Source organism: Dryobates pubescens, chromosome Z, assembly GCF_014839835.1.
Source record: "Dryobates pubescens isolate bDryPub1 chromosome Z, bDryPub1.pri, whole genome shotgun sequence".
NCBI classification, from domain to species: Eukaryota; Metazoa; Chordata; class Aves; order Piciformes; family Picidae; genus Dryobates; species Dryobates pubescens.
Genome location: NC_071657.1, coordinates 22,206,778 through 22,278,866, shown reverse-complemented (window position 1 = coordinate 22,278,866; position 72,089 = coordinate 22,206,778). Strand labels below are relative to the sequence as shown.

Below are 72,089 nucleotides of genomic sequence, written 5' to 3'. Positions count from 1 at the left end.
TTTGGTCTTTATTTTACTGAATTGAGCAGTATTCAAGTTTTCTATTCTCTTACCTCTGCTGTCATGTAATTCATAAGACTTTAGCCCTTTTAGAGATTAGTTATTTGGCACATTCTGAAAAAGGTGTATTGGACAGCCACATAGTTTTGTGAGGTACCAGTTGCTTTATTGTCTCAAACAGGGTGTGACATGGCCTGGCATGACAGTGTGGCTTGAAAGAAGCGGTAGGACTCACTCTCTCATTTTAATAGCACTGCAACAGCACCACTGAAAGGCCATGTGCACGCCTCACTCTGCACATCTGGAGCCAATACCCAGCTGCATGGAGGATGATGGGGGAACAGCAACTTCTGGTCGTCCACATGTTTGCAGCAGCCCGAGGGCTCCACTCTGCACAGCTGGCCCTGCTGCACTGCTCCTCCCACTCCACACCTTTCCACCGGCACCACCTGCACCGCTCTACCAGCTCTGCACCGTCTGTCCCCCAGTTCCCACCGCCATTCCGCTCCACACTGACCAGGTGTTCCAGACATCTCGCTGCGCCCACACCCCTCTGCCACAGCTGCTCCACCCCATTCCCTCCGCCTGCCGCGGGGGGACCCCCATTTTCAAAGTGTGCAACTGCCGCCAAGAACTTGGGACTGTTCCTGTGATAATTCTCACTGAATCCAGGGAAAAGTGATGTCTCTTCCTGTTGATCCTTTTCTCTCTCTCCCTCTCCCCCCCCCCTCCTCCCCCTCCCCCCCGATCCCCTTCTCTCCCTCTCTCTGTCCCCCTTCTCTCTCTCCCTCTCCCTTCTCTCTCTCTCCACTCTTTCTCTCCCCACCTTCTCTCTCTCTTCCCCCCTTCTCTCTCTCTCCCTCTCCCTTCTCTTTCTCTCCACTCTTTCTCTCGCCCCTTATCTCTCTCTCCCCCCTTCTGTCTCCCCCTTATCTCTCTCTCCCCCCTTCTCTCTCTCTCCCTCCCCCTTCTCTCTCTCCCTCCCCCTTCTCTCTCTCTTTCCCCCTTCTCTCTCTCTTTCCCCCTTCTCTCTTTCTCTCTGCCTCCTTCTCTCTTTCCCCCCGCCCCCAGCCCCTCTCTCTCTGTTTTCTTCACCTTTTCCTTCCCATGTTCCCTCTGCTTTGGTCCTATCTAATAAACGCAATTCATCAGCCATTTGACATAGGTTCATTTTTATTTATTTTGAATCTTAGCACAACCCCCTCTGCTGACCAGGGTTGGTACAGGATAAAAGGGTCATAACAAGTTTTAATTAATGTTTTCTACTTTACCTCTAAAACTTTTCTGAAGTAAAGACTCTTCAAATTCTGGTGTCTGCCTGCAGGTGGACATTCCCCGTTGTTAGTTGCTTCTAAAATCTTCAGAAATAGTCAAGGCCAAGTTCTGAATTTCCCATTGAAGCTGACTATGGACTGCATAGGCAGTGTCAGTATAACTGTGATGTTTGAAAGAAATGAATCATAGTGAATAATCAAGTCAGCTGGCAGTAAGAATGGCATTTTGGCTACTTCAGAGAATTAAGAAAGTGCAAGTCCCCACCACAAACAGGGTGCCCCCTAATCCTCTAATAAATCTTTAAATAATGTCCATAAATATTTCATCTTTTCCTCTTCCTACCTTTTAATATAATTATGTTGTTAAATGTAGAGCTTAAAATTGGTTTTACTCACCAGCAAAGGCCAGTTTGACAGAAGGTAGAAGCTAATTGTTAAAACATCCATGGATCACCTGTATTCTGAAAAAAAAGAACCCCCATGGATGTCAAATATTGAGCTCATATATTTTGAGGCATAAAGACAACACTCAGTCCTTCACAAGCTGGGTTTTTACCTTTTAGACTAGAACCAAAAAGTTATTAATTCATTCATAAAAATGCTTGGAATATGTACTGCTGCTTCATTGGTTTTAACAATCAGTTTTGAATACAAATGTTGTCCCCACCAACAAGAAGAAGAAATTACCATTCTTGTTTAAAGTATGTGCACAGTATGTTGTGATAGAACTGAGCATGAGATACATGCGAAGTGTAAGTGCAGGGTCCTGCATCTGAGGAGGAATAACAACAGGCATCAGTATATGTTAGGGGCTGTCCTGCTGGAAAGCAGCTCCATGGAGAAAGACCTTGGAGTGCTGGTAGACAGCAAAGCCTCCATGGCACAACAATGTGCCCTTGTGGCCAAGAGAGTCAAGGTTATCCTGGGATGCATCAAGAGGGGTGTTTAGAGAAGTTCTTCTACCCCTCTACTCTGCCTTGGTGAGACCACACCTGGAATACTGTGTCCAGTTTTGGGCTCCCAAGTTCAAGCAAGACAGAGAACTGCTAGAGAGAATCCAACAGGGAGCCACAAGGATGATTAGGGGACTTGAGCATCTCATCTCCCCTGTGAAGAGAGACTGAGATCACTGGGGCTGTTTAGTCTTGAGAAGACTGAGAGGGGATCTCATCAATGTGTATAAATATCTGAGGGCTGGGTGTCAAGTGGATGGGGCCAAGCTCTTTCTGGTGGCGTGCACTAATAAGACGAGCAACATGAGGAGCAATTTCTTTACAGTGAGGGTGATGGAGCCCTGGAACAGGCTACCCAGGGAGGTCATGGAGTCTCCTCTGGAGACTTTCAAAACTCACTTCAATGCATTCCTGTGCAGGCTACCCTAAGTGATCCTGCTTTGGCTGGGGTGTTGGACCCAGTGATCGCTTGAGGTCCCTTCCAACCTCTAATATACTTTGATACAGTGAATGACTTGATGTATGAAGAGACACAATAAAGATGAGAAAATAGTTCCTGACTTTTGCAGGAGTGAACCAGAAGGATTAATACAATTCACTAGCTGTATTTTGAAATAATCTTGACCCCTATACTGTAGGTAAAAAAAAAAAAAAAAAAAAAAAAAAGGCAAGTAGAAATCAACTTTGAATATAACTATGGCTCTAATGTCCCTGGAAATGAAAGGTCTTCTCAAAATATGTTGTTAGCCAAAATGGCACACATTGGTGCAAGAAAATACAGCTGAAAACAGTAATTGGAGAGGAGGGCTATCCACATAACACATAGAATCACAGAATTGTAGAATCACAGAGTCATAGAATAATTGAAGTTGGAAAAGGCCTTTAAGATCATTGAGTCCAACTGCAATTGAACTACCACGATCACAAAATTATATCCTGAAGTGCCACATCTACATACTTCTTGAACACCTCCAGGGATGGTGATTCCACTACCTCCCTGGGAAGCCTGTTCCAATGCCTCATGACTTTTTCAGTAAAGAAATTTTACCCTAATATTCAAACTAAACCTTCCCTGGCACAATTTAAGCCCATTTTGTCTTGTCCTGTCTCTAGAACTTGGGAGAAAAGAGCAACACCAGCCTCACTACAACCTCCTTTCAGCTAGTTGGAGAGAGCAGTAAGATCTCCTCTTAGCCTCTCTTCTCCAGACTTCTCCATTACCTCAGCTGCTCCTTGTACAACATGCCCTCCAAACCCCTCACCAGCTTTGTTGCCTTTCTCTGGACACCCTGCAGGACCTCAATGTCTTTGTTACACCATGGTGCCCATAACTGAACACTGTACTCAAGCTGTGGCCTCACCGGGGCTGACAACAGGGGCACAGTAACTTCCCTACGCCTGCTGGGCACGCTGTCCTTGATACAGGCCAGGATGCCATTTGCCTTCTTGTTCAGCAGGCTATCTACCAGCACCACCAGGTCGTTTTCTGCCAGGCTGCTTTCCAGACACTCTTCTCCAAGCCTGTAGTGTTGCTTGGGGTTGTTGTGACCAAAGTCCCAGACCCGACAGTTGATGTTGTTAAACCTCATCCCACTGACCTCAGTCCATCAATCTAACCTGTCCAGATCTCTCTGCAGTGCCTTCATACTCTCCAGCAGATCAGCATTCCCACTCTAGTATTGTCTGAAAAGTTACTGAGGGTGCACTCAACTTCCTCATCCAAATTGTCGATAAAGATATTAAACAGAACTGGACCAAAAACTGAACCCTGGAGGACACCACTTGTGACTGGCTGCCAACTGGCTTACCACAGCTCTGTGGGCCCAACTGTCCAGCCCTTTTTAAATCCAGCAAAGAACAAAACCACAAGACCAAAAGAAAAACAGTATATGTCAGTCTGAGGCAGTAACCACTCTCAAATATCTCCCCAGCATTCACATACAGACAGCACCCTATTGACAGGGACTCAGAAGGGACTCCAATACATCAATGGAGATTCCTAACCAAGACGCATCCACAGAGCCCTGGCCCCAACACTGCTGCTAATCTCACAGTGAAGCTGTTCCTATTGTTGGCAGCACAAATATTGGAAATAGGAAAATATGACTTGCTGTTAAACATCCACTTCTGAACTGGACACTGCTACCCACAGGCCCTCTGATCTCTGAGGTCTTGCTAGATTTATCTTTCACTAAATTACCCTCACTTCATGCAACTAGGAACTAAGTGTGGTTTAACACAAGCCCATTGGTAGCCAAGACAGCCCAGTGGTGGGCCTTGACAATCATGAATTTTTGGTTGGAAACAAGTTGGGCAGAAGAAGTTGCAGAGGTGGAAACTTTTCATCCTGTGGTGAGCACAGCAGTGCTCCCACAGGATGCCCTGAGCTCTAAGCTGCTGCTGGGACTACTCAGCTGACCTGGCTCCCCCGGACACTGAACAGGTCTCTGCTGCTCCATGGGTACAGCACTGACCTTTGCCTCTTCCCAGTTTGCCATTCTCTTCTCACATTTTCATCTGTTTCTTTAATGAACTAGGTGTTTTCCTATGCTTGATTCTGATGAGGGCAGCAAGGCACCTATTGACAGCTGGGCTTCCATGTGTACCCCCAAAAACTGTTACTAGGAGAGCATAACCTTCCCCCAGGTTAGAGGGGATGTCACTGGTCAGTGTTAGGGACTTGTCCATGTGTCCTGGAGAATTTGGTAGTGCCCTCTGCCACACAGGCTTCAGGGTCCAGATGAGTCATCTGTAATTGCTGGAGCAGCTCACACAGCCTGGCACTGTTGAAGAGTCACCACAGTGCTGGATGATTATCTAATATGCTTACACAATGATACAGAAAGCTTTGAGGACATAGGACATGGGAGGGGGCAGAATCTTATAAATGGCAGGTAGATTGCTGGAACTGTACCCTTTTACTTGTTAATTACACTGTGAATATCCCACCCTTCTGACAGACCCAATGTATTGTCAAGAGGAAAGGGGCTAACAAAGGTTTCAGGGTTTGCAGCCAGGGGTGGGGAGGGGGAGGTGATATGATGCCTGGGTAAGCACTGGGTGGTCCTGAAAGATAACGAGGGAGTGACGATTTACTGCCTTCATGTATTATGTTGGGAGTGGTGGAGTGCTTCCTGGCTTACATCCTAGAAGGTGGCTTCTTGACATCGCCCTGCTAGGACCTGATCCTACTCAGGATCATGATAAACTTTATGTCCTGTCTCTGTCTGTGGACTGAGTTTTGTACTCTGGGTAGAGAATCCATTTGAGGGAAAACACGAGAACTTACTAGGGGTGCTGCAGTTTCTCTCTCCAAATCACAGAACAAGGGTGCTTCACCATGTTGTGTCTCATCCGTCCACAGTTCATGGTTCTGCAGCTGGGCTGCTTGGACCATATACGTTGCAGTGGTACATCTGGAGCCACCATGCTACAAACACTGCTCGGCAGTCAGATTCAGTAAATTAAACTGGATAATTTTTTGCTTTCCATTTCAGATCACCTTTCTGTCATGGAGACAGACATAACTTCAGCTCTCAGGAGCTTGTCAACTAACAATCACCAGCCTGCTTCCCCATACTGGCATAAGAGACAAAGTAGATAGCAGGAAAACATGCAAGGCCATTGAGTAATTTCCTTTTATCCTTTCTTTTCCAAAATGAAGTAAGGAGAAAGAGGAAAAAAAGAGGAAGAAAAGAAGAGGAGGAAAAAAAGAGGAGGGAAAAAAAGAGGAGGAAAAAAGAGGACAAAAAAAAAAAAGACAAAGAAGAAGAAAAAAAGAGGTTCAGACATCTGTGGAGACATCCAAAGTGCAATAAACTGTAACCAAGAGACAAGAAGGTGAAACTTCAAGCTGAGGGAGAAAACCTTACCTGATGCAATTTAGCTTATAACATCAGAAACAGTCAACTGGAAGCACCATGTAAGTACTTAAAAATTAAATTACAAACCCATAGCATAGTCAAAGCTTTGCAACAATGAAAACAACTGCTCCAAACTGAAAAAATAGTCTCTAATTTGTCACTATTATGCATGAAATTGTTTGAGGTAAATATATGGGGTGATCTGGGCTTCAATCTCCCACCCACTAAACACTGTATTACCCAAGTTCCCTTTCCCTGAGCACTGTATAATACAATCCTTGACTCAGAAGGTGAGAAGACTCAGAGAGAAGCACCAAATAAATCACAGAATCACAGGAATATTCAGGTCAGAAAAGACCCTCAGGATCACCAAGTCCAACCAACAATCCTGCTCTACAAAGTTCACCCCTAAACCCCAAGCACCACATCCAAACAACTTTTAAACACATCCAGGGTTAGTGACTCAGCCACCTCCCTGGGCAGCACATACCAATGCCTGACCACTCTTTTTGCGATTGTTTTTTTCCTAATGTCCAGTCTAAACCTGCCCAACCACAGCTTGAGGCCATTCCCTCATTATATCACTAATCACTTGCAAGAAGAGACCTGTACCAGCCTCTCTACATTGTTTTTCAGGGAGTTGTAGAGAGCAATGAGGGTCCCCTCAGCTGCCTCTTTCCCAAACCAAATAGCCCCAGCCCTTTCAGTTGCTCTTCATACAATTTATTCTCCAGGCCCTTCACCACTGTCATTGCCCTCCTCTGCACTCATTCCAGCACCTCAACATCTCTCCTGTATTGAGATGCCAAAAACTGGACACAATACTCAAGGTGTGGCCTCACCAGAGCTGAGTACAAAGGGACAATCACCTCCCTACTCCTGCTGGACACAGCATTTCCAATACAAGCCAGGATGCCATTGGCTTTCTTGGCCACCTGGGCACACTGTTTGCTCAATTCAGTTACTTGTCAATTAGAGCCCCTTTCTGCCAGACAGCTTTTCAGCCAAACTTTCCCAAGCCTGTAGCATTGCTTGGGGTTGTTGTGACCCAAGTGCAGGACCTGGCATTTGGCCTTTTTGAAGCTCATGCTACTAATGTTGCCTAATGATTCAATCTATCCAAGTCCCCCTGTAGAGCCCTGTAGAGACACACTCTATGTCTTCATCAAGATCACCAATAAAGTTGTTAAACAGAAGTGGTCCAAACATTGAGCCCTGAGGAACATCACTTGTGACCAGCTACCAGCTGGATTTAACTTCATTGACCACCACTCTCAGGGCTTGTCTGTCCAGCAAAATGTATGCTTATCCAAGCCATGAGCAGCCAGTTTGTCCGTGAGACTTGTGTGGGGAATAGAGTCAAAGACTTTATGAAAGTCAAAGTAGGCAATATCCACAGCCTTTCCCTCATCCAATAGTCAGGTCATCTTGTCATAGAAGAAGATCAGGTTGGTCAGGCAGGACCTGCCTTTCATAAACCCACACTGCTGACTGGGCCTGATCCCCTGGTTGTTCTCTATATGTTGTGTAACGGTGCTTGAGATGATCTGCTCCATGACCTTCCCTGGCACCAAGGTCAGACTGACAGGTCTGTAGTTTCCCAGATCCTCCTTTCTTCCTTTCTTGCAGATGAGTGTTACATTTGCTACCCTCCAGTCCCTTGGGACCTCCCCAGTTAGCCAGGACCTCAGGTAATTAATGGAAAATGGCTTGGTTAGCACATCTGCCAACTCCTTCAGCACCCTCGGGTATCAGCCATCCGGCCCCATAGACTTGTGTCCCTCTCAATGGCATAGGAGGACACTGACTACTTCCTCATTGTGAGAGACTAAAAGCTTGTCTCTCCTGGTGTGACTCAACAAAGATAAAATCACTTGCTGCTTGCCTAGACAATAGCTGATGTGTGTTGGGCAGATCCACTGGAACGACTCTTGGAAGGTGCAAAGATAATATTGCTCACTGGATCACAGCTGGCCTCACAGCAATGGACCGAGGCCACCTTTGGGAATATGCGTAAGACAAGATAATCTCCACCCATCAAGTACCTTGGAAAGGGAGGATGGTGAGACAATGGATTCACCACCTGGCCCCTGATTTTCTGAGGGACAAGACTTGGACACATACCTAAGGACTAAAAACTGTATAAAAGAGCAACTACTGGCTTAGCAGAAGAATAACAGGGAACCAACAACACAGGAGAAGAAAAACAGAGAACCAAAAACACAGAAGGAAAACACAGATGAAGAAAAACACAAGAGAAGGACAATGCCGCTGAGAAGGAAAGCACGAGAGAAGGAAAAGCCCGGGACAATGCTGCTCTGAAGAAAAGAAGCTGTGGAGCCTGGAAGAAGCAGACCGAACCCTCTCTCTGTGTCCTAAGTTCCACCTGCTGCAACTCATGGAGCTGAAGAAGCTGCTCAGAGGACGACCTCTCTTCTACAGCCAAAGTGTCAGCACCCTTTCTCTACAGACCCAACATCTCCTGCAGCACCTTTCCTCCACAAACTGTCGGGGGGGGGGGGGGGGGGGGGGGTGAGTGGTGTGGTAATATAATTCCTTTCCTCTTCTCTCTCTCTTCTCTCTCTCCCTCTCTATTTTCTCTCTCTCCCCTTCTGATCCATCCACTCTATTTATGTAATAAATAGACATGTAAATGTCTAGCTGTTGATATTTTGGCCTCGTTTGTGCCTCTCATTTCACAACACGGGAATATTCAAAAGAACTGAGTCTCTTTCCCTCTCCAGACTGAGACATTAATATGGCGTAGTTGGCAGCATTCCCATGCAGTGAAAGTATCACAGCAAGACTATTTCCTTTCTGAGAGCCCCGAAATGTGTGTGTGTGTCTGAGACATACTCTGAGTACAAAGTGAGTGCAGAGTCCAGATTTGTGTTTTCACTCTCCCGAGAGGGAAGTGACCAGAGAAGACAAAGCAGGAGTTTTCAGAGAGACTGTGTGGGAGTTCTCAAAACCTTTAAATGTGTGTCCTTTCTTGGGGAAGATTATCTGGGGTACAAATGTTGACTTATAGTGTGACCTCCCTGAGAATCCTCTGTACCCTGCTTTAAATGTGTGTGCTTTCCCGGGGAAGATTAACTGGGGTACAAATGTTGATTTTATAGTGTGACCTCCCCAAGAATTCTCAGTACCCTGTTTTGGGAAACCCAGTTTTGTGATATTTGTAAAGTGTATTCTCTCAGGGAAAGTGTGGCTTCCCCGAGAAGCACAGTATTGACGCAAAAGTTGAGAGACTTTTGCAGGGGTGTGTTCTCTCAGGGAAACAGAGTGACTCTTCCCTAAGAAACACAAGGTTCTTGTCCTGTTGTAACAGAAAATTTGAGGATCAAAAGCTGAGAAGCTTTTGCAAGTGTGGGTTCTCACAGCCCAGGTTGGTTGTTTTTTCTTGTGTGTGACCTCTCCTGAAAAATCTATTGTGTATTTTTCCTGGAGAAGAATATTTTGGAGTAAGCCTTTTAAAAGTGTACGTTTTTCCAGGGAAGATTTTGTTGGTACAAACAGTGCTTTTGGTCTGACTTCCTCGTGAAACTTAGTGCCCTATTAAGAAATGCTTTGTGAAACAAAAGAGATGGCCTGGAGTGAGAGCCTTTTTAACCTTTTAGAAGCTCACGGTGCCCGCCCATCTATACAAGGTCTTGATTGGGCTTATGAAAACTGGAGTAATTTCCAGAGTGTGGCTGATCATATTTTGGCTCGGCAGAAAGAAGCAAGAGCAAAAGCCAGAAAAGGCAAAGCTTTTATTTGTGCAGTGTTAGGCGCCTGTTTAGCAGCTGCACTGAGAGAGAAAGAGGAATGGCATGAGCAAGAGAATAAAAGTATTTCCTCTTTGCAGGGCTTAGTAGACTCACTACGAAGCCATGTTGCCACTTTAAAATCGTAGTAGCAGATCTTAAAATTCAATTGGAATCAAAACAGGAGGTGAATTACCCGGATCCTGTCCCCATATATCCTTGGACAGAATTGACAGCAGCTAAGGAAGCTGCTGTACATGTCAGACCTCTCATTAAAACTGAAATTTTATATGAGGATGGGGAAACTGCCCCCACTATCACGACTAAAGAGACATCTTTCTCTTCAACTGAACTGGCAAGAATTCATAAAGAATTTGCACACTCTGCTGGGGAATCTGAGGTGGAGTATGTATGGTGAGTTTCAAAAACTGGAGGTGATCAGATTATGTTAACAGAAGCTGAAGCCATGGGCTATTGGGGTGATAATGTTTTTCAAACTGCAAAAAACAGAAGTGGACCCTGGAGCCTTACCCAGTGAGCTGCCTACTGGGCAGGGGGTTTTGATCCAAAGAAGAGAGGGGAACCTGTAGTTCTGCAGGGAGGGATGAATCAGATAATGGAGAATGTGCAAAAGGCTGCATGCCTGCAAATGATATATGAAAGAGAACTAAAACATCATTTTGAATCCCCCCTTTCTCTCCTGGTGGATGCAAACAGAATGACTCCTTTGATCAGGGGCCTCACTGACTTGCTTAAAATAAGAGGTAGCCAGCTCCAAAAAGAAATAGCTGATACCCCACTTTCTTCCAGGGTGCAAGCTGCTCTAAGGGGAAGTTTAACACCCAGAGGGAGCCAGCCTGACTTGAAGCCATGGACATGGGAAGAAGTGGGAAGGGAGTTATTAGATTATGCCAGGCAGAATAGTATACCTGATGAAATTAAAAAACTTCAAACTAGAGGCTTGAGGCATATGAAAATGATTCACCCACCAAGCCCCCAGGGCCAGTTGCAGCTCATTTATTGTGATGATCTCATTCTGATTCCTCTCCCTGACTCCTATTTCATGAGGCTGGGTGTCCAGGGAACTGCAGGTTCTAGTGCTAAACACTGAGGTAAAGTATTCATTGGGCACCCCAGCCTTCTCCTCATCCTTAGTCACTATATTTCCCTCTGCATTCAATAAAGGATGGAGATTTGTCCTAGTCCTCCTTTTGTTGTTAATGAACTTATAGAAAGAGTTTTTATTATCCTTAACAGCTGTAGCTAGCTTGAGCTGTACCTGTGCTTTGGCTCTCCCAATTTTCTTCCTGCATAGCTTCACTACATCTGTATAGTCCTGATGAGAGACCTGCCCCCTCTTCCAAAGGCCATAGACTCTCCTTTTGCTCTTGACGTCCAGCCAAAAGTCCCTTTTCAGCCAGGCCGGGCACCTTCTTTGCTGACTTGTTTTTTTTTTTTGACACACAGGGACAGGCTGCACCTGAGCCTTTAAGACTTCCCTCTAGAAGCATGACCAGCCTTCCTGGACTCCTATATCCTTCAGGGTGGCCTCTCAAGGGACTTTGTCAATCAGTCTCCTGAACAGGCCAAATTTTGCCCTCTGGAAGTTCAAGGTGGCTGTTTTACTAACCCCTCTCGTTTCCCCAAGGATAGAGAACTCAATCATCATGTGACTGCTGAGCTCTAGATGCTCTCCAACCTTTACTTCCCCCACAAGTTCTTCCCTGCTCAGAAGAAGCAGGTCCAGGAGGACACTTTCCCTGGTTGGGTCCCTTACCAGTTGTGTCAGGAAGTTATCCTCTACATACTCCAGAAACCTCCAGGGCTGTTGTTTCCCTGCTGTATTGTATTCCCAGCAGACATCTGGGAAGCTGAAATCTCCCATGAGAACAAGGGGAAGTGATTGTGAAACCTCTCTCAACTGCTTGTAAAAATTTTCATCTAACTCTTTATTCTGGTTGGGTAGTCTATAACAGATTCCCACCACACTATCACTCTTGCTGGCCTTACTCCTGATTCTTACCCATAAGGACAGCTATGTCCCCATCCCCCTTTAAAACTAGTTTAAAGCTATGTCAATGAGCCCTGCCAACTCACGCGCAAGGATTCTTGTCCCCTTATGGGACAGATAAACTCTGCCCATCACCAGAAGACTCAGTGCCAAGGAAACTTCCTTGTGGTCAACCCCCCCAAAGTTCTCTTGGTGGCACCAACCTCTAAGCCACGTGTTAATCACAAGGATTTTTCTCTTTCCTTTAATATTACTTCCTGTCACTAGAGGACTTGAGAACACCACTTGTTCTCCCGAGTCCTCAAGTAATCTCCCCAAAGCCCTTAAGTCTTTTTTAATTGCCTTTGTACTCCTATCCATTACCTCATCACTCCCAATCTCCATAACCAGCAGTGGGTAATAGTCTGATGGGCACACTACACGTCCCTAACCGGCGGTACTGATTCCGCCCACACGTGTGGATGGTGCTGATCTCTGCTGCAGACAGCCATTTGGTGTGTTAATTACTCGTTTAGATTTATTGGGAGGCGCCAGTTCCACCCACTCTAGCTTAGCAGCCCGCCCACAAGCTAGCAGCTCCCGCACAGTAAAACTGCTTTTCCCGGCCACGAAAAGCCTTAAAGAGAACTTTATAATGGCTCTTTCGGCTACGGATACCCTGCCCAGCACAGCCTTACCTGCACTGAAGCCGATCTCTGTACAAGTACACCAGAAGAGCCTGATGTACTGCCAAAACAGCAGTGCCCCTGCAACATTAAAACGTGCCACCTTAGACTTACTAAAAAGAGGAATATAGGTCAGCAGTGGACAAAATGGTCTGAAAAACCCATGGTAGCAAGGCGCCTTCATGGTGAACTTCATCCCGTACTAGAAAAGGCTGCCCCAAAATCTAGACTTCCAGTGCTGCCGACCGCGGAGACTGGGGGTGCTCAGACTTGGTGGTCAGAAGCCGTGGCGTCCATCTAATGGTCCAAGAGCGCCACCCAGAGGCTGAGTGAGACAAACAGCGGAAAGGTTGGGCGCTACCCCGACACAGCCCGGCTCTGACACACTACCGCCACGGGAAAGTTAAGGGCAGGCTAAAAAAGCAAACAGCTTCTGACCTCTGTCAAAGATGCAGGAAGCCAGAAAGGCTGAGATAAAGGTTTAAAGCAGTTGCAGCTGCAAGGTCTTTCCATAGCTACTCGCAAACAACAAATTAACAAGAGAAAATGTGCCAGTGCAAAATATCCAGGAACCCCAACCAGCAGCTGCCTTGGTTCTGCTCCTTTGGGTCTGCACCACAACCCTGGGCACTAGCGCTGGCCAAGACCCACATCTGAACAGCCCCCCACCATCCAAGTCCAGGAATGTTGGTCAGAGGCAAGTTTTCCACTGCTGCCTCTGTAGATGCTGGAGCCCAAATATCTATGATTTGTAAGGATGCATATGAAGGGTCTCTCTTAAGTGAAGCAGAGTCAGTTACAGGAGCAAATGGCCAAATAGTCACATTTTCTGTAACTAAGACTAAATCCTTGCTCAGTCTCAGAATGATGAAACCTTGGATTCTGTTAGGTATTACGATTATCCTCAGCAGTCAGACATGAATAGACAACCAGAGAAAATTGGAAACTGAGTCACCACCTGACTATCTTAATAGCACCAAAAAGGAAGTTCACACCTGTTTGCTTCAACTTGCCCCATCTCTGAAAGTAAACCAGTACATATCCCACAATGTACAGGTTTCCAGCAGTATTTGTGTTGTGTCTGAAATGATCCAATAATTAGAATAATGAGGAATCATATAAAAGTGGTATTCACAAAATAATAGTCTAGTATTAGCTACTGACTGTTGTGCAAGATCTTAACCATTAACAATTCCTATAATGAGGCATGGATGTAATCCCCAAACACCTCTCAACTGTAAAGATAGGAGTTCCAGACAAAAAAGGACAGGGTCCAAGTAAAGAAGTGTCACATAATGATGTTCTGATGCCAGGTTTTTGGCTGTTGTATTTAGTGTAAGGATTTGACATTTGCCTGTATTTGAGCCCTACCAAGGACTTTCACTGAGGGTTTTGCAAACTCAAAAATAGATTATCTAAACAACACACATTGTAGATTCAGAATTGCTGGTAATAAATTCACGTGGTGCATTGGTGCTAAATATCTCAAGACTACCCAATAACTGATAATAACAATCCCCCATGACATCCTCCACAAAACAGCAGAGGCACAATTTTTTACCAAAGAGGTATCCCTGATAATGGGGAAAGGAGAATGGGGCACACATGTCGATCCACTCAGCATCTAATACAGTGTCCTCTCAACAAGATATTGGCAGAGGACCAGATTTATACTCCTATTGTGTGATGAGGTAGTACAAAGTCATATGTCATGTGGTAATATGCTTCTAACAAGACTTACTGTACTGTCAATCAAAGCAGCAGGGACAAGGCCAGTGTATGGTACAGAGGTGCTGGTTGCCTTTCCAGCTTCACCAAAACAGCATTGAGTTGTGAGGCTTTTGCTGTACTCCAGACATCACTCAGCTGTTACAATAGCTGGGCCTTATCCAAATGTTCCACTGCAAACCTCTGTCTGTCCTGTGCTTTGGCCAAATAAGCAAGTTTCTCAGCTGCAGCCCTTGCTTGAGTCCAGTACAAGATAAACACCTTGCTCAACTTCAGGATCTTATTCAAATCCAGACTCAGATGTTCTCTGCTGGCTCACAGCTGCTTTCTATTTCAACAGAGAAAGCCTGTCAATTTCCTTCAAGAGGTAGTGTTTATAACTGGGCGTGTAAGAGGAAGAAAAATTGAATTCCTCAACCGGTTTTGACTGAGTCAGGACCTGGCTCCACTGTGGCTTTCTGCATAATCCATGGACAAGATTATCTTGCTCTAAGGAAAGTGAAAATAAAGCACAAACCTGGCCGGCTACACAGGCCCTTTGCAGAGAACTATCAAGAGATGGCAGCATATCCTGACAAGTTATGTAAGTGGTATATGTGGTGGTTTAGGCTGGGTGCTGGCCCAGATGCCACTGTACAGACCACACCTGGGAGGTCCCAAGGGGTGGGCCCAGCCCAGGGGGTGGTCACAGGAAACCAGGTATTCCCTTCCCATGATGTCCTGCTCCCCTATAATACATGACCACGGGGTCTTCAATTCCTCTTTTGTCCCCTGCTGCTGCCTAGGTAGAATGGCATGAGCTGCCTCCCTTGGGCCTGCCCAGGCCCAAGGCTGGGTTGGGGGGGGGGGGGGGGGGGAGCGGGAAAGAAAGAGCCCTGGGGGGTTTGGGTGTACCCCAGGTGGGGATGGGATGTTCTTGGGTATGTTCTGGGATCTCTCTCTTTTGTCACGGTGCTTGTGGTTTTCTGTAAAACTTTCATTGTTGTTTTTTATTGTTTTTCCATTTAAACTTTCCATCACTTTTGCAATCCGTTTGAGTAATTATTTCTGCCTGTGGTGGGGAGGGGTTTGCCCCAACCCATTACAGTATAGAACACGTACATCCAGCCTGCAGTGCCTGCAGCACAACCCCCAGCAACAGGACTAAATGACAGTTTGCTGCACTCCCATTGTCTCAAGAAATACCATCTGATTTGATTTTTTAAAATTTTATTTTAAAATTGCAGAATAGTGCTTAGCAAGATGAACTTTTTTATTTTTTTGCTCTGTTTTTTTATTTCCTAGAGAGCTGCTCAGGACCAGGACCGGCACCGGGACCGGTGTGCTCCAGCTGAGAGGCACTCCATTTTAGTTTCTTTTTGGGGCTTTCTGGGGCGGGAGGATCTCGGCAGGCATCGAGGACCGGCAGGGTCATCTCTCACGTGCCTGCTCGAGAGGGTGACCTCAGCCACGGCAAATGTAAAACGCAGCAGGGCTGAGTCGCATGATCCCCATTTTGCTGGGGAGCTGCTGGCTTCTCGCTCGATTGCAGCCAGTGGCATTGCCACGCCACTTTTCTTTTTTTCCAGTTGGTCAGTGGCCAGGTACAGGGATGGTGGTAACTCGCTGCAAAGCTGTTTTCACAAGATCAGTGTCGACCCAGACTGAGGTCAAACATAAGCAGGCAGGTGTGCAGGCAACTGGCTGCAGAGTGCTGGAGCCTGGCACTTGAAATGGAGGGCAGTGGAGACAACATCTGCATTAGGTGTGAGCAGCTCAATTATCTGCTTAACCTAGTGGCAGAATTGAAGGAGGAAGTTGCTAGACTTAGGACTGTAAAGGAATGTGAAAGGGAGCTGGATTTGAGTGACCAGACTCTGCAGGCTCCTGTAGCAGAGGGAGGGGACCCAAGAAACAGCAGGGAATGGATACAGGTCCCTGCTAGGAGATGCAAAGTAAAACCCTGACAGCTCCCCTCACCTTCCCAGCTGCCCTTGCAAAACAAATATGGGGCACTGGAAGTTGAGGATGAGGTTATTTTGATAGCAGAAGTCACACCATCTGAGATGCTGCCTAAAGCAAAACAGCCTGCCCCCAGCATCAGGACTTGTTCCCTCAAAAAAACCAGAGGAGAGTAATTGTTATTGGTGATTCCCTCCTGTGGGGAACAGAGGGCCCTATATGTCAGCCAGATCCTTTCCACAGGGAAGTCTGCTGCCTCCCTGGGGCTCTGGTCAAGAGATGTTACCAGAAGGCTGCTGAGTCTGGTACAGTCCTCTGATTACTATTCCTTGATGACTATGCAGTTAGGGAGCTATGATATTGAAACCAGAGGTCCCAAGGCAATCAAAAAGGACTTCAAAGCTCTGGGAGAACTGGTTGAGGGGTCAGGGGCAGAGGTAATTTTTTCATCAATACCCTTAGTGACAGGAACGAATACAGAAAGGAACAGGAAAGCAGGTGTAATTAACAAGTGGCTCAGAGGCTGGTGCCACCAACAGAATTTTGGGGGTTTCGATCTTGGGGAGCTTTCTATGGTGCCAGGTCAGCTAGCAACAGATGGAGTACATCCGTGCCAGAGGGGGAGAAAGATCTTAGCACATGAGAATGGCCTATCCCACAGAGGGAAAAGGGTTCTAGGAAGGGAGTTGGCAGGACTCACTGACAGGGCTTTAAACTAGATTTGAAGGGGGAAGGGGCTGAAACCAGTCCCCCCAGACAGGAGTCTGAGGGTGGTAAGATGGAGTCAGGGGTGAAACCAGCAGCCCAGCTGAACTGCCTGTACACTATGCATGCAGTATGGGTAACAAACAAGAGGAGCTGGAAGCCTTGTCACTGCAGGAAAGTTATGATGTAGCTGCCATCCCAGAAACATGGTGGGATGACTCACATGACTGGAGCATTGTAATCGGTCTACAGGCTCTTCAGGAGAGACAGGTGAGGGAGAAGGGGTGGAGGGGTGGCCCTGTACATCGTGGAGGCACTAGATGCCATGGAACTAGAGATAAGGATGATCAGGTTGAGTGTCTGTGGGTAAGAATTAGAGGGAAGGCCAACAAGGCTGACATCCTGGTTGGAGTCTGTTATAGACCACCCAACCATGATGAAGAAGTTGATGAATGATTTTATAGGCAGTTAGAGGCTGTCTCAAGATCACCAGATCTTGTTCTTATGGGCGATTTTTACCTGCCTGATATCTGCTGGGAACTTAACACAGCAGAGAGGAGGCAGTCCAGAAGATTCTTAGAGGATAGCTTCTTATCCCAGCTGATGTGTGAGCCTACCAGGGGTAAGGCTTTGCTTGACCTCCTTTTTACCAATAGAGAAGGGCTCTTGGGAGATGTGGTGGTTGAAGGCTGTCTGGGGTCCAGTGACCATGAAATAATTGAGTTTTCAATACAAAGTCAAGCTAAGAGGGGCAGCAACAAAACCTCCACTACGGATTTCTGGAGTGCAGTCTTCAGGTTACTCAAGGAACTAACTCAGAAGGTACCTTGGGAAACAGCCCTTAAAAACAAAGGGGGCCAGGAGGGCTGGACCTACTTCAAGAAAGAACTCTTGAAGACACAGGAACAGGCTGTGCCAGTGTGCCAGAAGATGAGCCGCTCTGCCAGCCTGGATGGGTGATGAACTTCTGAGTGAATTAAGGGAAAAAAAGAGGGTGTATCATCTTTGGAAGAAAGGTGAGGCAACCCATGGAATGTTTAAGGATGTTGCTAGGTCATGTAGGAAGAAAATAAGGGAGGCAAAAGTACATTTAGAGCTTGGACTGGCCTCTGCTGTGAAGGACAACAAAAAATCCTTCTACAAATATATTAATAGCAAGAGGAAGTAGAGAACTACTTAGCCGCTTGGATTGCCACAAGTCCATGGGACCGGATGGGATCCATCCTAGGGTGCTGAGAGAGCTGGCAGGTGAGCTGGCCAAGCCACTCTCCATCATTTTTCAACAGTCTTGGCTCACCAGAGAGGTCCCAGATGACTGGAAGCTGGCCAATGTGATGCCCATCCACAAGAAGGGCTGGAAGGAGGAGCCAGGGAATTACAGACCTGTCAGCCTAACGTCAGTGTCAGGCAAGATTATGGAACAGGTCATCTTGAGTGCAATAACACAGCACTTATAGGATGGCCAAGGGATCTCCTTCTATGAATAGGTGACTCTCCTGGTGGATGTGGGGAAGGCTGTGGATGTAATCTACCTGGACTTCAGCAAGGCCTTTGACACCATCCACCACAGCAAACTGCTGGCCAAGCTGTCAGCCCATGGCTTGGATGGGAGCACTCTGTGCTGGGTTAGGAAGTGGCTGGAGGGCCAAGCCCAGAGAGTGGTGGTGAATGGTGCCACAGCCAGCTTGCAGCCAGTCACTAGTGGTGTGCCCCAGGGATCAGTGCTGGGCCCCTTCCTGCTCAATATCTTTATTAATGATCTGGATGAGGGCATTGAGTCCCTCATCAGCAAATTTGCAGATGACACCAAGCTGGGGGCAGGAGTTGATCTGCTGGAGGGCAGAGAGGCTCTGCAGAGGGACCTCGACAGGCTGGACAGATGGGCAGAGTCCAACGGCATGAGATTTAACACATCCAAGTGCCGGGTTCTGCACATTGTCCAAAACAACCCCATGCAGAGCTACAGGCTGGGGTCAGAGTGGCTGGAGAGCAGCCAGGCAGAGAGGGATCTGGGGGTACTGGTTGATGGTAGGCTGAACATGAGCCTGCAGTGTGCCCAGGCAGCCGAGAGGGCCAATGGCATCCTGGCCTGCATCAGGAACAGTGTGGCCAGCAGGAGCAGGGAGGTCATTGTGCCCCTGTACACTGCACTGGTTAGGCCACACCTCAAGTACTGTGTCCAGTTTTGGGCTCCTCAGTTTAGGAAGGATGTTGACTTGCTGGAATGTGTCCAGAGAATGGTAACAAGGTTGGTGAGGGGCTTGGAACACAAGCCCTATGAGAAGAGGCTGAGGGAGCTGGGGTTGCTTAGCCTGGAGAAGAGGAGACTCAGGGGTGACCTTATTGCTCTCTACAACTACCTGAAGGAGGTTGTAGACAGGCGGATGTTGGTCTCTTCTCCCAGGCAACCAGCACCAGAACAAGAGGACACAGTCTCAAGCTGTGTCAGGGGAGGTTTAGGCTGGAGATTAGGAAGAAGTTCTTCACAATAAGAGTGTTTGGCCATTGGAATGAGCTGCCCAGGGAGGTGGTGGAGTCACCATCACTGGAGGTGTTCAGGAGGAGACTTGATGGGGTGCTTGGTGCCATGGTTTAGTTGATTAGGTGGTGTTGGATGATAGGTTGGACACGATGATCTTGAAGGTCTCTTCCAACCTGGTCTATTCTATTCTATTCTATTCTAGGCTGAACATGAGCCAGCAGTGTGCCCAGGAGGCCAAGAAGGTCAATGGCATCCTGGCTTGCACGGGGATTAGTATGGCCAGCAGGAGCAGGGCATTCATTGTGCCCCTGTACTCTGCACTGGTCAGCCACACCTTGAGTACTGTGTCCAGTTCTGGTCCCCTCAGTTTGGGAAAGATGTTGACTTGCTGGAAGGTGTCCAGAGAAGGGCAACAAAACTGGTGAGGAGTTTGGAGCACAAGCCCTATGAGGAGAGCCTGAGGGAGCTGGGGTTGCTTAGTCTGGAGAAAAGGAAGCTCAGGGGAGACTTTCTTGCTGTCTACAACTACATGAAGAGAGGTCGTAGCCAGGTGGGGATTGGTCCCCTCTCCTGCACAACCAGCAGCAGAACAAGAGGACATAGTCTCAAGCTGCACCAGGGGAGGTTTAGGCTGGGTGTTAGGAAGAAGTTCTTCACAGGAAGAGTGATTGGCCATTGGAATGAGGTGGTGGAAGCACCATTACTGGAGGTGTTTAAGAGGGGACTGGATGGGGTGTTTGGTGCCTTGGTTTAGTTGATTAGATAGTGTTGGGTGATAGGTTGGACTTGGTGATCTTGGAGGTTTTTTCCAACCTGGTTAATTCTATTCTGTTCTATTGTATTCTAACACCTCTCCTGTGAAGAAAGGCTGAGAGTTCTGGTTTTTCAGCCTTCCAAAGAGAAGTCTCTGGGGAGACCTTACTGCGGCCTTTCAGTACATAAAGACAGTCTGTATAACACAGGGGGCCAATCTTTTTTTTCAGGGCTTGTTGCCGTTAGCTCACGGGGTAATGGTTTTAAACTGAAGAGAGTAGATTTAGATTAGACCTAAGGAAGAAAATTTTTACAATGAGACTGATGAATCAATGTAATGGGTTGCTTGGGGTTTCTGGTCTAGCTAAAGATGTCCCCACTCACCTCAGGAGCGTTGACTAGATGACCTTTAAATATCCCTTCCAATCCAAACCATTCTATGATTCTTCGGAGTTTCAGAGACTTGGAGTGACGTGAAGCAGGTGATGAGAAAGGACCTAGATGTTTTTTTCTGTTTCCCAGACTAAGATGAAACAAAAAAAACCTACATGGAAAGCAATGTACAGATCCAGAACAGAGAAGTTTGAGCTCATGAGTTAGTATACTGTAGGTTTACATTTTTGTGACACAAAGTAACAACTTGTTTCTTTACACCAAAACTAGCTTTTTGTTCTGATGTGGGTTCCCCACCCCCCAAAGTTAAAAAGAGCATAATTTTGAAGACATTGGAAATAAACATCAAAATAAACATCAAGATTTACATGATCCCATTGACTAGATGAAGCGTGGATATCCTGCTTTTACTTGTTACAAGCAAGCTGCTAATTTAGAGAGGACTGAAATCTGTCCCACAGGACTTAATGATCTTTATGTTCTGTTCCAACCATAGCAATTCTATAATTCTATGAGCACACTATGTGTGCTCACTACCCAGAACACCTGGGCTGCATTTTGTAGACTTGTCAAGCTAAGACTGAGGTACCTACTCTGAAGCCCTGAAATGCATGGACATATTTCCCACATTAGTGAACTTTCAACATTTTTACAGTATCTGCAATTCTATTTTCATTTAACAGAATTAAAAGCAAAATCATAGAAAATGTCATATAAGTCTGCATGTGTATGATAGTCTTCAGTCTCACAGACATGGTCAGAGTTACATGTTTACTAATTAATTTCTGATTTAAAGATTGTAAAGTACAGACAGTCATATGCAAAGGCAGTGGCACTTGGGTGGCCCTCTTATGCAGTCTTGGTTGTTAAAATGTACTGCTCCAAACCCTGGTCAATAGCACCTGGCCTAAAGGTTGATTTGTGAGGCCAGTTAGTGAGACTGTTGTCCAGCGCAGCAAATGATGTCTCGGAAGGAGAAAACCAACAGAGAGGCATGAAGGATCTAACTCCAAAAGTAGCCTCTCTAATGATGAATCCTTTCCTTTCTTTGTGTAAGACCCTACAAGTTATTGTGACACAGATTCAAAATTTCTTTCCCAAGTGCTCAGTCTGCACTTTTCTCTGCTGAGGAATGAGTGCTGTTAAATGAGCTAATGGCATCTTTAACATGGCTTACTTGCACTAAAAGCTCTGGTTTTTGTACCTGAGATTCTCGGGCTTTTAAGTCATGTCCAGGCAAGCCCAACAGTTATAAAATTATTTTTGACTGAGCTGGATAGCACAGCACAGATGGCCAAAATAAAATCCCAAGTCTCTGTCCTCGGGGTGCATCACATGGAAGAGAAGCACAGTCACAGCAAACTTTCCCCAAGGAAAATGTGGGCGAGTGAAAAGCAAACAAATGAATCTCTGCAGGGCAAAGAGATGTTTTTGTCCTCTATCTTTGCCCAAGAAACACCGCACTGTGCATGTGCACAGCAACACATACACGCACATGCATCGTTTTATCTATCAAAACGCCTCTTGCTGTTGGGAAGGCTGCCAACAGTGAGAAATACAATCCAGCAGCTTCCCTCACCCTCCTTCCAGGAGGTGATGTTTTAAAACTTCAATTCTACTGTGCCGTAACAACAGTGACCAAAGGAAAAGTGGTCAAAGAGGAGGGGTGAGAGGGCGCACCTTAACAAGGGGAGGGGAAAACACTGCCAAGACTACGATAAAACAGACCATGCAGGCGAAAGGCCCGGGCGGGGTGGGATGGCTGTGCTGCTGGGCATGCGGCCGTGGGTGAGCGGCCAGCCACCTGTTGGCCACGAGAGGCAGCCGGAGGCTGAGGCTAATGGCGATGTCAAGCGAACACCTACAGCACAGAAGAGAGATGAGGAAACAGAAGCGCCGCGGGAAGCCGCTGACTGGCTGGTCTCGCGCAGGGGTGGTGGTGGGTCGGCCCCAGTAAGCCAGCCACCTGGGGCTAATAGCCGCTGACAGGCACTGCCACGGTGTACACCTGCCACCTCCGTGCCGGCCGTTCTGCTAGGCTCCTGCCACAAGGCTCGCCCTGGTACCGCAGACAGCAGCAACCACTACCGCTGGCTCGGCCTTGCCGTTGATCTCGCTGCCTGACGGTCCCCCGCTGCCACTGCTCCACCCTGGCAGTGATCTCCTTGGCTTTCTGGAACACCGCAACCAGCAACCCTGCAACCCGGCCCCGGGTGCCAGCTCGCCGCATGCTCAGGCTCTGCTCCTACTGCTGCTGCTGCAGATCGTCCTGGGTTGCATCACCATGCCACTGAACTTTGGGGTCCTGTCGCTGAGCAGCGCCCTGCAAGTGACGAATGCCTGTCCCTTCTGGGCCAATTCCTTGGTAAGTCATTGCATGCACCTGTGCCCGTCTGGGCAGGGATGGGGAGGGGGACAGGGGAAGGTGGTAGAGGGCAGCCGCCAGGTGTGCAAGAGTTCAGTGTGGAGTACACGGGAGCTCCGGCACAGAGCTACTATCTGCCACCGAGAAGTGTTTGCACTTGTCTTGGTTGAGAGCGAAGAGTGAGCTTTTTCTCACATGCAGTTAGCGCTTTTACTAACAGTCTCAGCAGAGTGACAGCATGAACCCTAACAGGACAGCAAACATTGAGACAGCTAGATTTGGGATTTGTTTCCTGGTGTGCATTTTAGCCTTAAAACAAAACAAACAAAAAAACATTCATCACAAAAACCAGAACAAAACAAAACAAAACCAACTCAAACAAACAAACAAATCCTCAAAACCTGATTTACTGCATAAAATGAGAAATGGGATTTTCTCAAGTCGTAGTGTATGCAAACAGTGTGTATAGCTTTTGTGTGATGTATACCATTACTCTACTGAGAGTCAGATAATAGTGATGTCCCTGGGGAAAAAGAAAACAAAACAAAACACCAAACAAACAACCAAAACCAAAACAAAACACAAAAAACCCCGTGATGGATTTAGGACCGTTTCCTGTAAAAGGTAGTGAGAGGTTATTGCATCTCCTGTTGGACCCTGCTTTAACCTGTGCCTGTGTAAACACAGAACATAAAATAATTTCTGTTTCAAAAGCAAGGCAGTAGTAAGCAGAAGTTATTATGAGATAGCCAGATAGTGCACAGTTTGTGGCCCCTTGAGCAACGGGCAAGTTATGTTCTACAGGTACGAACAGCATCAGCCAATCCCTCATTTGAAGCATAGAAATTATGTTTCCAGTGTTGTTCACAACCTGCAGAAACGTGCTCAGTGATCTCCAGTTTGGGGATCAAGTAGTTCCTATTTGTGTGTATAGTGCAATGTTCACCTCTGGAACTGCCAACAGCCTTCACGGGGAGGGAACCTAGGGCCATCTGAATTGTACGGGTTTGGTATGTCTTTTTTTTTTCTTCCCCTCCCCTCCCCCCAAAACCTCAAACGTCTTTGAATATGTGTAAGTTAGGGACTTCCTTTAAACCCTCTGCACAGAAACCATGCTTATGCTTTTGAAATGTTTTAAAACTGCACCTGTAAAATAGAAGTGTTCAACCTGTTTAGTAATGCAGAAGGGTGGTTACTTCTTAAATGGTTGAGCTGAAATAATGATAGATTGAATTGGAGAAGTTACTGTCCTGGTTGGACATGACTAGGAGCTGGGGGAGATAGACAAAGAAAAACATGTACCAATAAAAAGCCAGCCAAACCTGTTTGGCAGGTATCCTGACCACTCACTGCTGTGCTGATGCCCAGAAGGTGATTGGCGAAGTTTCAAATCACTTTTCTGTCAGTGGTCAGTTTTGTTTCAAAACAGCAGTTAAATAGAAGGGTTCTACAGTAACCTGGCCCTTTTTTCCTTTGGCTCTGGCTCGTCTCCTGCCAGCAAGGTGTGTGCTACTCGCCCATCCCCCTCCACCAGCATCCACCATGTGTACTCCAGTTTCGCTTTCAGTGTTGGGCAACATGCTTGGATCCTATCTTTTTACTTTTCCTTGGCTTTACAAAATTATACCGAGAACAGAGTTCTGGATTATAAACTTCTCTAACCGCTGCCCTCAACATCACATCTTGGACCGATTCGGAATCTCCAGACTGAATATTGCTTCGTAAGTGATTCTGACTATTGAATTCATGAAGCATATTGGACATTGATTTCCTTCTTAACCTCTGCCTTTGCTCCACCAGGGAGCAAAGGAGACCAAATTTGTTACAGAATCAGGAATTGTGGCTCTTCGCTCTCCCTTCGACTGTGAGTTTGATATCAGGAGCGTAGTTACGCCAGATCGAATCCTTCCTCCAACTAAAGTGTTCACACCATTATAATTACCAACATTTTGTGTAAGTGATTCCCCACCGGATACCCGAACCTAAAGAAATTGTAAATGAGTTTATTAACGTTTGGCGGGGAAAATTGTTATTAATAAATTAATCCCTTCTGTTAATTGATCATCCCACTTATCAAGCGTTAGTAGCCTTATTTTCTGAATTAATTCAATTCAAATGGCGCAGATCGAAACAGGCTATCCAATGCTGGAATACTTACATAAAATGGGGTACTCTATTAGACATTCTGATTTAGAATGGGCTAGATATAATTGCAAAAATCCGAATGCAATCATTAAAAAATTGGCTGAGAGTGCGACTGACCTATGTTGTGAACCTACAGTCGAAAGATGTGCTGTGGTGCTGGGCTCCTGCATAAATCAATTGCAGAGAGAATTTAAATGTTATGAGGAAAAGATTCAGAAAATTAATGGAGGAAAGGGCACAGAACCAGATACTCCATGATTTATCAGCCGTACAAACTAAAGAAATTAAAGGGGCAAGGGTAGCTCTAAGAATGCAAAGCGAGCTGAGCCCTGAACTTTATAATCTTGGTGGGAACCAAAAGGATGAACGGATGTTAGCTGCCGGGCCCCATCCACTGACTTCTCCTACCTACTGGCTGCCCGAGCCGCAAGCGGTGGATGCTAACTGGGTAGGGGAACCGAGTCTGCTGACAATGTTGGGCACGATGATGGCGAACTTCTCCGCACTATATACGCCGGCAGAAGAACCATGCAGCTCGCCGCGGTGGGCCGTTCCCTACTCAGCTCTGACAACCCCGTACCAGCTGGGAGCTTTTACCGCTTGCTCTACAGACATGCAACAGGCGCGAGCCTCACTGCAAAACCAGCCCCTGCCTGCCGCTTACCCAATGAGCCGGCAGCCCAGATCCAACCCCTTCGCCCCGCAGCCAGCAAGTCTACAGCCCGGACCACCCGCGGCTCATCTGGTAGATGCAACAGTGCATCCCAACGCAGGCAAACCCCGAAGGAAAAAAGCTACGACTGCCTGATCGACATAACCCCCTTCAGATCGCAGCTCCGGGGAGGCTAGCTCGGACGAGGACACCGCAAGAGAACAGAGTGTCCGCCCCGTGATCAAACAAGAGATCACAAAGAATCGCTGTGGCGCCACAACCACCATGCAGATTCGTCCTTACTCCGATTCAAAACCGAGTGAGATATGGAAGAAATTTACCCGGGAACCAGAATAATCAGTTACTGACTTTTTACTTCGAGTCTCAAACACGGGAGGTGATGAAATTTTTTTGAGTGACAAGGAAGCGAGAGGCAACTGGGGGCATGAGGTCTTTCTGTTCCCAGGGCCAGAGGGAAACCTTTCTTTAACCACGCGAATTGTCTACTGGGCTGGTGGCCTCTTCAGAATAGACAGGGGGGAAGCAGATGATGTGAAAGTAAACAGTGCACCTGAACTGTTTGTAGCTATTAGGAAGCTTGCCTGTGTACAAGCGATGCACCACAGATCACTTTTTGACTCTCCCCTGGATGCCCCGATCGAACCTATGCTACTTAAGATTCTTATTAGGGGCATGCCTGCAGCCTTAAAGACACATACCAATGTATTAAAAGGACAGATTGAACAAACACTTGAGCGAAATCTTGACCCAAGAAACACCCCAGAGCATGTTATGACTTGGCAAGGAGCTTTTAGTGGGCCTTTCCTGTAATGGCAAGTACCTTGGATACACAGACCATATGCTCGCAGCTAAGCCAAGCGAGGGGATACATCAGTATGGCACAGGCAGATGCAATGATGTGACACCACCAAATGGCAGAACATGTGAGGTTCGCCCAAAGCATTCCCCCAAGCAAGCCCCTGTAGCAGCCCAGAGCAGAATCAATGCTACAACTGAGGACGACAGGACTACTACAGAAGAAACAGTTTTCCCAATGAATTTAAAAGATCCTATTCACTGCCTGGAAGCTGGTACCAGCAAGCACTCGCTTTGGGAGTGGCTGAGTATCGTTTGAAGCAGCTGTCAACCCAGCAAATCAAAGAAATGGTGATCATCATGACCAGAAAAGGTGACCAGAGGAGAGAGCACCGCAGCAATAGCCCCCCCACCAAGCAGTTTCATCAAACAAGGGAACCAATCCTTTTCTGCCTCGACCCCGGAGTCCCCAGGACAATCAAAAAAACTAAACATGCCAGTGATCAATGCAGGCCTCCCTCACCGCTTCATACACACTTTACAATGGTCTGAAAATAGGGCCCTTCTGTTCTCCCCAACGGCATTCAAAGGTACTGAAAAGAGGTATTCTGAAAGGGAAAAGGGACTCTTGTCCCTAACCCAAGCTGTCAAAGAGGTGGAGAAGCTGTGCACTACACAGGATATTATGGTACAAGGCCCTTTCCTTCTGTTAAAAGTAATCCTTAAAGGAACTCCTCCACTAGAGGGGATTGCACAGAAAGCCACAGTGAGAAAGTGGTATGCCTACTTGGAAGGGATTGTGCAGCTTATGCGTCTAAGAGAAGGGCCCACAAAAGTGTCCAAACTGCAACAGCCTGTGAATTTAGACACTGTTCTATTATGCCAGCCATACAAGCCATCCCCAGTTCAGGTAGTGCCTGGACTGGCCATAAACTCCAATATAGAAGGAGTATGGTTCACAGACGCATCCTCCTGTAGAGTGGGATCACAATGGCAATATAAGGCTGCAGCCCTGGAGATTGGCACAGGCCAAACTGTAACTGAAGAGGGTGAAGGCAGTGCGCAAGTAGGGGTAGAAGTGGTTTCAGACTTAACGATGGCTGTAGCCACCAGTGCAGCCACAGGAACCCATACGACTGAGGCTCTCAGGCATTGGTTCAGCATTCTACCAATGCCTGGGTGTTTTCAAAGCGACAATGGGTCACACTTCACCGCAGCCTCAGTACAGGACTGGGCTCGAAGTGAAGGAGTCAAATGGGTGTTCAATACCCCATATTACCCACAGGCAAATGACATAATGGAGAGGACAAATGGTCTCATAAAAAAACCCATGTGAACGTATCTAAAGGTAATTGGAGTACATGATTGGCCCAAGCAGTATTCATTGTCAATAACCACTGGGGTGGTTATGGTAGCCCCAAAATAAAGGCATTCTGCCCAGCTGAACCAGCAATGAATGCTAGTCAAGTGCCAGATGAGCCAGAAGGTAATACACCACCATCACTGTTTCGAATTCAAGCAGGTCAACCTGTGTTAGTTAAGCTGCCATCAATTGGCATAGTCTCTATGACACTGGCCAAGCCCAGAGGGCTGTATGCCTGGGAAGCTATAGACATAAATGGGAAAACACACAGCATCAGTGCTAGGTGGATCATCCCAGACTACTGACTGACAGGCCCAGTTTTACACACCATGGGCAGATTTGTTTCTCTACAGGGTAAGAACCAGCTCCAACAAAGCATCCTGCACCCGGTGAGCAAGGATTTCTCCTGCAGAGACAGAAGAATATCAACGGGGTGGATAACTGAAGAAAGCTGACCCAAATAAGGACTGACTGGACTAAAACTGACATTGTTCCTAGTTATATCAGGTGTTATCAGGCGTTAGTAGCCTTATTTTCTGAATTAATTCAATTCAGTTACCCAAAGTGTCTTTTGGGTAAATTTGGGGTCTTTTGTAATAGCATGAGTGAATATTTTAGCCCAGAAACAACCTGGAAAGGTAGAAGCATTTAAAAGCTTGAATTGAGTATGTCTGGGTTTTGGGTTTCTGTGGGTTTGTTGGTGGCTTCTTTTTCGCATGTGCGTGCTTTTTGTTTGTTTCTGGGGGTTTTGTTGTTGTTGTGTGGTTTTCCTTTTAGTTTTCTTTTTTCCTTTTAGATGCAGCACACTGATTTTGATGCACTGATCAAATGCAGATCAGGAAAACTTTGAGACACTTTCTCTTCATATGTCTTAAATATTTTTTACAAGTATAATACAGTAAGTCTTGTTGTCCCTAAGGCAAAGCAGAAATTCACATCAGGATTGATGTGCTTTTTGTGAAACCAGGGGACTAATTTGCACACACAGAACTTAAAAAAATAAAATATTGCTATGAAAACTGCAGTTACATATGTGGTTTTGCAACAGTGGTGGTAATATCAGTAGGTGGTTTGGCCAAGTCATTTATGTGTGTTACACCAGATCACGTTGATCCTGTCAGGTGAATGAACATACAGAAAGGATTTATTAAAATTCTAGTGGGCAGTTTCCTGTTTGTTGTAGTTTTTTAATTTCTTTTTGGGGTAGGCATTTGGTATGAAATGATGTAAGCCCTATGAATTAAAAGTATAGCTGCTTATTTATTGGACTTGCTGAAAATATTTACTTCTTTATAGGGTTCCCATCCTTACTGTGAGAGAGTATTTGGGTATCCATTTGCTTCAATTCTACAGCAATGCTTTCTCCTTACTCAACCTTTTAGTCCCCTAAGGTAAATAGTCACAGGTTTCATTTCTGTGACTTGGCAAGCTTGGTCTAACTTCTACTGCAGCAGAAGGAGATGGTTTTAATTTTCTTTCCTTGTGCTGATACTGGTATTCGTCCAACTAAACAGCATGGTTTTGGTGCCCTTCAGTGGTTTTATAGGGTTCACACTCTACAGGTTAGTTCACCAAAATGGTCAGAGGAGGGCCAGAGTTGTACAAGGGAAGAGGCAGGCACTTAAGGAAGTGGTGGAGTGGCAACTGAGGGGTAGATAGTTTTAAGATTTGTTAAGCAAACACTGAGTTGCCTGAAAGTAGCTTTATAGGTAGTTGTTGATGTTGGGTTGCTGGCATAATTTTTTCTGGAAGAAAAAACCCCCAGCAGATTAGAATTTGATTGTGATATTTCACAGAATGCTCATAGTGAAAGACCTCATCAGCACAAGCTCTTATTCTCTGCTTTTAAGTGCATCTTAACATCTTTTTAGCATTATTGTAGTGTTCTGAAGACCTTTTCATCAGAACAGTGATAAATACCACATAAATGACATTTCATAAACAGTTCTTCACTTCATGGTGATGCTATGTTTCTTGATGTTGTAGGTCATCTTGAATGGACTCTTAGGTGTAATGACTTGGAAGAAGCCAATAATGGTTTTGGTAAGTATGGATTAAAACTTACTACAAGGAAATTATCAGATGATGATCCTAATTTAATAGCCAAACCCACTTCTTTCTCCTTGAAAAATTAACTATACTGTGGAGTATTTTTTTTTAAATTGTAAATGATATGTATATAATTATATATACAGATGTGTGGAAAAAGGTGTTTAAGCCTCTGAAAGGCTGTATTCTTTCCTGCATGGATGGAGTCCCCTTAAGGGCAAGAACGGACAACCTCTGAAGGAAGTGTTCATGTTGATTACAGAGCACTTTCTATATTTGTGTTGGTGTAAGAAAGTGCTGGTTTAATACAGCTGTCTGAGTGCTGCTTAAGTTTAAACAGAGAAGTTATTTTAAATCTTAGTTCATTTGTACTCTTCTAGTGTCTGATAGCAGGTCTTACAGTAAGTATCCAGTGTTAGTGTTTCAAATACAGTTGACATTACATAGCTCTGAGAGAGCTAAATTGATGTGCAGGATGTGTAAACTGTTGCCATATGTAAGTGAAATCTGGAGCTGTGTGGCTTTCAATGACTTACATGGGATTTGAAAAAAAGAGTGTTTTAAAATGGGGTGTGTGTTGGGTTTTATTTTGGTTTTTAATTTGGGCTTTTATTTGCTGTCTCTTCTGAAGAGATGTGAAAGTAGGGGGGTTTGTCTGTTGGTTTGGTATTTTTGTTGTTGGTTTGTGTGTGTGTGTATGAGTATGTGTTTAATTGTTGTCAGTTTTTTGGGGGGGTTGTTTGTTTGTTTATGCAGCAATTTCTTTGGATGTGTGTAGTTAGCACTGAGGAGTACCAAGAGTCAGATGTGTGAGCTGTGGATGAATTAGCACAGGCAGAGCAAATTAAATTTTTTTCTAGTTTTGTGGATAGAAAGAGGAGTCTGATGTCTAGGACTCACAACCTGGAAAGACCATACTTTCATGAAAAGAAATGTAAATCCCATCTGTCTCAAAATGCATGAGGCTTGCATGCTGCTCCAGTATTCTATATTGCCTGTGTTCAGTGCTGCTTCTGCAGCTTACTGTTGCTGTGTTTTGCTCTTCTTGTTGCTCTTTCATGCTTCATATTCTTCTTTGCAAAAACTTTATGGGCCCTTCCTTTTATGTAAATATGAAAGCACCAGATTCTTCCTCATTCTCTGATTTATATCAAATGATCTTTAGGACAGTTTAGTGCTGGAATTGGTTGCCTAGGGATATTGTACAGTGGTTGGAAAAGTTTCTGAGGTGACTGTTTAAAGCCCTGAGTAGCCTGCTGTGATCTCACAGCTGACCCTGCTTTGATCAGGAGGTGATACTAGAGTCTTCCTGAGCTTTCTTGCCATCTCAGTTATTCTAGGATTATGTGATTCCATGAACCTGATGGGTTTTTTTGTAATCATCTGTATGTATTCTATAGAGGTCTGACTTTTGAAAGCCTCATTAGATGAGACTTGACATCAGGAAACCTCTACTGAGAGGTTAACTAAGCACTGAGACAGACTTCCAAAAGAGGTGGCTGATGCCCCAAGTCTGTCAGTGTTTAAGAGTCATTTGGAAAATGCTTTAATTCTTGGACAGCCCAAACTTTTGGTCAATGGACAGGCAGTTGAATTGGATACCATTGTAGCTCCCTTCCAAATGAAGTATTCTATTATTTGTGGAAAAAAAAGAATAATCAGAATTAAACATTTTGTGAGGCTAAGGAAATAATGTATTTAACTAGCTGTGCTCTACCAAGGACAGGTTGTTAGTTTCTGCAAACATACTTAGGCTAAACTTAGGCATACTTAGGCAAACATAGGCTAAATGTATAATATATCTACCCTCTAGTAACTTGAACATTTTCTCATGGGAGTTATAAGGAACTGTACAAATTGTAAAAGCAAGTTTCCTAAATACCTAAGCAATGACATTCCTTGTACAATCATAGCTTAGAGCTATAACATTCAGTGGTAAAATGTATCCCCTTTCCAGCTGTGACCGCTGTCCCCTTTTTCACTCCTGCAAGGCCCTTTGCATTTATTTCTTGAAATTAACACTTCCTCTCTCTCAGCTTTTGGACTGAATCCCTTTCCCCCTTGCCCGTGCAGAGCTGCCTCTCTGTTTTGAAGGAATCAGAGAATGCACATCTGACTCCCTGGCAGCCCTTAACTTGAGCAGGTGCCAAATGTAGGAATGCCTTTAAACCACAAGTGAGCATTGTGGAAAGAACTGGTTGCACATAAGGATGGCTCCAAAAGTTTGCTACTGAACCTTGATATTTATTGTGTTGGGTACCTATGACAGAACCATAAATATGAGGAATAGTATCAATTACCATGTTTTATCTTGCAGCAATGTATGTCAGCATTTAGTTGCCTTTATGCAGAGAAATAGACATATATTGCCCCTGGAATTTTTCATGTGCATTCAAACCCCACTTTGTTTTCAGCCCAAGTTGGATAATTGTATCTAAATTTTAATTTATCATGGTATATACTAAAATTTCTTAGGTGTAACAATTAAGTTGTAATTAAGAGCAGATGGTTGAGATCCATAATTTAGCTCTCTTTCCTTCCCAGAGCTGAGTCTTGAATAAAATTACTGTGACAGAATGCCACAGTTTGTCCCCACATAGGTGCTGGTCCTCAGAATGTTTTGTGGTAAGGTTTATGCTTGACAACATAGCAGTGATGTGGCATTCTGGGGTTGGTTTGTTTGTTTTGACTGTCAGTTTGGCATACTAAAGGAATTTTTGTAATGCAATTCACATTTCTTTTTGCCCCCTTTAAAAATACTAATACTTTAGACCAGAAATTTGTTTGTTACTCTGATCCAGGGTTTCAGAATTTAGGATTTTCATCTCTGAAAACTGCTAGAATACACCCATTGCCTGCAACTTCTTTATGGGGCAGCAGTCTAGCTCCTCTGGTAAAATGATGGTGTCTTGGCTTGCAAAACATTTCTCTCTGTCTTCCCCATTTAGGTGATGATTTCTCTCTGCCTAGGTTTGTGGCAGCTGGCTGTTGTATGGCTGCAGCTTGAATTTGAGGTTGTGGTCATGAGGAAAACCGAATTGTTGTTGGTTTTGCTGTGACAGAAAGGTCCTGGTGCTGCTGGCACTTGGAGAAAGCACAAGGCTCTGGAGGTGTGAGAAAGGAGCATGAAGACAGTCTGCAGTGTTTAGGTTACTCATGGTTTTTCCCTGGAGGAGAGAAAAGAAGGAAAACCCCTTAGTAGTGTACCTTAAGTAGCACCATCTGTGAGAGAAAAATCAGACTTAAAGAGGGATGGCTCTGCTAAAGCCTATATCAGAAAATAAAAATTTTGCCATCCAGGCTGTACTGCAGCATGGGAAGATATTGGGAAAATAATAGGTCCCAAGAACCTATAAGGCAAAATGATACTATAATCATACCTTTTGAAGGACATTCTTGCAGGGAAGGCTCGATCTTTAACAATGCAGCTGCCAGGAAGCCTTGGTTCTGAAATATTTAATTGCTTTTAGGTGTCTGAGGTTTTTCTGATGTGGTATCAGCTGTCTTTGGGAATCAACTTGTAATGCCTATGCTCTGAAACGGATTATTTTTTTCCTTTCCTTCTGCCCAGAGAAGAAGCTTCTTGTTCATGCATGTTCGAATGTACTTAATGGGGAAAGAGAAACTTCTTACCTTCCAATTTGTTTTGGTATTGACTCTCAACTGTTCTGGACTTGATGTTATTCTCTATGTGGCAGTTTCTGGCTATGCCTTTAAAAGTTAACTGCAGATTTTCAAGCAGAAGAGTGAAGAAGTATCAACAATTCACAGTTGGGTGTAAAAAGAATAAAAAAAAAAGATTATTTTAAACTGTTTTAATTGGCCAGATGTGAGATGTACCCCAAGCAATATCTCACATTCCACTTCATTCCTTTCCCTTTTCTCTGGCTGCTTCTGAGGCTGCTTCACTGGGGAAGGACCTTATCAGCCTAACCTTGAGTTAAAAACACTACAATGCTATTTTGAGCTAACAGAACTCTCAAACATCTCTTTCTCTTTTAATTAGATTAAAATGGGGGGAGATTGGGGGGAAGCAGAACGGTTGCCCCCACTCCTTTTGGGGTCCCAGAAGGTTCAGGGGGGGTTCTGTGTTGTTTTCTGACTGTAAATACCTGTATAATGTTGTAGGTACTGTATATTTGTACATATTCATTGCATTCCATTGTACAGTATAGCTCCCATTTGCTTTTCCAACTGAGTGAGACAAGCTTTTGTTAACACTGGTGGGCCAAACTGGTTCCTTCCTGTCTGCTTCTAAACTCCTTTCTTTCATAGGAATTTAAATCTTATTTAAGGAAGGGACCTAACTTCTTTCAGAAGGTGTATCAATTCTGCATTTTTTGATGTATGTGTTGAAGGCAATTCACACCTTCAACAGGCCATGCATGCTGTATTAGCCTCCATAATTTTCACAGTATCACAGTATCACCAAGGTTGGAAGAGACCTTGAGGGTCAGCAAGTCCAACCTGTCATCACAGACCTCGTGACTAGACTATGGCACCAAGTGCCACATCCAATCCCCTCTTGAACTCCTCCAGGGACGGTGACTCCACCACCTCCCTAGGCAGCCCATTCCAATGATGAACGACTCGCTCGGTGAAGAACTTTCTCCTCACCTTGAGCCTAAACTTCCCCTGGCGTAGTTTGAGACTGTGTCCTCTTGCTCTGGTGCTGGTTGCCTGGGAGAAGAGACCAACTCCCTCCTGGCTACAATCCCCCTTCAGGTAGTTGTAGACAGCAATGAGGTCTCCCCTGAGCCTCCTCTTCTCCAGGCTAAACAACCCCAGCTCCCTCAGCTTCTCCTCATAAGGCTTGTGCTCAAGGCCTCTCACCAGCTTCATTGCCCTTCTCTGGACATGTTCAAGTGTCTCGATGTCCTTCTTAAACTGAGGGGCCCAGAACTGGACACAGTACTCAAGGTGTGGCCTAACCAGTGCAGAGTACAGGGGCACAATGACTTCCCTGCTCTGATGGCCGCACTATTATTGATACAGGCCAGGATGCCATTGGCCCTCTTGGCCACCTGGGCACACTGCTGGCTCATGTTTAGGCAGCTGTCAATCAGCATGCCCAGGCCCCCTTCTGTTTGACAGCTCTTCAGCCACTCCGACCCCAGCCCATGGCACTGCATGGGGTTGTTGTGGCCAAAGTGCAGTACCTGGCACTTGGACTTGTTTTATAATTTTTTAAATTTTTTTAAAATTTGTTTTATAATTTTATAGGGTGTTTTAACACTGTGTTTTAAGTATATAACTATTTGTTGAATGAATTAGTTTGTCTCTCACTTATGTATGACTTTTGTCAACAGTTGTGTTGCAGCTTGCCACATGGTACAATAAATAGCTCTCACAACTTATAAATTAGTAAGGTTACATAATTAATGCTTCATTATTCTATTGCTGCAGTTTGCATGGAAAATTAATATATTGACTTGCTTTTGCCTAAAGTATGTTTATAAAGTGCATACATAGCATGTAAATGGATGTAACAGATGAACATCCCTGAGAGGGGATCATATAATGTCTATAAATAGCTGAGGGGTGGGTGTCAAGATGACGACAATGGTCGTTTTTTGGTAGTGCCCTGTGATAGGACCAGGAATGATGAATACAAGCTGGAAGACAGGAGGTTCCACCTCTACATGGGAAAAACCTTTACAATGAGGTTGATAGAGCCATGGAAGTGGCTGCACAGGGAGGTTATAGAGTTTACTTCTGTGGAGACTTTCAAAACACCCCTGGATGCATTCCTGTGTGGCTTGCCATAGGTGCTAGAGCTTTGTCATGAAGGTTGGACTAGATCTTTAGAGGTCACTTCCAACCCCCAACATTCTGTTATCCTGCTTCTGTGGAGTCCTCAAAGTCCTTGAAGAAGAGATCATCCATGCAAGACATTTGCAAATATTATTTCTAATGTTAGAATACACTTTATTTGCTTATAATTTAATTAACAAAAATGTTTCTCAGTACTTTCTGCAACTATTCATAGTTTGTATCTAATATTAGATGGGGGCTGTGAGCCAAACTAAAGTAATAATTTGAATTGTTTTAAATTTTATTACTGCAGTTAAGACTAATTACCCCTGGGCTTTAAAACAGCATGTTTGCCTTTGCCTTTCTATTCCAAGTTGAGGAGTAATTTTCTCCTGATTTACCTGTGGGTGGGATAGAATTAAAAAAAAAATAAATTAAAAAAATAGAATAAACCAGGTTGGAAGAGACCTTCAAGATCATCGCGTCCAACCCATCAACCAATCCAGCACCACCTAATCAACTAACCCATGCAACCAAGCATCCTGTCAAGCCTCGCCCTGAACACCCCAGCGACGGTGACCCCACCACCTCCCCAGGCAGCCCATTCCAATGGGCACTCACTCCCTCTGTATAGAACTTCTTCCTAACATCCAACCTAAACCTCCCCTGGTGCAGCCTGAGACTGTGTCCTCTTGTTCTGGTACTGGCTGCCTAGGAGAAGAGACCAACATCCGCTTGTCTACAACCTCCCTTCAGGTAGTTGTAGAGAGCAATAAGGTCACCCCTGAGTCTCCTTTTCTCCAGGCTAAGCAACCCCAGCTCCCTCAGCCTCTCCTCATAGGTCTTGTGTTCCAAACCCCTCACCAACTTTGTTGCCCTTCTCTGGACTTGCTCCAGCAAGTCAACATCCTTCTAAACTGAGGGATGTTTTCACTTGTATGTGAGTAGTGATGAAGAAGATATTTAAATCTGCATCTGCAAGAGACTATAGCTTGTAAAGTAAACTGAAAGGTACATGTTAAGTCAACAGAGAGGCAGAGTAAAAGCTGAATGACCACGCCCAGAGGGTTGTAATCAATGGCACAAAGCCCAGCCAGAGACCAGTCAGCAGTGTCGTGCCCTAGGGGTGGATATTCATGTTAATGTTAGATATATAAGCAAATGCTTCTTATTATCTTAATGTGCATCTGTGCAATGGGACAGAGTGTGTGCTCAGCAAGTTCAAAGGCAGTACAAAACTGGGAAGAAATGTCTGATAGATCAAACACTGCTATTCAGAGGGACCTGGACAGGATGCAGAAATGGGCTGAGAGAAACCTCATGAAGTTTGACAAGGGAAAATGGAAGTACAACAAGGGAAAATGAAAGTTCTGCCTGCACAGGGAAATTACCCAGGCACCAGGACACACTGGGGAACAACCTGCTTTAAAGCAGCTCTGCAGGAAAGAAAAAAATGGATGATCCAAGTGGAGAGCAAGCTGACCATGACAACAAAGTGCAAAGAAGGCCAGCAAGTGGAGGGATGGGATCCTTTCACTCTAGTTCTAAGCTCCCCAATACAAAAGACTGAAGGACTGCAAGGATCATGAAAGAACAGGAACCTGTGTCCTCTAGGGGGAGGCTGAGAGAAATTAACATTGTTCAGCCTGGAGAAGAGAAGGAACAGCGGGAATTTTCTCCACCTCTATAAATAGCTAATGGAAGGGAAAGAAGAGGGACCTAGACCATAGACTATAGGTACAACTAAGTCAGATTGCTAGGGGTTGGAAGGACCTCTGGAGATTTAGTCCAACCCTCTGCTAAAGCAAAATCACCCAGATCAGACTGCATGAATGCATCCAGGAAGGTTTTGAAAGACTTCAGAGACCACAGCCTCCCTGGGCAACCTCTTCCAGTGCTCCATTACTCTCAAAGTAAGAATGTTTGCTGTGGTACACCAGCTGAATTAATATGAAAGGTGATTGCTGCCTTTGTGTGTGTTTAGGAAATCACTGTTGCTGGATCTGTCATAAAGTCATCAGAAACAGAATTGAGCCCATGTCCTTCATGATTTCCTTCTCTTTCTCAGGTTTTTGTAATCTCCTTCATTTTTAACTTAGGCTATTCTGATACAAAGAAATCTGAGTGAAAATATTGTTATTATTAAGGATTCTTTTAAATGTTAGAGACCCAGTACTTGCTTTATAGGATTGAATGCTTAAAATTTAAACATGTCAGGGGAAGCATCTGTTTGTGGTTTGGTTTTTTCCCTGAGCTCTGAAGTAGTAGTGTTGCCAGTAGCACTCTCTCCTGAAGTGCAGTTTGTGGGTATGAACTGGGACAAGAAAAGTCCTTGCATGTGTTTTAAATTCATATATCAAGTCTCATGAAAGCACAGATTGCATCTTGTAAGGGTGCATGGAATGAAAGTAGGACTTCATTTGATCCACAGCTTCTGCTTGTCCTTTTTCAGATACTCTGTTTCTCCTGTCATTGGTTATCTTTCAGATGGTTTCTAAAATTGAAGGTGTTGTTCAGATTATGAATGGAGGTCTTCTGGTTTCAGTAGCCAGGAGGAAATAAAGCCATATAACCAAAGTCCCTTCCGTCTGTCCTCATGGAACTGGAACACACTTTTCACTTATTGGCTCTGCAAAATAGTTTTGGAAAGTCTGTGCAGAATGGATATTGCCTTAAGATATTTTGTCTTCAGGTTTCCTACTGGTCTCATTGTGTTGAGATAAACTTGGTGAAAATATATGACATACAGGGGAAGTTGGACAGCTTGCAAATCATAATTCACACTCCAGAAAAACCTTCAGCTACCTGTACTTTTCAATAGTTGCATGTATGCTGTTATTGCACAACTAGTGCAGGATAGGAGAGAGCAAAGATAAATGTCTTTGGAGTAACTGCCTACTGAGTTAAGTAAGGCAAGACATCCTGGGACACTGCTGTAATGGGGAGTTTTGAAAAGAAGGGGAATGCCATTCTCAGCTTAGTTTGGGAGTGGAATAGGCACTGCCATAGTTGAGTTGGGTTCATGATCCTGTTCCCACTGCTGGTAACTCTGTTTTGCTGTTCCAGGCCAACTTGTTTGTTCTGCTGTCTGTTGCCTGTGGTCTGCTGAACACAACTGGATATATATTAGGACATCAAGGCATTCAGTTTATGTCCAGTATACCCAGATGTGATTCAGTGAGTAGACATGTTGATTTACATGTATTTCCTCACAGCATGCTATGCATACAAGTGATATAACTACAGTGTCATGGGAGAACAAAATGGAACCTGCTTCAGGCTTTGATTCCTGTCAAACTGTAAGCAGACTCACTGCAGTACATGATGGTCTATTTATTGTCTGTGTTTGTAAGTACTTGAATTTTTTAAGTAGGAGTCCTTATAGGGTGTCCAGCTCCTAAAGCTGAAGACCCCAGAAGAATGTGTTTTTGAAAGATTTTACTCCTTTAGAAGAGTATACTTAACTCAGAAATGTTTTTGTTTGAAAACTCTCAATGGACCTCTTAAGACCTCTGAACACACAGCTGATGCTATACAAGGCTTTCTAGCCAATTTTGTGGGGCCACATGGGAGGAAATCTCAGATATCTGTAGGAAATCCCTGTTGTTATGGTCCAGTTGGCAGCTGAGGCCCAGGCAGCTACTTGCACAACTGTCTCCCTCATCCCCCACCCTTAAGCTGCTGCCCACAGTGTATTGGGGTCATAATGGTATTGAATACCCCACTGACTGTTCCAGCTGCCTGTCTTGGCTGTGGCCCATCCCAGCTTCTTGTGGGGGGAAAATAAATAATAAAAACCAACCATGTCCTAGCTGAAACCAGAACACCCTTTGCCAGCAGTATGCACTGATTTTTGTACCACAGTCATTTAAGAACTAGCTTGAAGAATTTTTCTAGTGCTCTGGCAAATCTAAACTGTTGAAGAAAGCCTACGCTGATATGGGTAAGGTACCTACAAAGCGCTCAGTCGGTATAATCCATGGGTGGGATTATTCTTCCTGATGCGACTTACTTAGCAAGTGCAGTTTGTGTTGATAATTTACAGCAAAAACTGTGAAGAAAAAGTTAAGGTAGATGAAGTCATAATAGCTTTTCAGAACACTTCTACTTGAGGAAGAAGCAATCTGTACAAGACAGGACAAAATGCAAAAGATTTGTATTAATAGGGTGTCCTAAGTAGAAGAAGACCCATTTATGAATGAATGAGAAATTGAATTTATGAATGGGTAAGTGAAATTGAAGGGTGCAGGGTCACTTGGTGATAAAGCTGACTGTGTGTAAAGGCTTGAATGGCTTTAAGGGTTAGTGGAAAGATTTTTGAATATTTTCATTCATTTATTACTTCAAGAAAGCTGTTAGTTATTTTATGTGGCAGTAGTTATATTGCAGTGAGAGTCCAAGATTACAAGCATTTGGCAGTCTAGATAAACCCAGTATCAATGTACTGAAGCAGCACTGAGAACTGCTGTTGTTATTCCAGATGAGATGGATAAACATTTCAAGATTTTCAGGAGCACTGGAAGCTGAAATGTATTCCTGAAATTGTAAATTATTCTTTAGAGCGTTTTATGTAGGTGGAAAAGCTTTGACAGCATGACTCTGGAGAGTTCACTAAAACCTCAGTCATCTCTACATACAAAATAATTGAATTTCTCCTTGAAAACAAAGATGACAGCTTTAATCTGGAAGATACAAACAATAGTGGTGTGCAGGTGTAACTCTTACTGACATAACTGGCTTGAAATAGTTGTGGGTTTCATTCCATCCATAAGAGATGCAAACTCTACTCATGAATCAAAGAAACTTTCTACGCTGTATACAGTGGCTTACACATAACTTAAAGGAAATTTCTAGGCTGCTATGCATTTGAAGGAGCATGGATACTAAAACTGCTTACTGATCAGTGCAGCTTTGATTACAACTGAATTGTTCAAGTGTCTTGAGCTTATCAGTAATGCGTTCTTTCAAATACAGCATATGTAATGCAGCTTTATTATGCCTGCACCACTGGTGTACCTAGCTACAAATTTAATTTTATGAACCTGTATTTCCAGTTCACTTTGCTGTCAGAGGCATAATTTAACACATAGGCTCTTTATTATGCAGGGAAAAGTATTGTGTAAAGCATCTAATAAAAACACAAAACTCCACTTTTTAATTTAAAGGTGGATATGGGTGAAAATAAGATTTGTTTGTGCTGCAAAGAACTTCAACCCACTAAATGCAGAGAAGAGGCTGTGTTGAAGCTATACCACGTGAAGTCCTCCAGTTATGCTTTCAGCCATCTCAAGGTACCCTGTACACACTGTTCTACATGCAACATGACTGCTCTGATAAAGCCCACACTTCTGCAACAGCACAGTGCTGAGGCTGTTGCTGTCTTTACTGGGAAAAAAAGAGAAAGTTGTTCTTCTGGTCATACACACTGATAAGAAGCTTTTTGTGGTTCTGTAAGCTCATCTCTGGGTTTTGACCAGAGTGTTGCATACATAGTTCTTGTCCTTTCTGCGGTTTATGCAACCAAAACTACAGATTAGTTCAGACAAGAGTGCATGGTTAAGTATGGTGTAAATTTTAGCCAAAGATTTGATGCCTTCATTGACTTTTTGATCTTTTAGACCTTTCCTGAATTGAATACTGCTAAAATACAACTTCCAAACAGCATCTTGAAATACAAAAGTGCTTATCTTGCATCTGGATTTCCAACAGAAAAGTTAGAGGAAGTTTATAATTCTTGGATGAGGAGATGGACTGTAAATCACATCTCAGCAGTATTCAGCTCTTCTGGATCTCTCTGTCAGGGCATGGAAAGGGAAAATCAAACTTTTGCAAACTACTCCAGTCTTGAAGATTATCTGTCCTGAAGATGTCATCACGTTTCTAAGCAGTAATTGCCATAGTCATCCTTGTGTTTTCTGTGTTTTGTTTTGTTTAGTTTTTTATTGCTATTTTGACATTCACATGTACCTTGATTCAATTTTCTAATTTCCATAATTTTCATGTTCTTCAGAAATTACCCTTTGCTCGTTGTGCCCTGAGTGCTTTCACCACCGTAGTTTGCTTGTAAGCGGCTGTCCTGCGTTACTTACATGTTTTTGCAGCAAGAGGATCCTACCTAGTAAGTCGGTGCAAGGCATTGCCTGCAGCAAACCATGGTAACAGTGTTGCTAAATTACACAGTTCAGCTATCTTTTGATAGCTCAGAAGATTTTTAACCGAAGTTTCATTTGATTAGGGTGAAACTCAGACTGAAGACCAAGCTCAAGTTTTGGATCCTGAAGATTTTATCCCACCTGTGCCACCTCCCTCCTATTTTACAACTTTTTATTCTCGTGCCCCACCAGTGAGTTGCAGATATACCTCTACACTCTCGTCCTTTCTTTTAGTGCCTTTGGGAGCACTGCATAAGCTTACTATTTCTGAGAGACCATTTACTCTGTTCTTGACTGAAAAAGTTTGGTGACTTTAAGAAAACAAAACAAATGAAAAAAAGTAAGAGGGGAAAAAAAACTTTTTTTGAGTTAGGAGGCAGTGTAAATACACTGTGGGTGAGTGGCATGGTTTTGTGCATTTCACTTTGGAGTCTGTTGGGATGGTTTCAGGGAAACAGATGACTGAAAAGATTTTAAAGTGCTCTCAAAAGCAGGTCAAGGCAGTAATACAAAGCTAGGTGCAACCTCTTGGCAAGGCTTGTGTGAGAGACCCCTGAATGGTGGCCTGCCCACACCCCCCACCCCTCCCCCCCGAGGCCTTCCTGCCAGAGTGATTCCTCTTCTCCCTTTTTGGCAATTAGAGCTAACTGAAAGGTGTATTTTGACTGTACTGCTAGGCCAGGTAATCACTACCCTTGTCTTGTTACTTGGGTATGAGCAGTCAGGCAGAGTTTGTCCCTGGAGTTATGTCTGGGCTTCTCTTCAGTGACAGCTGCAGATAGGAGGAGTGAGAGTAAACATGGGAGGATGAGTTTGTGTATCAGAAAGGAGGATAATCACAAGTCACTCTAATTTCTTCCCCCTGTCCCTGGTTTAGTTCCCACTTGAAGAATAAAATACAAAGTGTTACAAGGCATGTGAATTTAAGGCAGGAGGTGATCCATATGGAGCAGCAAACCAATTGTAGGAGGTCTAGAAATCTACCCCAGTCCAGTTTAAATTACCATTTGGGGACTAGAGGCATTTGCCAAAATGCAAATCTGCTTTTCCAAGCTGTGTGTTTTCAAGCATGTATCTGACACTTCCTTCTTAGCCACTGAGCTCATTCTTGCCATTGAAACATGAAAGCTTCTGAGAAGCTGAAGCATAGCTATTCTTCAGCCTAGGTGCTAGTACAGAAGGTGGGTGAAAGGTGAGTGAGGATGCTCTTTTCCCTATCGATGTCTGGCTTACCAGAAATGGCTTAGAGCCTCCCCTTGGTCTGGAGCAGTCTCCTGGCAGAAGGGGTTCCCTGAAAAACCTTTAATTCCTGTTCCTTATCTTCCTGTATCATCACTTCAAGAAACTGCTGTCTTTTTGACTAACACAAGAATTTGCCTTTCTTACAGGAAAAGAACAGAAGTTAAGAAATAAAGAGCAGATTGAGAAATGTGCACACCGGAGAAACAACTTTTGTAACAAATTTTGGTTTTCTAGTTGCATGTTCTGTAATAAATCTTTCATGCAACATCAGTTTTCTAGTGTGACTGACAAGGCATATTTGAAAACAAAACTCAGGTTCAAGAAGTATATAATTTTATGGCCTACATCCAGTGTAATTTTGGCATGGACATATGGAAAAATAGGAAGAAATAATGTCAGTGGAGCTTAGTCTCCCTTGTACTTCAAAACTGTTTGAAGCTTTTAGAGGCAGATGAATTAGGCTAAAATTCAGAACTATCTTAGTGTTATCTCCCACATTTTTCAGATCAAGAAAAGCAATGACCACCTATCAAGATACTTTCTTTCCTTCAAATTTCTGCAGACATTGTTTCTATTACCTTGGCAGGATCCTTTCACAAAAATGTTACCCACTTCGCATTTTGGAAGTTCTGTTTTCCTCTGTAAGCAGCTGTCTGTAGGGATTTCCATTCATTCTGCCCTTTCCTCTCAGCTTCCAAGAAAATAATTTTCAGTTATCTTTGTTTCCCCCAGCCAGTGTCAAAAGAAGCCCTGAACTTGGAGAGGAAGGACTCATTTAACTTGTCTTTGTAGAGACATCACATGCACTAGTAATAGCTGTAAGCCTGACATGGGACCAGAGAGGAAAATATGTGGACTTCTGTGTGTAGCTTGAGGCTCATTCTGAGTACCATATCAGAAATTTAAAATGTAATAAAAAGCAGAGACAAATTGAGACACTTTGAGTGACAGACTTCTCTGAAGATTGCGTGGGGAAGGTAGCTCTGCTGTCAAGAATGACACTTTATTCCAGTGTTAATGGGGTAATGCAAAATTATGCCATCAGAATTTGCCAAAAGATTTTCTCCAGGTGCTGTTCTGATTACCACCCCCCTCTACCCCACCCCATCCCACCCCACCCCTGCCCCCTCAGAGGTATCTACTACAAGGAAGATTATGCAGTAAAAGGTCTTGGGGGTTTCTGCTCTATTTAAGGTTTCAGAGACCTCTGAAAACTTAGAGGTGAGGTTTACCATGGGGCCTTTGTAAACTGATCAACTACAGTATTCTTAGTAAAGCATCATCACAATAGCCTTTAGTTTGTTTACCTTTTTCTGTGCAGCTATATCTGAATATAAAACATGAAATCAGAAGTATCTTGAATTTCAGCTATAATGAAGATTTTAGTAGCTCACAAATCAGAACTAGCCTTTTGCAATCTGAATGACCACCTGTAACTGAATTTCTTGAAACAAACTGTTTAACTGCGGTGACTGAAAACAGCTCCTAGGTGCAGTACTGTCCAAAGACATTTCAAGCTCTGGTGAACACACTGGAGAGGCACATCCTAAGAAGAAATTTCCTGCCATCTCTGGGGAAATTTCTTGCAACTCTTGGCAAGTTTGCTGGCTGTGACAGAGAAAGCAAAAATCCGAGCTGGCACAGGAAAGCCAGCTTTTCTGTAGCTGGAAAGCCTTACTCACAGAGTTGCTTATTTGCTCTTGCAGGGTGTTTGGCCCTAATACAGCTTTATTGCTCTGTATTTGTAGGGTACAAATCAGAGGTGCTGATGTGTCCTGCCCTGTAGACCCGCCTCCTCCCTATGAAGCTGTACAAAGCCAGAACAGCTGTGGGCAGGTATGGCCCAAGGAGTTAAAAGTGTGGCTTGTTTTTCCAAGATGAAGGTAAGGTTGCACAAAGGCATGGCGAGTATGTCCTGTATCTTTTAATTTCAGAATAGCAGGTAACATGCGGTCACAAATGTGGCTCACTGTAAATTTCACTGAAGATTTTAATTATCTTTAGAGTCGAAAAGTTTTCCCCAGTTGGAAAACTCTTAACTGGGCAAACAAGAACAGCAAAATACACTGCAGAGTGTATGTATTGGTGGTTGTTTCAGAGGACCTCTCTGCCGCCTCCCGTTTTACATCCCTCCCACATCTTTACTCCTCCCACGTGGGACTGTGTCAGGGTTTTGCCATCCTCACTGTTTTCAGAAGACTGGTCCTTTTCCTCAGAAAAAAACCAGCAGGATAAAATTGCTGACCTCTGTGATGAATATTGATTTTTAGACATTCACAAGTCTTGGTTTTGCAGTGGAATTAAAAATGTATCACATAACTCAGTGAGGACTTGAGTGAAAGTGTTCACTTTTTAAGGTGAATGTTGCAGTTCTTAGTACTAGAAAAAAAGACGGTGACTTGTAATTTTTCTACCTTTTTTGTTTTGTTTTAATTTCAGGAAGAGGCAGTACAAGCAAGTGTCTTGGGAGCTGCTGGTTTGGGGGAAGGGAGTGACAGGCAGAGCTCCCAAGGTAAAAAGTACAGTTTAAAATTTGTTCTAGAACAGTTCTACCCAACCCAGCTGACTTAATGTAGCAGCAGCATTATTATTTCTCAGACATCCTTCATTAACGCAAGTCAGAGATACAGAATTGAGATTGTTTTGGGCAATAGGAGCAGGGATTCATGTTTAAAATACTGAAAGTTGTTTGATCAAAAGACACAAAAAGAAAGATGCATTTCCTTCTTAGTAATCTACAAATTAGTTGTTGAATCTACTCCTATTTGTTGTAAGAAATTATGTCCAGCTCCAATGTTTCCATTTGACTTTTATACTGGATGGTGCCTGTTGATGCCTAGAAAAGGATAAAACATTCTCAAGCTATAGGAAAATATTCATGTGTAGTTTAATTATTGTGTGAAGTTGTCCTTACTACGAGGTGGTAGGGGGAAACAAAAAAAAAAAGTGCTTATATAAAACATAGTTTAAGAAAACCTAGTGTAAGGTGAGGTATATATTATATATGTACACATACATTCATCTCTATGCTTTTGTGTCCAATTACTAGATTTGTAATAATCTGTGGGGGGGTCACCAAAAAGTCAGTAGTAATCTGTAGTAGTGGTTTCAACAGATTTGTGCTATTCTGATGACTTTTCTGACAGTGATATTCCTTATTACTCTGGTGAAGAAATTCCAGAGTCTTCCAGCAGAGTGAGCCTGTCACTTTCAAATGCAAGCTTGCTGCCTGCAGAAGAGGGCAGAAGATCCTTCCATCCTTTGAAGCAATGGTCTAAAAGTGACCCTGTGCTGCACTGCCAGTTTCTTCAAGGTGACTAGATTTTCCCAATCAGTTCGTACGTAACGAAGCCTTAGAAGAATATTTGTCAAAAAGTTAGTACCTTGAACCCAGTACCTGCAGAAATTTGCTACTGTATCTCTGCACAGAGTACCTACATTAGAGCTGTTTGTGCTTTGCCAAATCTCTTCCACCTAACACTTTAGCCTTGATGCTATGGACCCTTGCTGCAGGGTCCCTAGCAGGCATTGCGGATTTGGGGAGAAGGGAGCACACAGGATTTCTCAGTGTGTTCATACACTAGCATCTTAAACCTTGCAAAGGCAATTGTTGGTGTCAGCAATCAGTTGTTGGTGTGAGCAATTGGAAGCAACATTAGGTTGGGTATTTGGTATCAACATACAACTTTCCACCCCTTTTCCTGCTCCTCATAGCATAAAAACCCCCCACAAACAAAACCCACAGAAACCTAATACACATGCCCCACAGTGGTCTGTTGCAGTTACTCCTGTCAATGATCCAAATAAGTTCCAGTGGGAAAACTTCTGTTGACCATTTTAAACAGCCAGTAGTCAAGTCTTGCAGGCTTACTGGAGGATACTGAAATCCCCACAGCAGCTGCTGATAGATACTAGTATTCACAAAATGTGAGTGAGGAGGCAAATGTTAATAAGCATTTATTTTTAGTATTTTGAGTAGGCTTTTCTGGATTACACCTAGTATTTTGTGGGATGTTTTTCTGTTTCCACTACATGGTGTTTTCTGATTTCCTCCTATCAACTTCCACCACTGCACCCCCGAGTATCTACTGCTCAAGCGATAATTACATGTTCAAGAGCACTTCAAATTTTGCCATAAAGCCAAACACAGAAGTGCTCCTGAATGCCTTCTGGAGGCATTCAAAATGAGCATTTGAATTGTGACCTAGCTCTTTCCTGTGCTGACATACATGCTGTACTCTGCAGATGCAAAATGCTTGATTTAGAGATTAATCAAAACTAATGAAAACATTGTTGGGGTAAAACCTAAGGGGAATAGGCTAGCACCAAAACGCATGTTCCAAATGATTTGCCTTCTGGAGTCACTCTAAATGAGCAATTGAATTCTGGCCTACCTCTTTCCTGTGCTGAGATACATGCTGTATTCAGCAGTGGCAAACTGCATTGTTTTGAGACTATTCGAATATAATCAAAACCTTCTTGGGGTGAAACCTATAGGGAAAAGGCTAGCACCAAATTGCATGTTCCAAATGATCTGCCTTCTAGAGTCAGTGAAAATGAGCATTTGAATTCTGGCCTAACTCTTTCCTGTGCTGAGATACATGTTGTACTCTGCAATGGCAAACTCTACTGTTCTGAGACTATTCGAATATAACCAAAACATTCTTGGGATAAAACCTAAAGGGAAAAGACTAGCACTAAATTGCATGTTCCAAATGATCTGCCTTCTGGAGTCAGTGAATATGAGCATTTGAATTCTGGCCTAAGTCTTTCCTGTACTGAGATACATGCTGTACTCTGCAGATGCAAATTGCTTGATTTTGACATTAATCGAAACTTATGAAAACATTGTTGGGGTAAACCCCAAAGGGAAAAGTCTAACACCAAATTGGATGTTCCAAATGATCTGCCTTCTGGAGTCAGTGAAAATGAGCATTTGAATTCTGGCCTACCTCTTTCCTCTGCTGAGATACATGCTGTAATTTGCAGATGCAAAATGCTCGATTTCGCAGTTAATCGAAACTAATGAAAACATTGTTGGGGTAAAACCTAAAGGAAAAAGGCTAGCATCAAATTGCATGTTCCAAATGATCTGCTTTCTGGAGTGAGTGAAAATGAGCATTTGAATTCTGGCCTACCTCTTTCCTGTGCTGACATACATGCTGTACTCTGCATATGCAAAGTGCATGATTTCAAGATTAATCGAAACTAATGAAAACATTGTTGGGGTAAAACCTAAAGGAAAAAGGCTAGCATCAAATTGGATGTTCCAAATGATCTGCCTTCTGGAGTCAGTGAAAATGAGCATTTGACTTCTGGCCTACCTCTTTCCTGTGCTGAGATACATGCTGTAATTTGCAGAGGCAAAAACTTGATTTCGAGATTAATTGAAAGTCGTGAAAACATTGTTTGGGTAAAAGCTAAAGGGAAAAGCCCAGCACCACATTGCATGTTCCAAAATGATCTACTGTCTCCAGAACGCAGATCATTTGGAACATGCAATTTGGTGCAACCCTTTCCCCTTTAGGTTTTACCCCAACAATGTTTTGTTTATATTCGAATTGACTCAGAAATATGCAGTTTGTCACTGCAGAGTACAGCATGTATCTCAGCACAGGAAAGAGGTAGGCCAGAATTCAAATGCTCATTCTCACTGACTCCAGAAGGCAGATCATTGGGAAGATGGAATTTGGTCTACCCTTTTCCCTTTGGGTTTTACCCCAGCAATATTTTGGGTATTATCAAATTGTCTCAGAAAATTGGAGTTTGCCTCAGCAGAATAGAGCATGTATCTCAGCATAGGAAAGAGGTAGGCCAGTGTGACTGTTTGACACTGTGCCTTTAAGGACAAACAGTGCTGAGACACTGGCTAATGTTTTCGATACTAGAACCAAAACATTCTGATATTCTAAACGAATTTCATTGGTTGATATACAAAAATGCAGCTTTAGATTGTGAAGCAGTTGGAATTTTTTTTTTTTCCTCAGTTCAGTTCAGTTTGGGGAGTTGGGGGGAGTGTGGGTTTCAGGCTGTTCTCCTTGCCTGCTCTCTCTGCGAACTGCTGGAGTTGGCCTTCAGATAAGCAAAAACTAATCCTGCATGGGCTTTTGAAGCTTACTAACAACTCTTTTCCTTAGTAACTTGCCTTTCTCTCTCTCTAACCCCTTTTTGGGGAAAAAGGGAGGTAGTGGGGGGGAGAGAGGGGGTTCCAAGGAGGGGATCCCTCTGTCGGGGAGGGATTTTTGTTGTGTTATTTCTCTTTGCTGTGTATTTCTGTGTATATATTGTAAATACCTGTATATATTGTGTTATATATAACCTTCTTTCCATATATGCTTGTAAATATATAGCTTTGCTTTTTGACTGGGCTAGTTGTGGTTTCTTACTCCGTGGAGGAGGGAGAGCTAAGCCCTCTCTCAACCTACCACAGCCAGAATTCAAATTCTCATTTCAACTCACTCCAGCAGGGAGATCTTTCGGAACATGCAATTTGGTGCCAGCCTTTTCCCTTTAGGTTTTACCAAAGCAATATTTTGATTATATTCAAATTGCCTCAGAAACGTGCAGTGTGCCACTGGAGATTACAGCATGTATCTCAGCAGAGGAAAGAGGTATGGCAGAATTCAAGCAGTCATTTTCGCTCACTGCAGAATGGAGATCATGTGGGAAGAGCAATTTGGTGCTAGCCTTTCCCTTTAGGTTTTATCCCAACAATGTTTTCATTAGTTTCGAAGAATCTCGAAATGTAGAATCATGAAGTAAGCCAGAATTCAAATGCTCATTTTCACTCACTCCAGAAGAATGATCATCTGGAAAATGCAATTTGGTGGTAGCCTTTTCCCCATAGGTTTCACCTCAACAATGTTTTTGTTATATTCGAATTGTGTCAGAAACGTGCAGTTTGCAACTGCAGAGTACAGTATGTATGTCATCACAGGAAAGAGTTAGTTCAGAATTAAAATGTTCTTTTTAGTTGCATCCAGAAAGGAGATCAGATGGAAAATACAATTTGGTGCTGGGCTTTTTCCTTTAGTTTTTACCCCAATACTGTTTTCATTAAGTTTCGATTAATCTCAAAATCAAGCATTTTGCATCTGCAGAGTACAGCATGTATGTCAGCACAGGAAAGAGGTAGGCCAGAATTCATATGCTCATTTTCAGTCACTCCAGATGGGAAGTGCACTCCATATGGGAAGTGCAAGTTGGTGCTAGCCTGTTCCCTTTAGGTTTTACGCCAACCAAGTTTTGGTTATATTTGAGTTGTCTCAGAAAAGTGCAGTTTTCACCTGCAGTTTGCTGTATGTATCTCAACACAGGAAAGAGGTATGCCAGTATTCAAATACTCATTTTCACTCACTCCAGAAGGGAGATAACCTGGAAAATTCAGTTTTCTGCGAGCCTTTTTCGTTTAGGATTTACCCCAAATTTTTCATCTGCATTGAACACGATGTACCTCAGCACAGGAAAGAGATAGGCCAGCATTCAAATGCTCATTTCCACTCACTCCAGAAGGGAGATCATTCGGAACATACTCTTTGGTGCTAGCATTTTGAATTTAATTTTTGTGCCATCAATGTTTTGGTTATATTAGAATTGTCTCAGAAAGGTGCAGTTTACCACTGCAGATTACTGCATGTATCTCATCACAGGAAAGAGGTAGGCCAGAACTGAAATGCTCATTTTCTCTCACTGTAGAGGGAGGTCATATGGAAAAAGCAATTTTGTGCTAGGATTTTCCCTTTAGGTTTTACCCCATCAATGTTTTCATTAGTTTCAATTTATCTTGAAATCAAGCAATATTGCATCTGCATTGAACAGGATGTATCACTGCACAGGAGAGAGGTAGGTCAGAATTCAAATCCTCTTTTTAAATGCCTCCAGAAGGGATATCATATGGAAAATGCAATTTAGTGCTAGCCTTTTCCCTTTAGGTTTTAAACCAATGATGATTTGGTTATAGTCGAATTGTCTCAGAAACTTGCAGTTTGCGACTGCAGATCACAGCATGTATCTCAGCACAGGAAAGAGGTAGGCCAGATTTGATGTGATCGTTTTGACTGCCTCGAGCACGGAGATCATATGGAAATTGAAATTTGTTGCTAGCCTTTTCCCTTTAGGTTTAACCCCACTATGTTTTGGTTAAATTTGAATTGCCTCAGAAACGTGCAGTTTGAAACTGCAGATTACAGCATGTGTCTCATCACAGGAAAGAGGTAGTTCAGAATTAAAATGTTCTTTTTAGTTGCATCCAGAGGGGAGATCAGATGGAAAATAAAATTGGGTTCTAGGCTTTTTCCTTTACCCCAACAATGTTTTAATTATTTTTGATTCATCATGAAATCCATCATTTTGAATCTGCATTGAACAACATGGATCTCAGGAGAGGAAAGAGGTAGGCCAGAATTCAACTGCTCATTTTCACTCACTCCAGTAGGGAGACGATATGCAAAATGAAGTTTGGTGCTAGCCTTTTCCCTTTAGGTTTTACCCCAACCATGTTTTCATTAGTTTTGATTAATCTCGAAATCGAGCATTTTGCATCTCCATTGAATAACATGTATCTCACCCCAGGAAGGAGGTAGGACAGAATTCAAATGTTCATTTTCACTCGCTCCAGAAGGGCGATCACATGGAAAATTCAATTTGTTGCTAGCCTTTCCCCTTTAGTTTTTACCCCAACGTTTTCATTAGTTTTGATTAATCTCGAAATGAAGCGTTTTGCATCTGCATTGAACACCATCTATCTCAGCACAGGAAAGAGGAAGGCCAGAAGTCAAATGCTGATTTTCACTCACTCCAGAAGGCAGATCATTTGGAACATTCAAGTTGGCGCTAGCCTTTTCCCATTTAGGTTTTTCCCCTGCATTGTTTTGGTTATATTCGAATTGTCTCTCAACCATGCAGAATACCACTGCAGATTACAGCATGTATCTCAGGACAGGAAAGAGGTACGCTAGAATTCAAATGCTCAATTGCACTGCCTCCAGAAGGGAGATCATTTGGAACATGCAATTTGGTGCTAGGCTTTTCCCTTTAGGTTTTCCCCCAAAAATGTTTTCATTAGATTCTATTAATCTCGATTTTAAGCATTTTGCATCTGCATTGAACAGCATGTGTCTCAGCTCAAGGAATAGGTTGGCCGGAATTCAAATGCTCTTTTTGACTGCCTCCAGAATGGAGAACAAAGGGTAAAATTAATTTGGTACTATTCTTTTCCCTTTAGCTTTTACCCCAAAAATAGTTTATTTTATGTTCAAATTGACTCTTTAACGCGCAGTTTTCAACTGCACATTAGAGAATGTATCTCAGCACAGGAAATAGGTAGGCCAAAATTGAAATGGTCATTTTGCCTTCCACAAGAATGGAGATCATATGGAAAATGCAATTTGGTGCTGGTTTTTTCCCTTTAGTTTTTACCGCAACAATGTTTTATTTATATTTGAATTGTCTCAGAAACGTGTAGTTTGCACCTGGAGAGTACAGCATGTATCTCAGCAGAGGAGAGAGCTAGGCCAGAATTCAGATGATCTTTTTGACTGCCTCCAGAAGGGAGTTCATATGGAAAATGAAATTTGGTGCTAGGCATTTCGCTTTAGGTTTTACCCCAGCAATGTTTTTATAAGTTTCGATTAATCTCGAAATAAAGCATTTTGCATCTGCATTGAACCCATGCATCTCACACAGCAAAGGGGTACACCGGAATTGAAATGATCATTTTGACTCCCACCGGAAGGGAGATCATATGGGAAATGTGATTTAGTGTTAGGCTTTTCTGTGTAGGTTTTACCCATAAAATGTTTTGGTTATAGATGAATTGTCTCAGAAACTTGCAGTTTACAACTGCAGAGTATAGCATGTATCTCAGCAGAGGGAAGAGATAGGCCAGAATTCAAATTATCATTTTGACTCCCACCAGAGGGGATATCATATTAAAAATGCAGTTTGGTGCTAGTCTTTTCCCTTTAGGTTTTACCCCTACAATGTTTTCATTAGTTTCGATTAATCTCAAATCAAGCATTTTGCATCTGCATTGAACAGCATGTATGTCAGCACAGGAAAGAGGTAGACCAGAATTCAAAGGATCATTTTGACTCCTGCTGGAAGGGAGATCATATGGAAAATGAAATTTGGTGGTAGGCATTTACCTGTAGGTTTTACCCCAGCAATATTTTGGTTATATTAGAATAGTCTCAGAAACTTGCAGTTTGCATCTGCATTGAACTGTATGCATCTCAGCACAGGAGAGAGGTCAGCCAGAATTCAGATGACCATTTTGACTCCTGCCAGAAGGGAGATTATATGGAAAATGAAATTTGGTGGTAGGCATTTACCTTTAGTTTTTATCCCAGCAATATTTTGGTTATATTCAAATTGTCTCAGAAACTTGCAGTTTGCATGTATCTCAGCACAGGAAAGAAGTGGGCTAGAATTCAAATGCTCTTTTTGACTGCCTCCAGAAGGGAGATCATATGGAAAATCCAATTTAGTGCTAGGCTTTTCCATGTAGGTTTTACCCAAATAATGTTTTGGCTATAGATGAAATGACTCAGAAACATCCAGTTTGCAACTGCAGTGTACAGCATATATCTCATTGAATGAAAGAAGTAGGCCAAGTGGTCCCCACTGGCTGTAATGACCAGCTCCGGAGAGCAGCCTAAGGCCAAGCCTAAGGCCAAGCCGTCCCCACCAGCTATAACGACCAGCTCCACAAAGAAAAGGAGAAGGGTTATAGTTGTTGGGGACTCTCTCCTGGGGTGTACTGAGGGACCCATATGTCGTCCTGACCCATCCCACAGGGAGGTCTGCTCTCTACCCGGGGCGCGGGTAAGGGACATTGCAAGGGGAATCCCCAAGCTCATCAGTCCCTCTGACTATTACCCTCTGCTGGTAATACAGGCTGGGAGTGATGAGATCGACAGGAAGGGCACCAGGGCAATTAAGAAGGAGTTCAGGGCCCTTGGACAATTGATTGATGGGGCACGCGCGCAAGTGGTGTTCTGTTCAGTTCCCTCAGTGGCAGGGGAGTACACTGAGAGGAACAGGAGAACCCACACCATCAACAAGTGGCTCAGGGGATGGTGCCAGCGGAGGAACTTTGGTTTCTTCAATCATGGGACAACTTCTACGGCACCCAACCTGCTGGGTCCTGATGGGGTGCATTTATCTAGAAGGGGCAAGAGAGTCCTAGCACTAGAGTTGGCAGGGCTCATTAGGAGGGCTTTAAACTAGGTCTGAAGGGGGTGGGTGAAGATATTGGTCCCTCTGCAGAGGAAAGAGTAGGGCACAAGGTAGGGTCAACTGAGAGGTCGAGAGCCCAGCTGCAGTGCATGTACACCAATGCACGCAGCCTGGGCAATAAGCAAGATGAGCTGGAGGTCCTAATCCACCAGGGCAACTATGATATAGTCACCATCTCAGAAACATGGTGGGACAACATGCATGATTGGAGTGCTACACTGGGGGGTTACAGGCTCTTTAGGAGGGATAGGCGAGGGAGAAGAGGAGGAGGGGTGGCTTTGTATATTAGGGAGACACTTTCTGCCACACAGCTTGAGGTGGAAGATGAGGGAATTGAGAGCCTGTGGGTTAAAATCAGAGGGCAGCCTAACAAATCTGACATCCTGGTTGGAGTCTGTTATAGACCACCCAACCAGGATGAGGAGGTTGATGAATTATTCTACAAACAACTGGAGGCTGTTTCAAGATCATCAGATCTTGTCCTTGTGGGTGACTTCAACCTGCCAGATATCTGCTGGGAACTTAATTCATCAGAGAGAAGGCAGTCCAGAAGATTCCTGGAGTGAATGGAGGACTGTTTCCTGACACAGCTCTTAAGCGAGCCTACCAGGGGACAGGCTCTGCTTGACCTGCTGCTCTCCAATAGGGAGGGGCTGGTGGGAGATGTGACCGTGGGAGGCAGCCTAGGGTGCAGTGACCACAAGATAGTGAAGTTTTCAATATGCAGGAAGATAGGGAGGACCACCAACAGAACCTTCACCTTGGACTTCTGGAGGGCAAACTTCAGCCTGTTTAAAGAAACTTATTTGTAAAGTTCCCTGGGTACCAACACTCATGAACCAAGGGGTCCAGGAGGGTTGGACCTACTTCAAACAGGAGCTCTTGGAAACAACAAGTAGAGGAAGATGTGATAGATGGAGAAGCAGATGATCTTCAGGGATGTTCTTCAATCGTGAAGAGGTTCAAAACATGTGTAAGGATTACATCAGAGCAGATAAGGAGCCAATTCTAGCTTGGCTTGGTAGATGTGATGATACAGGTGCTCCAGCTCTAATAGTTGGAGACAAGTCAGCAGCTCAGCTAGGAACTCTCTTGAAGGATAATGGAATAGATAGACATCTAGGCAAGGCTCTTGGTAAGGTTAATCTGTGGATACGCCCTTTATTTGTGGTTTTTGTGGGATACCCTTCCCGAGATGATCTTCCATGGAATCCTAAGCCCTGGACTACCATAGATGAGGGAATTAAGCTTCTGAGAGAATTTGCTGTTAGAGAGATACTCTATGGTGAACATGAATCTCTGAATCCTGACACCATTCCTGTGGCAGCTGGTCTTGCGAAAAAGCTCATCAAGCTTGCTCCTTCTAATTATGCAAACATTCTGGCAAGCAGAATTGTGGCAAGAAATTATGGGGGAGCTCCTCCTACAGTTGACCAGTTCAGTGATCAGACGAGACAGTTGGAGGATAGCATGACACGTGTTTCTTTGGTTTCAGCCATTGAGACTCTGTCTGGAAAAAAGTAGGATTGCATGAAAGAGCTGAAAGATTCCATCTACTAATTGCCAGAAAGAGACAATTCCAATTCTCTTCCAGGTGGATACAGGTTTCATCTGTGAGGAACAGACATCCTCCAAGGAGGTCATTCCAAAAAAGATCAAACCAAAACAGACCACCAAGGCAATCACGTAGGACTATTTGGATAACTCTGCGTGATCAGTTTGGTGAGAACATGAACAGATGGGATGGTCAACCATCTTCTAATCTTTTCAGGAAACTGACGCAACTGCAAAGTGGCAGAACCCGGGGTAGCAATACCAGAAGGGTAGCTGTTACTTCCACAGTTCCCCAGGACAACTATAATAGCTCCAATGGTGGCTCCAGTTCTAACACTGCACACTGTGCTCATTGCACATGTAGGCATGTTCCCCTTAATTAGGCGTGCCCTGCCTCCCACCAGGGGTGGAAAGGGATAATAGAGATAACAGAATCTATTGGGATGTGTACATCCAATGGCCTGGCACTTCACACTTTTGGAAGTACAGGGCCTTGGTTGACACAGGAGCTCAGTGCACCATATTGCCATCAAATTATCAGGGATCAGAGCCTATAACTATTCTGGGAGTCACTGGTGGATCTCAAGAGTTAACTCAGGTGGACATTGATATAAGTTTAACTGGTAAACAGTGGAAAAAGCATACAGTTGTGACCGGACCTGATGCACCTTGTATTTTGGGAATTGATTTTCTGAGAGAAGGACGTTTCGAAGACCCTAAAGGTTACAAATGGGCTTTTGTAGTAGCTTCTGTGGAAATTGAAGGACAAAACCTGAAACTGTTTTGTCAGACCTGAGCGTTCTGATGAACCTGCAGCTGTGGGACAACACAAGATTCAGGACATTAAGTTGCTGGTTGCTTCACAGACTGTGCATCACAGACAATACAGAACCAACCGTGACTCTTTGTTGCCCATTCAGAATCTGATTCATCAGTTAGAGAGTCAGAAAGTCATCAGCAAAACTCATTCACCTTTCAACAGTCCATTGTGGCCTGTGCGCAACCAGAACGGAGACTGGCGTCTGACAGTGGACTTCCGAGCCTTGAATGAAGTAACACCGCCTATGAGTGCAGCAGTACCAGACATGATGGAACTCCAATATGAGCTGGAATCCAAAGAGGCCAAATGGTATGCTACCATAGACATTACTAATGCATTTTTCTCTATTCCCATACCAGAGGAGTGCAGGCCTCAATTTGCTTTCACCTGGAGAGGAATCCAGTACACTTTCAACAGATTGCCAATGGGCTGGATTCACAGCTCCAGCATCTGTCATGCAGTAATCCATGATGCTCTGGAGGAAGGTGGTGCTCCAGAACACATTCAGTTCATTCATGATATCATCGTCTGGGGTAAAACTGCTGAGGAAGTCTTCGAGAAAGGTAACAAAATCATGGACATTCTTCTGAATGCAGGTTTCGCCATCAAGAGGGACAAGGGTCCCTACCACAGAGATCCAGTTTCTGGGAGTGCGGTGGCAGGACGGACGCCGACACATTCCAGTGGATGTGGTAAATAGAATCTCCACCATGGCAAATGCCACGAACAGGCAAGAAACTCTATGTTTCTTGGGGATAGTGGGATTTTGGAGACTGCACATTCCTGGATACAGTCAGATTGTGAAACCTCTGTATGGTGTGACTCGAAAGAGAAACAGTTTCTACTGGGGACCTGAATAGCAAGCAGCCTTTGACCAGATAAAGCAAGAGGTAGTTCAAGCAGTGGGTCTGGGGCCTGTCCGAGATGGTCCAGACATTAAGAACATTTTGTACATGGCTGCAAGTGAGAATGGTCCAACCTGGTGCCTGTGGCAAAGAGCACCAGGTGAGACACCGGGACGACCTCTTGGCTTCTGGAATAGAGGTTACAGACGTTTGGAGGCAAATTATACTCCAACAGAGAAAGAAATTCTAGCTGCCTATGAAGGAGTAAAAGCAGGTTCTGAAGTAACTGGAACTGAATCACAACTTCTCTTAGCTCCCAGATTACCAGTTTTGAATAGGATGTTCAAAGGCAAAGGTTCCACACCACATCATGTCAGAGACTCTAACTGGTCTAAGTGGATGGCTCTGATATATAGAATAAACCAGGTTGGAAGAGACCTTCAAGATCATCGTGTCCAACCCATCAACCAATCCAACCCACCTAATCAACTAAATCATGCAACCAAGCACCCCATCAAGTCTCCTCCTGAACACCTTCAATGATGGCGACTCCACCACCTCCCCAGGCAGCCCATTCCAATGGGCAATCACTCTCTCTGTATAGAACTTCTTCCTCACATCCAAACGAAACCTCCCCTGGCGCAGCCTGAGACTGTGTCCTCTTGTTCTGGTACTGGCTGCCTGGGAGAAGAGACCAACATCCATCTGTCTACTACCTCCCTTCAGGTAGTTGTAGAGAGTAATGTCACCCCTGAGTCTCCTCTTCTCCAGGCTAAGCAATCCCAGCTCCCTCAGTCTCTCCTCGTGGAGCTTGTGTTCCAAACCCCTCATCAACTTCATTGCCCTCTCCTGGAATCGTTCCAGCAAGTCAACATCCTTCCTAAACTGAGGGGCCCAGAACTTGACACAGTACTCGAGGTGTGGCCTAACCAGTGCAGTGTACAGGGGCACAATGACCTCCCTACTCCTGCTGGCCACACTGTTCTTGATGGAGGCCAGGATGCCATTGGCCCTCTTGGCTGCCTGGGCACACTGCAGGCTCATGTTCAGCCTACCATCAACCAGCACCCCCAGGTCCGTCTGTACCTGGCTGCTCTCCAGCCACTCTGACTCCAGCCTGTAGCTCTGCATGGGGTTGCTGTGGCCAATGTGGAGAACCCGGCACTTGGATGTGTTAAATCTCATGCTGTTGGACTCTGCCCATCTGTCCAGCCTATTGAGGTCCCTCTGCAGAGCCTCTCTACCCTTCAGCAGATCAACTCCTGCCCCCAGCAGGATAACATAGAGAGCTCGAATGAAAATCATGAAAGATCTTGTCTAGTGTGGTTGAGAGAGGTCCTAGCTGTCCCTCCCCCACAGAGTAAGAAACCACAGCTAAACTCAGTCGGAGAAGCAAGCTATATTTACAGGCATATATGGAATGCAGGTTATATATAACACAATATATACAGGTATTTACAATATATATACAGAAATATACAGCAAAGATAAATAACACAACAAAATTTCCTCCTCAAGAGGAGGGTTTCCCTCCCTGTAACCCCCTCTCTCCCCTCCTACCTCCCTTTATTCCCAAAAAGGGGTTAGAGAGAGAAAGAAAGGGAGTTATTAAAGAAAAGAGATGTTATTAGGCTTCAAAAGCACATGCAGAATTAGTTTTGCTTATCTCAAGGTCAGCTCCACTTAGTTTGCTGAGAAGCAGGCAGGCAGAGATGCAGATCAGGCTGGCACGGCCGAACAGGCTGCAACCCAAACTGAGAAAAAATTCCAACTGCCCTAAAACGTAAGGTTGCATTCTGCTCATCTACCATTGAAATTTGTTTAGAATATCACAGTGTTTTGATTTTGATACAAAACCATTCAGCCAGTGTCCCAGTACTGTCCCTTTCTTAAAGGCACAGCCTCAAATGGTCACATCTAGTGGAGGTGATCTCAAGTTGGCCCGAAGGTACCAACTGTACTAAAACCAGAGGAGAGAATAACTCGTGCTGAGGAAGCTCCTCCTTACAATGACCTTTCTGATGATGAAAAGAAATATGCTTTGTTCACAGACGGTTCCTGTTGTCTCGTCGGGAACAAGCGAAGGTGGAAGTCTGCAGTGTGGAGTCCAACACGCCGAGTTGCAGAGGCGAAGGATGGAGAAGGAGAATCCAGTCAGTTTGCAGAGGTAAAAGCTGTCTAGCTAGCTCTCGACGTAGCTGAACGTGAGAGATGGCCAAAGCTTTATCTCTACACCGACTCATGGATGGTAGACAATGCTCCGTGGGGTTGGCTAAAGAACTGGAAAAAGAATGGTTGGCAGAGGAAAGGAAAACTCATTTGGGCAGCTGAACTCTGGCAAGACATTGCTGATCGAATTGAGAGAATTCCAGTGAAGGTGAGACACATTGATACTCACATTCCTAAGAGCAAAGCTACTGAGGAACAGCAACACAACCATCAGGCAGATCTAGATGCAAGAGTTTCTCAAGTAGACAAGGACTCTGACCTTGATCTCGACTGGAAACACCGAGGTGAGATATTCTTAGCTCGGTGGGCTCACAATTCATCAGGACATCAAGGCAGGGATGCAACATACCAGTGGGCTCGTGACAGATCCATAGACATTTCCATGGATGCTATCACACAAGTCATCCATGACTGTGACATTTGTGCTGCTATTAAGCAGGCAAAGCGAATTAAGCCCTTGTGGTATGGTGACAGATGGTCCAACTACAGGTATGGTGAAGCTTGGCAGATTGACTACATCACTCTACCACGTTCTCGTTCTGGTAAGCAATATGTGCTTACTATGGTAGAGGCGAACACTGGATGGTTGGAAACTTATCCAGTTCCACATGCAACTGCACGCAACACCATTCTTGGCCTGGAGAGACAGATCCTGTGGAGACACGGAACTCCAGAGAGGACTGAGTCAGACAACAGAACTCAATTTAAGAACAACCTTGTAAAGAACTGGGCCAAAGAGCACAGCATTGAATGGATATTCCATATTCCTTACTATGCACAACCTTCAGGGAAGATTGAAGGCTACAACTGTTTGTTGAAGACAACTCTTAAAGCCATGGGGGGTGGATCTTTGAAATACTGGGAAAAACATTTAGCACAAGCAACCCGGTGTGGTGAAGAGGGAGGTTATTGCTTTATTACTTATGACTTATGATTTATGAAAATTAATTTTTATTATTATTATAAAATTGTCAATAACCGATGAATCACCAACTTATATACATGTTCTAGTGCACGTTCGTGAAATATATCCCATAACTGGCTTAGTATTATGATTAGAACTTATTTGAGCTAATTACAAGCTATTTCTATATTTATATGCAAGAAAGGTGCAGTTCCGCCGCTTGGCCACTAGATGGCGACTCGACGGGACGTGCGCGGCTTCGGGTCAAGCTCAGACGGAGCTCTGTCCTGTGTGCCGCCGGTTCGAGACTGGGGTCTCGCAGAGCTGGCTTGCACGAGAGGACGGGCTGGTAGGGCTGGTCCGGAGACGAGCTGGTCCTCAGAGTTGATCCGCACCACATGGCGGGACGGCGATCGCCGGCAGACTTGCCTGGGGGACGCGGCGGTGCGCGGGTCGGCAGGGGCGGCCCCGGGAATGAGGAATATCAGCGGGGCGGACCCGGCTTGGCAAGTTCTCTCAGGCAGCAGCCTCTCGTTTGCTGGGCTCAAAGCAACAGCAGAATACCCGGAGCGGTCCGGGGGGAGTTCAGTGCAGTGTAAGCACGAATGCTGCTGAGTAATCCCTGGAGTTAACAGGGCTCGGAGCGGCACGTGGCGCTCTTCTCTCCACTATAGTGGGGTTAAGCAATTACGTGGGGACCTGGCACGGTCAAGTCCCTTCTCCCCGATAATTAGGCAGATCTTACCCTCAGGGGTTGATCCAGTCCATGCAGTAGCGACGGGGGGGGGGTTCCTCTCCCGGTCGTGTGACTGGCTGTGACAACGCTGGCTTCTCAGCTCAGCGTGGTATCCTTCCTCTATGGAAATAATTCCTCCAGTCGCTTCTCACATGCAGATGCCTTGATACGCGTGCATGTATGTAACAGAAGCTAAACAATAAACTCAGTTGCAGAGGCAGTGGCTCGGACTTAACTCTCGAGCTAGCACAGAGACAGAAATGGAGGAGGAAGGCAGGAAGGCAGGAAAAGCACTTGTTTACTCACTGGGGTAATACTTATAGAATACCTCGAGGCTGGGTTTGACCAATGGGCATTCTCATAAACAACTGGCTTCAGCCTATGGGAAAGCATGAAGCTAGAATTCTTCCATATTTGGAGAATGCACGAGCACATCATGCACCAGCAGCGTGCTAGCCTGGCTTTTGTCTTCCTCTTGAGGGAGGGGGAGCTTGCCCACATGCTGGGGCAAGATTCAATGTCTCGGCACAATGTGCCTTCACCACACCCGGCTGGTGAATAGTAGAGGTTCAGTGAAACGAGCTGGACCAGCACATTCAGATCTGCTACAGAAAGTAGAAGGTGATAAAGTTCCTGTTGTTAGAGAAAAGAATCTGTTAGGTAAAACTGTTTGGGTATTTTCACCCTCAGGAGAGGCTAAACCTGTCCAAGGGGTGGTTTCAGCTGAAGGTCCTGGTCACACTTATTGGGTAATGCAGGAGAATGATGAAATTCAGTGTATTTCTCAAAGAAATTTACCCTTAGCTGAAAGAGTTTAATTTCAGACTGTTGTACAGCTACATCACGTCCAAAGGAAGAATACATAGAATACATACATAGAATACATAGAATAAACCAGGTTGGAAGAGACCTTCAAGATCACCGCATCCAACCCATCAACCAATCAAACACCACCCAAACAACTAACCCACGGCACCAAGCACCCCACCAAGTCTCCTCCTGAAAACCTCCAGTGATGGCGACTCCACCACCTCCCCAGGCAGCCCATTCCAATGTGCAATCACTCTTTCTGTATAGAACTTTTTCCTAACATCCAGCCTGAACCTCCCCTGGTGCAGCCTGAGACTGTGTCCTCTTGTTCTGGTACTGGCTGCCTGGGAGAAGAGACCAACATCCGTCTGTCTACAACCTCCCTTCAGGTAGTTGTAGAGAGTAATAAGGTCACCCCTCAGTCTCCTCTTCTCCAGGCTAAGCAACCCCAGCTCCCTCAGCCTCTCCTCGTAGGGCTTGTGTTCCAAACCCCTCACCAACTTTGTTGCTCTTCTCTGGACTCGTTCGAGCAAGTCAACATCCTTCCTAAACTGAGGGGCCCAGAACTGGACACAGTACTCGAGGTGCGGCCTAACCAGTGCAGTGTACAGGGGCAGAATGACCTCCCTGCTCCTGCTGGCCACAGTGTTCCTGATGCAGGCAGGAATCCATGAGGAATCTACGGTGCACAAACCCTGAGAACCCTGAGAGCCCTGAGTCAACTGAGAGTCCCTGTATCCCTGTTTCCCTTTTCTTCGCTTTGTCTGTGGAGAGACAAACTCATTTCCATTATCTTATTTCCTGATTTTCTTGGACTTCTGAATCATCTACATCTGAGTATATCTGGAACTGACTATGAACATTACTTACGAACTGTAAACATTGTTTTAGATTGGATGAACTGTACGAACAGCCAATGAAATTGTTTGGAAGGGGTGGACTGTGACCATTTGAGGCTGTGCCTTTAAGAAAGGGACAGTGCTGGGACACTCTGGCTGGATATTTTGTAAATATCGGTATTCGAAATGAATTTCATTGGTAGATTGGTAGAATGCAGCTTTAAGTTTTAGTGCAGTTAGAATCTTGTTCAGTACATTCCTCTTTGCTCTCCCTTTCCAGCCAGTCTGCTTCTGGGCATCTAGCCATAACGACTGCGGATAAGATAAGCATTAATCCTGCATGTGCTTGAAGGCCTACTAATTTCTTTTTCCTAATATTGCCTTTTTCTCTCTCTAACCCTCTTTGGGGATAAAAGGGAGGTAGGGGGTGAGAAGGTGTTATAGGGGGAAACTCCCCTCTGTCCAGAGGAGGGGGTTTGTTCCTGTATCTTTCTTTGCTATATATTTCTGTATATATATTGTAAATATTGTATATATTGTACACATATCCTGCATTTTCCTCATTGCTTGTAAGTAGAGCATTTCCTTTGCTTTTCTGGCTGAGTTAGCTATGTTTTTTTGTTTTATTCCTTCTTCATGGGGGAGGGAAAGCTGGGCCTTTCCCTCAACCGACCACAGCATGTATCTCAGCACAGGAAAGCAATAGGCCAGGATTCTAATTCTCGTTTTTACTGCTACCAGAAGGTAGAACGAGTGGAAATGAAATCTGGTGCTAGACTTTCCCCTTTAGGTTTTACCCCAACAATGGTTTTGGTTATAATTAATTGTCTCAGAAACGTCCAGTTTACAACCACAGAGTACAGCATGTATCTCAGCACAGGAAAGAGGTAGGACAGAATTCAAATGATACTTTTGACTCCCACCAGAAGGGAGACCATATGGAAAACGCAATTTGGTGCTAGGCTTTTCCCTGTAGGTTTTACCCCAACAATGTTTTGAGTAGATTCAATTGCTCTCGATATCAAGCATTTTGCATCTGCATTGAACAGCATGTATCTCAGCACAGGAAAGGGGTAGAGGAGAATTCTAATTCTCGTTTTCACTCCCTCCAGAAGGGAGATCATATGGAAAATGAAATTTGGTGTTAGGCATTTCCCTGTAGGTTTAACCCCAACAATGTTTTGGTTATATTCAAATTGTCTCAGAAACATGCAGTTTGCCACTGCAGAGTACAGCATGCATCTCAGCACAGGACACAGATAGGCCAGAATTGAAATGATCTTTTTGACTTCCTCCAGAAGGGAGATCATACAGAAAATGCAATTTGGTGCTAGGCTTTTTCCTTTAGGTTTTACCCTAACAATGATTTCATTAGTTTTGATTAATCTCGAAATCAAACATTTTGCATCTTCATTGAACATCATGTATCTCAGCGCAGCAAAGAGGTAGGCCAGAATTCAAATGCTCATTTTCACTCCCTCCAGAAGGGAGATCATATGGAAAATGTAACTTGGTGCTAGGCATTTCCCTGTAGGTTTTACCCCACAATGCTTTGGTTATATTCGATTTGTCTCATAAATGTGCTGTTTGCAACTGCAGAGTACATCATGTATCTCAGTACAGGAATGATGTAGGCCAGAATTCAAATACTCATTTTCACTGACTCCAGAAGGCAGACCATTTGGAATATGCAATTTGGTGCTAGCCTTTTCCCTTTAGGTTTTACCGCAACAATGTTTTGAGTAGATTTGATTAATCTTGATATCAAGCATTTTGGATCTCCATTTAACAGCATATATCTCAGCACAGGAAAGAGGTAGGCCAGAATTCAAATGCTCTTTTTGACTGCCTCCAGAAGGGAGATAATGTGGAAAATGCCATTTGGTGGTAGGCTTTTCCCTGTAAGTTTTACCCAAACAATGTTTTCATTAGTTTTGATGAATCTCGAAATCAAGTGTATTGCATGTGCATTGAACAGCATGTATCTCAGCACAGGAAAGAGGTAGGCCAGAATTCAAATGATCATTTTGACTCTCACCAGAAGGGAGATCATATGGAAAATGCAATTTGCTTCTAGGCTTTTCCCTGTAGGTTTTACCCCAACAATGTTTTCATTAGTTTTGATTAATCTCAAAATCAAGCATTTTGCATCTGCATTGAACAGTGTGTATCTTAGTGCAGGAAGGAGGGAGGCGAGAATTCAAATGCTCTGTTGGTCTGCGTCCAGAAGGTAGATCATATGGCAAATGCAATCTGGTGCTAGGCATTTCTCTTTAGGTTTTACCCCAACAGTGTTTTCATTAGTTTCTATTAATCTCAAAATCAAACATTTTGCATCTGCATTGAAGAGCATGTATCTCAGCTCAGGAATGTGGTTGGCCAGAATTCAAATGCTCTTTTGGACTTTCTCCAGAAGGGTGATCATATGGAGCTGCATCTAAATTGAATCCAGATTACACTCAGAGAATCTTTTGCCAACTCTGCCTGGTTTTGTATGTGTTTTTATTTACTCATTTTCCTTATAACTTTGTTATGTTCCTTTTACTCAAATGCCTTTTCTATTTTTTTATACTTACCTTTTTCTTCCAAATTGATTCAAGACTGTTTCTTTCATAACTTGACCTCTGTTGTCTCCTGCTTTATCCCTACTAGGAAAAAGGGCATGGGGAAGCAATCCTAATCTGTTCCAGTTGGGCTTTTGGACTCCAGGAAAGTTTAAGCTGCAACAGAATTCAAGGGTTCAATTTTCTCTGTAATGTCCTTCCATTCATTCACTGGAATTTCCACCAGACATATACTAAAACAATTGGCAGGTGTTAATGCTGAAAGGCATAACATACCTTGTCCTGTGGCATTAGCAAGCATGACCCATACATTGGACTTGGGCTGTGGTGGAATCCACATTAGGTCATCATGCTGGCACCCACTGAAAGCCTGCTTCTGTAGAGACACAAGCATAACCTCTACCCCAAGTTATGAGAGAATATGATCCTTCTTATTTAAGGGAATACAAATATTTTATCATAACTTGAGCTTTTACTGGCTGTAAATCACTATTACAAAAATATTTTTGAATTGGAGAACCAACTTCTGCGCAACGATTTAAAAAATTGAGAACATAAGGGTAGCCTTTGCTACTCTTTCATGAGGCAACATTCCCACACATCCTTTCTTTTGTTTTTGCATCATATTTTTTAAAGAGCCATAAGCATGTTCCATTATTGTTTGGCCTGTGGGTGAGTGTGGAATGCCTGTAATATGTTGAATGCCCCATTGGTGAAAAAAGTTATTTGTTTTACTAGCAATATATCCTGGCCTGTTACCTGGTTTGATTGTTTCTGGTACCCCTAATGTTGTGAAGACCATCAAGAAATGTTTGCATACATCCTTAGCTTTTTCACCTGTGTGAACAGATGCAAAAATGCAAGCAGAAAAGGAATCAGTTGACATGTGAACATAATGCAACCTGCCAAGTTCTGGAATATGAGTGACATCTGTTTATCATAATTCTAGAGCATTTAGTCCTCTAGCATTAATCTCATGCAATATGTTGACAATCAGGACATGATTGAATTGTTTTGCTTACTCCTGTGTTAACTGAAAGTTGTACTTTTGCATTTTGATGACAGAATTCATGAGACAGATGAGCCTGTGCAAAATGATCACTGCACCTGCTAACCAGTTGGCTTCTCCCTTGCCTTGTGAAATAGGACTTGGCAACAAGATGTGAGAACGAATGTTCTGTACAAAATAAGGATTTAAGCAATGCTCTAAAAGTCATCGTAGCTGTAACAGAAGTGCAAATATCTGAGGATAAGTTGTTTCTTTTAGGTAGGAATGCTCTAGTGGCTTGAAATGCATGAACCACCACTGAAAGCTCACTTATATATGATGAGCCAGTGGTTCTGTGAATATTGCTGTTTCACACATCATTTTGACAATGCTACACAATGACCGCATGGCCAGTTCATCCAGACCCATCTGTAAAGACAGTTAAAACATTCACAACTGGAGTTAATGCTAACTGAGATACAGACAGGATATATAAAGAACTAAAAGATTGCAAGAGCTTGTGCTTCAGAAAAATGTATGCTTATCTGACCTGAAAATTCCACAAAAGCACATTGAAAAACTACACAAATTCTATCTGCTTCATACCCAGGGGAAAATAGATAACATGAGGTTCAGACCCTTCTAAAGCTAACATTCAGTCATAACTCTTTTGAATCACCATAGCTATCATTTCTATAACTGTAGTTACAGGTTTTCCAAATTTATGAGGTAAGAAAATCCATTCCAAGATAACTAAAGGATCTGGATTTCCTGACACCCACTGTGTTAAAAGACCACAGGGATGAAAAGGTGTATTGAACACAAAAAGGCTAATAGGTTGTCCTATTCTACGATGTACTGCTTGCTGAGTAATTTTTGCTATGACTTTGTTCACTGTGTCTTTTGCTTCTGCTGTTAGATGTCTTGGAGCTGTCAAGTCTGAATCTCCCTCTAACAACTTAAAAAGAGGATGGAGTTCTTCTGTAGTGATTCTCCATAAAGATTTTGCACAGTTTATTGTTCCTAGCAACTTCTGCAAATCATTCAGGGTACTGATGTTAAGACCTGATGTTATCTTTTGTGGATGAATTTAATAGTCTGTGATCTTTAATCCCAGATATATCTGGAGTCTGGTGTGAAATCTTTTTTTTCTGTGATTTTAAGTCCAGATGCAAGTGCAGCTTACACAACCTGTTGATGTACTTTTTCTGACTCCTGTTTTGTTGGAACAGATATTAAAAAGTTATCCATGTAGTGGAATATGAATATACCTGCATTGTTTTCTCAAATAGGTGACAATATAGTAGTGACAAACTGTTGATATATTGTAGGGCTGTTTTTCATGCCCTGAGGCAAAACTTTCCAGTGGTAACGTTTATGTGGTTCAGCTGCATTGATAGATGACAAGAAAATGCAAAGTGAGGAGTGTGTTGTGCACAAAGATGAATTGTGAAAAAAAAAATAATCTTTGACATCTATAACTATCAAAGCCCAAGATTGTGGAAACATGGTAGGAAAAGGTAGTCCAGGCTGTAAAAGCTCCCATGTCCTCAATAACATCATTGATCTTTCATATCATGCAGCAGCCTGCACTTGCCACTTCTCTTTTTGATAACAAACACCACCAGAAATTCCAAGGGATACTTGTGGGAACTATATGACCTACTTTTAGCTGTTCATCAACTAATTCATTTAAATGCACAAGCTTTTTCTGAGATAGGGGCCACTGTTCCACATATACTGGTTTATCAGTTTTTCAATCAGCAGCCCCTAGGGAAAATTTGTGTTCAGGTTTATTCCCAACTGACTTAAACAGACTCTTCCCCGGAGCACTACTGGACTATACAACACAGAAGTCTTTACTATAGAAATGCTACCTTCAGGACCAACAACATTATTAAAAAGGATCCAGCTTTGTTTCAGCGTAGTCTCCTCACCTATGCCTTATAATGAGGCATGTGTTTCTGCCAACAGCCAAGATTGTGGCCATTCTGAATGCAGAAATTACAGTGACATCTGCCCCACTATCAATAAAGCTTGTTAATTCCACTTGCTGCCCTTTCCCTTGCAGCTTACAACTTAATTGAGGTCTGTTGGCAGTAATATGTTGCAACCACAACACCCCTGGCTTCCCAGTGGATCCAATACTACCAGTCACTCACACAGATGACAAACAGGCAGGCACTTGTGGCACAAAATAAACTGCAGTTCGCCTATTTGCTGGTATGGTGGTGTCAGAGTCCAAGCCATTATTTTAATTTCCCTTGCAAAGTCTGTATCAATGATCCCTGGTAACACAAACAGACCTGCTTGAGTAGCAGAAGACTGACCTAGCAACAAAGCTACCATTCCTTTTCCTAATGGCCCATACGCTCCCGTCAGAATATTCACAACTGAAGTGTCCTTAATTACTGTCTCAACTGAGGTGGTCAAGTCCACCCCAGCACTGCTTCTTGTTCTGGCATATAGGCTGCATCTGCTGGCTGAGGGGACCAGGTTGAGGGGAGATTTGGTGTCATTGCTTAACCCCCATGCATGCTCCACTTGGAATTTCCCATTTCACAAGGGCTGACCTTTTTTATTGAACCTTGAATGGCATAGTCTTGCAAAATGTTGTCCTTTATGACAGTGAGGGCACGCCCCTGGTGTGTTTTGTCGCAAGAAGGGGTCGCCAACAATCAATATGATCCACGAAAATCCAACTTTATTGAGCATCAGACACTTCTTATATACAGTAGCCTAGCTGCCAGCCCCACCTTCTGCAGTTAAACATCCTGCTTTCCCATCCTGATGAGATAATGACAAGAATTCTGTTTTACATTCTTCTTTATTTGTTATCTCCTGTAAGGGCGCAGTCACCTTGTTTTGGTATCCTGTTATCCTTTGCAGGCAGCTGCAAGGACAGCTACAAGGCCATGGTGGCCTGGCTGCATCAACACACTAGCTTACTGTGAGCAGTAAATAACAAGATGGAGTCCGGCCTACATACTCTGTTCAAACCATTGTTCCATAGAACCATGTCTTTGCAAGCCATTCTGCAACAATTCCCCCCCTTTTTTTTTTTTTTACAAATAAGGCCTTAAGGGTTATTCTTTGAACACTTTACATAATACAATCAGGCTTAACAATAATCAAAATTAATACAATAATACCAAAAAACCTTAAAACTTCTTTTATCAATTGTATAACCCACTGTCTACAAGCTCAAACAAAATTTGTTACTGCCTGTCATGTTAGCCCATGTCACCCATACAAGGCACGGTGCTTAAGTTGAACTGGTTAGAATGTTTTAACAGCGTTGGCATAATACATGGTCAAAGATAACAGACATTGTAAAGAAGAACTTAGATCTTAATAGTTCCAGTATTTACATTTCACTTATTGACAGAGAAGACTTGATTATGCCTGAACACATTGCACACAGAGATTAAGACACAAATGCAATCCTTAGCACTATCTTTTACAATCTGCTTTAGGGGTATGTTGCATTTTTATTTTCTCTAGGATGGTCAAAAATCATCAATTGTTTAATGGCAGCAAGATTTCTTTAATCTGTAAAGGTAGATCTGGCCAGGCTCTAGCTTCACAGACAGAAATCTGCAGGCAAACAGCAAGAGCAAAAAGAGCTACATTGCATTGCCCAATATAAAATTACACAAAATAACGTGTTTTTGCTCATCCTAGTAATTCTGATCTCTTAACGTTCACACAACAGTTAAGCAGTCACGACACTCAGAAGTTAGATGCTTTCTGTTGACATCTTGGATCATCGTGACAGTCATTGAGGTCAGTGCTAAGCAGGTTTGCTGATTGTAATTTTCATGACAGTTGTGCTGTGTGTCTTGTGGTGAGAGGGTTACAGCACTTCTAGGGTAACCATGAGCTATTTTATTTTTTTTTTTCTACTATGGGGGTATTCTCTCTTTTCCCCCCTTTTTTGTTTTGATTTTGTTTTGGTTCAGTTTTTGTTTGGCGAAATGTAAAGATGAAACTTTATCCCTAGTTAACAAGAGAGAAGACAAAGTTATCAAACAACCATAATATTCAGTCCTAATTCACGTGGTGCCATGGTACATTCTTCTGAGTGATGTTTGTGATCCCAGATGATCGATGTTCAGCTTCATGGGCAATGCTGTGTCCTCACGGTCTTGATTCTTCTGCTGTTGTTTATTGCGATGATCGCAGGTAGCAGGAAAGAAGGCTTGAGGCGACCTACTTGTCAATTTTTTTTCTTATTTACTTTCCTAATTATTATTTGTATTTTGTTGTTGTAATTTTTAATCTGTATTTTAATTTGTTATTCTAATAACCTTTTTATTTTTAACCCCCTTTTTTTTTTACCTTTTTTTTTTATTTTTTGTAGTCTATGTCTAAGAAGGAAATCTAAAGACGTTATGTTAGCTAAAGAATACCATTGAAGATTAATACCTATTCACTACAAACCTTAACATTATTACAATATTACATGGAGCTCCTTTGAAATGCTTAGGCACACAACTGAGAATGTTCGAACCAAAAGAAAATCTCACAAGGTGAACTCATCACCAAGTACTCACACCTCAGTACAATCACCGTGCATTAACTTCCCACAAGTACTAAATGCGTACCATTCACTATGCTCACCAGGAAAACCCAGCAAAACTCTAAATAACAAATCTTCACACCTTAGCACAATGGCTATGTATTAACCACCCACAAGTACCAAATGCGTACCATTCACCATTCTTATTACAAAGACTTAGCAAAACTCTAAATAGCAAATCTCTGAAAGACATTACAACCATAAATGAGAAAATTAGCACTGTTGCTTTAAATCAGAGCAGAGTTGCGGCTAAAGCCACTGGGAAGGGGGGTCGCTGGTGCAAGTCTCTGCAGGGGAAAGAGGTGGGGGCCGGGCAAGCGGCCGCCGCTGGGCTGCTGCTGCTGTCAGTGCTGCCGGTATCAGTGGTGCGTCAGTCAGTACTGCCTTGGTCGGAGCCGTCGGTATCCGCGGGGGCCGGCAGGGCTGGCGGGCGGGGTGCGGTGGTAAGAATGCCGTCACCGCGAGCCCCCAAGCACTCCGTTGTTTCTCAGAGGGGCCGGAAAGCAAAGTCAGCGCTGTTTGAATTCCTCGCTGCCGGCGTTGTGGTCCTCTGAATCCGAGCCCTCGCTGGCGATATCAGAGGAAGGTGTTGATGAACGTGATCGGGCTCGCTGAGCTGCCTTTTCTCGGCTTTTTCCCTGCTGGGTGCAGACGGCAGTGGTGGTGGCTGGTAAAACGCGATGTGGCCGCCTCAAGATGTATCGGGGGCGGCCCCTGTTGATCGGCCGATACTTTGAAACACATCGTCCGGCTGCAACTCAGATAGAACTAGGGCTGCATGTCTTCCTGACAATTTTGCTGTAACTGCAGCAGCCATTCGCTGTTCTAGTTTATATTTTTTAATACAGTTTATGCATTCTCACCACGGCTTTTGCAGCTTGATAGTGACCCAGTCCCACAGTCTGTTTCCATAGTCTCTCCAACA

At 43.9% G+C, this 72,089-nt stretch overlaps 1 protein-coding gene across 1 annotated transcript; it reads left to right on the top strand.

Annotated features, from left to right (window-relative positions):
* Window positions 1-22,275: 22,275 nt before the first annotated feature.
* Window positions 22,276-46,376, top strand: ENTREP1 (endosomal transmembrane epsin interactor 1). The gene is given in 11 exon segments (XM_054177748.1): window positions 22,276-22,470; window positions 22,556-22,882; window positions 29,845-29,901; window positions 38,728-38,838; window positions 40,827-40,952; window positions 41,672-41,779; window positions 41,897-42,004; window positions 42,491-42,495; window positions 44,804-44,891; window positions 45,495-45,564; window positions 46,219-46,376. Coding segments are annotated over 11 exon segments (1,353 nt in total).
* The last annotated feature ends 25,713 nt before the right edge of the window (window positions 46,377-72,089 follow it).